This window comes from Capricornis sumatraensis, chromosome 4, assembly GCF_032405125.1.
Source record: "Capricornis sumatraensis isolate serow.1 chromosome 4, serow.2, whole genome shotgun sequence".
Taxonomy (NCBI): Eukaryota; Metazoa; Chordata; class Mammalia; order Artiodactyla; family Bovidae; genus Capricornis; species Capricornis sumatraensis.
In genome coordinates this window covers 20,098,302-20,170,390 of record NC_091072.1, presented here as the reverse complement: position 1 = coordinate 20,170,390, position 72,089 = coordinate 20,098,302, and the positions used below count along the sequence as shown (strand labels likewise).

Genomic DNA, 72,089 nt, shown 5'->3' with positions numbered 1-72,089 from the left:
TCCATTCATCTGCTGATGGATATCTAGGTTGCTTCCATGTCCTGGCTATTATAAACAGTGCTGCGATGAACATTGGGGTACACGTGTCTCTTTCAATTCTGGTTTCCTCAGTGTGTATGCCCAGCAGTGGGATTGCTGGGTCATAAGGCAGTTCTATTTCCAATTTTTTAAGGAATCTCCACACTGTTCTCCATAGTGGCTGTACTAGTTTGCATTACCACCAACAGTGTAAGAGGGTTCCCTTTTCTCCACACCCTCTCCAGCATTTATTGCTTGTAGACTTTTGGATCATAGCCATTCTGACTGGTGTGAAATGGTACCTCATTGTGGCTTTGATTTGCATTTCTCTGATAACGAGTGATGTTGAGCATCTTTTCATGTGTTTGTTAGCCATCTGTATGTCTTCTTTGGAGAAATGTCTATTCAGTTCTTTGGCCCATTTTTTTGATTGGGTCGTTTATTTTTCTGGAATTGAGCTGCAGGAGTTGCTTGTATATTTTGAGATTAGTTGTTTGAAAAACCTCGAATAGCCAAAGCAATATTGAGAAAAAAGAATGGAACTGGAGGAATCAACCTGCCTGACTTCAGGCTCTACTACAAAGCCACAGTCATCAAGACAGTATGGTACTGGCACAAAGACAGAAATATAGATCAATGGAACAAAATAGAAAGCCCAGAGATAAATCCACACACCTATGGACACCTTATCTTCGACAAAGGAGGCAAGAATATACAATGGATTACAGACAATCTCTTTAACAAGTGGTGCTGGGAAAACTGGTTAACCACTTGTAAAAGAATGAAACTAGATCACTTTCTAACACCATATACAATAATAAACTCAAAATGGATTAAAGATCTAAACATAAGACCAAAAACTATAAAACTCCTAGAGGAGAACATAGGCAAAACACTCTCCAACATAAATCACAGCAGGATCCTCTATGAGCCATCTCCCAGAATACTGGAAATAAAAGCAAAAATAAACAAACAGGGTCTAATTAAAATTAAAAGCTTCTGCACAACAAAGGAAACTATAAGCAAGGTGAAAAGACAGCCTTCTGAATGGGAGAAAATAATAGCTAATGAAGCAACTGACAAACAACTAATCTCATCCTCCACTTTAAAATGCACTTTTCTTTTTAAAACCACTGTAGATTTCTTCCCTATCCTTAAGGGGAATCATAGTCTTGGAGAAAATCAGTTGCTCTCTTGTTTCTTCAGCATCCCTATGTATCCTTAATTGGAAAGCTTTTGGAGCAAAAACTAACTAGATGTATTGTTTCCTGGATTGAAAAACAGATGGGATTATAGATATTTCTTTGTTATTTCAAATTGATTTCTACTATAGAAACAGTTCATGCTCATTGAAGAAAACTTTTCAAATGCAGAAATTTATTCATACAAAAGTAATTTGGCAGCCATAATTGCCTTGTCTGGAGGTAAAATTTATTAACATTTTGGTGTACACCTCATCTTATTCACATCTGATAATTTGTTCATTAAGTTGATGCCTATTGCATTTTTGCCTTTATAATTTATTTTTCTAACTTAACAGTATGTATTATATCATACATATTTACATCATAAATGTTATATTTATGTCATAATATATCATAGATATTTCCATGATGTAGTGAAAGACTAGTTTGAGTATTTAAATATTCTGTAAAATACCATTTGATGACTTCCTAATATTCCATCATATGGATAGGCCATAATTTATTGATCTGTTCCTTAATTTCTTTACTTCTAGGGACAGGGCCTATACAGAGAAGTATACATTTTGCACAGGGGTTTCTCTGTCTGAGGTGGGGGGAAGCTGAAATACACCTAGCATTCAGCTCCCCAGGGAGTGTAACTACACAGGCATCAGGGTAGGGCAGGAGGAGTGAGGAGTAAGGCTGGAGAACCTTTTCTAATTATTAATAGTACAAAGACTTCAAGAGGTAAGTAGTAGCCTTGATGGTAGATAATACTCTGCTGAATTGAATACAGAAAATTCTTGAGTATTATCTGCTGTTGGCAGTTGCTCTCAGCATGAACTTCTGTACCTCTTTTTTCAAATAAAAAAAATTAAAAGTTCATAATACTGCAATTGATTTTTTTTTACTACTAATTCCATTGCACCATTCCCACCCCACCCCCGCCCCAGAACTAGTGACTCAGACTCATGGTTCTGCAAGGAATAAGAGGTTTTTCCATTCCCTTTTATTTCCGCAGTGCAGAGTCATAGGTATTTTAAATGTGGTAAAAATACATTCCCATTAAAGATCAGTTTTAGCTATGGCAATTATTATTGACTGAATGTATACTAATGCAGTCTACACAACAATGCCAAATCCTTAGGTTTCAATAATTCCAGGGGATTGGTGACTTTTGGACCTTTGAGAGATGTGTCTGTAAAGCTGAAAAGTGCAGAACTTTTCCCAAAACTGGTATTGGCAAGGGCAGAAGGTCGTCCCATTTTTAGAACGGTCCTGCTCCATTAGAGATGCTCATGCAGAATTGTAAAGAGGAAAACTAGTGGTGCTTATGATGATTCTTTTTAGATTAAGAATTAAAATGACATTTATTTTGGAAATGTTTCTCTAGCTGCCTTCGCCACAGGAAACTTGTTGGACGATAAACGATCTAATACATTTTGCATGTCCCTGAGTTTTGGCTGAAGGACCGATCTCTTCATTAGAACATCCATTTACATGATATCAATCAGCTCTGAGCACAGCTCAGAGACCCAGGCAGGGGTTACTACCGCTGTCCCAGCCAGCATTCTGGAGTGGACCTTGAATCTTTTGCTTGGAACAGAGAGACTGCAAGTGTGCAGACCAGGGCTTGGTGCTGGTCTGGGGTTAGACTTGCATTGTCAGCTAAGAAATGCCAGGGAAATAAAGATTAACCGTGACTTAATGGAACGGTTATAGTATGGGCATCTGCCAGTAGACTGTCATAAGACCAACTTCATCTTCCTTTTCTACTAAGGAATGTGAGTTTTAGACATTCCTAAAAGATAAAGAAACTCATGGCAGTAACAGTAGTCTAGGGATCAGGATAGAACCATGTAGTTCTTTGAGGAACTTCAACTTTAATTCAGTTCTTCCCTGGCAGCTCAGATGGTAAAGAATCTGCCTGCAATGCAAGAAACCTGAGTTTGATCCTTGGGTCGAGAAGATGCCCTGGAGAATGGAATGGCTACCCACTCCAGTATTCTTGCCTGAGAAATCCCAGAGACAGAGGAGCCTGGTGGGCTATACTCCATGGGGTCACAAAGAGTCGGACACTACTGAGTGACTAACACTCTCAGAGTGAACAGTGGCCTTCATATGGAGAATTCAATTGGTTTAACAGTGTAGTGAGTGTGTGTGTGTATGTGTGGTGGGTCAGCCTCACTACAGCTTGTCAGGGGTTATAGGAAGCTTTCTGTTTCTTTGTATTCTTTCTTTCCTTTTATCTTTGTAAGGTTTATGTGACTTCGTAGTGAGCAGGCCTGTGCCTTATGTCTATTTTCCAAGCATTCGACACAGCAAGCAGCAAGAGGAAGCTGCAGAGCAGAATTGAGAGTCACTTACATGTCAGGTGACTTTGATGAGTCACATCATCTCTTGGAGTATCAGTTTCTGCACCTAAAATAGAGATGCAGGTTATCAGAAGTATCAAAAGGTCGAAGTCTTCCAGCAGCTTTGCACGTGTGGGTACTCAGGCGCTAAGCTGTGTCTGACTCTTTTGTGACCCGACGGACTATAGCCCACCGGGTTCCTCTGTCCATGGGATTTTCTAGGCAAGAGTACCGGAACTGGTTGGTATTTCCTCCTCCAGGGGATTTTCCCCAACCCAGGGGTCAAACTCGAGTCTCCTGCACTGGCAGGTGGATTCTTTACCACTGAGCCACGCACGGTGTCAGTCACCACTAAAAGGGACAGGACACATCTCTAGAACCCCCGCTGGACAAGACTGGGATAAGTCCTGGCCCCCACACTCCAGCTCTTCCTGTCATCATGCATGACACAGACGAAGAGCCAGGAACCAGGGACTTTGTCGCTTAGTTACCACCTTAAAACTGAGAAATTCATAAAACCCCAAGACCTATGGGAGCTCATCTTTCTCAGTAATAAATGAGAAGGAGGCACTGTTCAGGGTCCTTCTGGAGACAGACTTCTGTGAGTCTAGAAATCAATACAATAGAGCTAACAAATGGGATTCTGCTCCCTCCCCTCTGGGGAGCAGAAGAAATAATGATTTAGCACTTGCCATTTTGGCCAGTTCTGCTGGCTTTTCCCCAGCCCAGTATTCTTCTTCTCTCTGGTTTTGCCCTTTTGATTTTGAGACGTCAGACTGTTGATCAATGATATATACTCTGTATGTTTTGTTTTGTCAACAGAAGGTGATAAAAGAAAGCCACCTCTTCTTTTCCTGTAAACAAGTGCTTGCTTATGACTCCAAAGGGGATTGATGGGAAATACTGTGTTCTCTCCACATACATGTCCCCCACCCCACCCTGACAGTGATAATGTGCTTTAAAAGTCTAAGAAAGAAGGTGAGCTTTATTTGTTTCAGTACTGCCACTCAGCTCCTTGGCAGGGTCACGGGGGCTAACTCAGCCTGTGGGATGCTGGCCTTTACTCCCCTTTCCTGAATAAGGTTCTGATTCAATTCCAAACTTTCTGCTTTTAATAACATCCAAGGGGTCTATGCAAGGTTTCAGTACTGTGACTTTCCTAGTGCCTTGTCCTGAATGCCTGCCATGGCCATGTCGCCCTTGTCTGGCCTTTCCAGGGATGGGAGGCAAGCATTTGAAGTAGTGTCTTATTCTTTTTCAGTAAAGGGCGTGTGTGTGTGTGTGTGTGTGTGTGTGTGTGTGTGTGTATTTTTCCAATCACAGAAAGTAGAGACTAAGTAACAGCTTGATTTCCTCCTAAAGTGAAGGTCATTTGCTCATGACTTCAGGAGCTTTGAAAGTCCTTTGTCTATTTCCTTCCTATGTCCATGGACCACGTTGCCATCTGATCAGACATTTCAGTTGCGATGGTTTGGAAATAGCTTTTGCTCTGGCTTCCCTGATAGCTCAGCTGGTAGAGAACCTTCCTGCAATGTGGGAGACCTGGGTTCAATCCCTGGGTTGGTAAGAGTCCCTAAAGAAGGGAAAGGCTACCCACTCCAGTATTATGGTCTGGAGAATTCCATGGACTGCATAGTCCATGGGGTCACAAAGAGTCGGACATGACTGAGTGACTTTCACTTTCCTTTCCTTTCCTTTCCTGACCCTGTCCCATCCACGCGAGGATACAGGACAGCCAACTCCTATCCTAGAAGAGCTTCCTGGCTCCACACCCTGCTTTCAGCCTGCCTTTGACCTTGGGTGCCAAGGATGGTCTGCCTTCTTCAAAGCCTGCAGGATCTTAGATGCTATAGTCTTGCCTCATCACCTGCTGTGATGTTGAATGGGACCTTGTAGTTTTGAAGTGGTTTGGAAAATGTATTTTCTCCAACCCAGCAGAAAAGTCCATCTGAACATTCCAAAGCACTTAGAGATAATTGTGCCGATGAATAACAATGTAAATAGTGTGCCTGCGATCAAGTAACAAACAAGGGCAGGGGAATAAAAGGTGAAACTATCTTTCTGTGTGATAATCATTTTAAGAAACCAAAGCTATTTGAGAAAAAAAGCGAAAAGGCAAGACTTACCTGCCCAGCTTCAAATCCAGGATTTGAGCTGGAAAATCAATGGTAGATTTTCCCAGCAACCTTTAAGTCAGCCTCCTTCATATAACTCCTTAATCTGAAATCCCCCCTCTGCTCATGCCTGTACCATTTACAATAAGAGCTTTTATTACAATTATTAGCATGGAACATGGGAACGTATCTTATGTTTGGCAAGCAAAACTGTAATACTCTGTGCAAGAATTCTCTTATTAAAATGCACACACACTCAGACCTGAGATTTATTGGTCTTTGGTTGCCTTAAGTTCTTAAGCTGATTTCTGATATTACTCCTATGGCATTTTAAAGCTTTTGTGCTTAAACTGCACATTCTGCTCCAAGCACAGATATTTCAAGATGAAGTAGGCAACATTTTATGGAATTTCAAAGAGATAGGGTGGCCAGATGATGAATGAACGTATTTACTGTGTAACAGAAGAATGAAATGGGCCAAGATTTTTCTCCAGAAACCGGGCTTGGTTTGATAATATATTTTAATATTTCCTCCTCTTCAGGACAGTGTATATATAGTAGACTGTGATTTTCTCTTTATTTTTCTTGACTTAGGGTCAGAGTGACAGCTTATATGAATAGGGTCACCAACCTTGGCTGCTTGTCTTTCTGTGTCCTTTCCTGTCTGTGGGTGTCTGTGTTACATTACTCCTGGGGATGTTTCAATGGCTTCCTTGAAGTTCTTCATCTCGTTTTTTGTTCAGTTTTCTTTCTTTAACAGACCACTCAGTAATGGCTTTGAAATCTCCATGTTATTTATTCTTATCCCTTGACCAGCCAGCAGTGTTTCCGGAGGTAATCTGATGAATTGGCTTGAATAGCTCAATTTGGAGAATAGCTAACAGGCAGGGGAAGTGATGAGCATGATAACGGAGATGGCTGAGTCCCCTCATTGAATCCATACATAGTGGGGGAGGGGCCAAGTGTCAGGAAACACGGGCACAAGGACTAGCGTTGCTGGGTATTAAGTATTGACATTTTTAGATCCGAGGCAAGAAGAGGAACTGATAATCCATTTTTCCAACTCAGGCAATCTTGTGGGTGGAGAGCTCTCCATTTATTGTTTCACTGTTATTAACCTCAGAGAGAGGAAGGGTTGTCTCTGTTTTGCCTGGTGCTGCAAAATCAAATTAACATTGACCTGAGCCCTGCTCCAGGCTACAAAGCAAAGTGGAGGTGCCTCTAGGGGTGCAGGCCAGCACTAGCTCCGGGGAGGAGAGGTTTAAAAGCAACTGGAAACCACAGTGGAATTTCTAACACAAAGTAGCCTGTGATCAGTTACCTGATAAAGGTGAGTTAGAACTTGAACAAGCTTTCTGAGGTCAGTGTCAGCCAATGGGGACAGAGCAGGGCTCTAAGGATGGGAGGACTCAGATGGTGAAGGGGGAGCTGAGACGTTCTAGGTAAGAGGGTGCAGCAGCAAATACAGAGTCCCAGCCAGGGGTTAGAAGCTCTTCCTCTCCAGCTGCACTGTGTCTGCGCTCCAGGTCCTGTGGGTAGGGGCCAAGCTAGAAGGCCCGTCTGAATTTTTGTTTCCTCAACAGTAAATGGAGTCGTTTGGTGATTCGTCCATTCAAGGGATATTTTCTGAGCATCTACTGTGTATCAGACACAGTGCTAAGCACCATGGGTATAACAGTGAGCAGCATGGGTGAGAATCATGCCTTCAAAGAGGATAGTCTTCTGGGGGAAAATCACAAGTCATCAGGTGCTCAGATCATTGGGAGTTAAGTCCTATGACTGAGAACAGTAAGCTATGATGCGAATACCAGGCGGGGAAGCTTCCGGTAACAAGAGGGATTGGAGCTGAGACAGGAAGGTAGGTAGAGGTTGGACAGCAAAGGTGAGGTGGCGGAAGGGTCTTCTGAACCTGGGGGCAACATTCCTGTTTGATGGGGATATAAAGTGACATGGTAGATGCACAGAGCTCTGAGGCTCTGGAGTGTGTACAAGATGCTGAGAATAGCTTTCTGTGCTATACAGTAGGCCCCAGTGGTTTATCTATTTTATGTATAGTAGTTGTACAGGATATTGACTATAGCTCCCAGTGATATATAGTAGGTCCTGTGGTACAAGATATTGGATGCTCTGAGATATTAAAAAGACCCAGCAAGTTCTATCATGAACAGAGGTGCCACAAACTAGCTGAGTGACCTCAAACAACTCACTTTACCTCATAGAACTTAGTTTCTTAGTCTGTATAATGGAACACTAATGGCCTGTACCTCGGAATATTGTGTGGATTAAATTAGATGATGTAGGTAAAGCTTTTAGCATGGTGCTTGGAATGTAGCAAAGCTTTATAAATATCCACAGCTGAATTCCCATTGTCCTCATACCCTCTGAGCCCCTGGGATCCTGTGAGTCTCTTTGCCATTAAGGTCAGCACACACCTTCCCCGATGACTGTGGCCTTCTCTGGGGAGCTGAAGGTCTCCATAATGTCAACTTAAGAAATTTCCCTGGGATTAATTTTGGAGAGTTGCTTGCACAAGCTTAGCTTTCCCTCTTGTTTCTAGGGGTTACTGATTTAGAGTCATTTTTTCCACAGTATTTTCTCTCATATTATTGTACCTAGACATTTCCTAGGTAGAATCCAGATTAAAATATTGGTACACGTAGTTCTATCCTTATAAATAACATGGGTTTCTATCTCTATTGTTTTGACACAATGACCAATGAATAACTAGAATGACTGGGAAGCCTTGGAAAAATAATGTACTCTCTGCTATTTAAAACGATTTTGGCCATCACTTTACTCCTTGGCCCTAAGTTTAGAGTTATACTCGTATCTGCTGTCTCTCCTCCAAGTACAGATCTTACTTTTAGGCCATTTGAAAGGTTAACTTGGCCTTTAAATGTGTTCCTCCAATTTTTTCCTTCTAGCACAAGTGATTCCTGAAATAGTCCTATCAGAGAAACCCAGTACTCTAAAAATCTGCTTTATTCTAGACAGACCACTTCTTATGTACTTGTTGGATACTTGGCACAATATTTAATCAAGTATGTACACTTCAGGGCTTCCCTGGTGGCTCAGATGGTAAAGAATCTGCCTGCAATGCAGGAGACCTGGGTTCAATTCCTAGGTAGGGGAGATCCCCTGGAGGAGGGTTTGGCAACCCACGCTAGTATTCTTGCGTGGAGAATTGCATGAACAGAGGAGTCATAGGGTCATAGGGGCGGGCCATAGGGTCACAAAGAGTCGAACATGACTGAGCGACAAAGCACAGCTCAGGACATTTTAATGCACTGCAAATATGATGTAACCATGAGAAGTTTTGAGAACTGAATCGTATGCAAAACCTCAGAGACACATTTGGCACTCTCTGGAGTTCCCAGTCCTCCATACTCTGACCTTGAATAGTTCTTCCTTTGCCGTTGACCCACAATCCAGCAGTGGATCTATGAAATATTGCAGTTAGCAAAAGGATTTTTCTATAGCTTGTGCTTTTTTATCAGTGACTTGAACAGTATTCATTCACAAGGCTACGCCATAATTCAGTAATGCAGTTCTGGAGGAAGCAGGAACTGAGACAGGCAGTTTTATCTGAAGCCATGTGGTTCTATCTAGAACTTAGATGCACACAGGATTTATTTAAACATGACACACGTGGTTTTGAAACAATCCCCTCTTTGTCCTCCATCTGTAACATGACCTTGTACATGACTTTGGTTAAGCAGAATTTAGGGCTTTCTTGGTGGTAAAGAAGTACCTGCCAATGCAGGAAACATGGGTTTGATCCCTGGGTTGGGAAGATCCCCTAGAGAAAAAAATGGCAACCAACTTGCCTGGGAAATCCCACGGACAGAGGAGCCTGGCGGGCTAGAGTCCATGGGGTCGCCGAAGAGTCAGTTATGACCTAGTGCACAATCTACTGTCTCTTAAACAAGAAGAAAGAAAAGAGATAGAAAATCTGGTAAGATGAATGGTAGATGAGTCAATGTTTGGACCACTGGAAGTGGAAGACATATCCAGAAAAAAAAAAAAAAAACCCACCTTTCAGCAAACTGAGAGCATTGATTGAGCTTTGCAAGGAAGTGTTTCTTTTGTATTTTTCTTTTTTGATGCACATCAAAGGTATTGGAATCAAGAGAATAAATAAAAAAACAAACAGATGGGAATACCAGACCACCTAGCCTGCCTCTTGAGAAACCTGTATGCAGGTCAGGAAGCAACAGTTAGAACTGGACATGGAACAACAGACTGGTTCCAAATAGGAAAAGGAGTATGTCAAGGCTGTATATTGTCACCCTGCTTATTTAATTTATATGCATATTACATCATGAGAAATGCTGGGCTACAAGAAGGACAAGCTGGAATCAAGATTGCCGGGAGAAATATCAATAACCTCATATATGCAGATGATACCACCCTTATGGCAGAAAGTGAAGAACTAAAGAGCCTCTTGATGAAAGTGAAAGAGGAGAGTGAAAAAGTTGACTTAAAACTCAACATTCAGAAAACTAAGATCATGGCATCTAGTCCCATCACTTCATGGCAAATAGATGGGGAAACAGTGGAAACAGTGGCTGACTTTACTTTTTGGGCTCCATAATCACGGCGGATGGTGATTGCACCCATGAAATTAAAAGACGCTTACTCCTTGGAAGGAAAGTTATGAACAACCTAGACAGCATATTAAAAAGCAGAGACATTACTTTGCCAACAAAGGTCTGTCTAGTCAAGGCTATAGTTTTTCCAGTAGTCGTGTATGGATGTGAGAGTTGGACTATAAAGAAAGCTGAGTGCCGAAGAATTGATGCTTTTGAACTGTGGTGTTGGAGAAGACTCTTGAGAGTCCCTTGGAGTGCAAGGAGATCCAATCAGTCCATTCTAAAGAAGATCAGTCCTGAGTGTTCATTGGATGGACTGATGTTGAAGCTGAAACTCCAATACTTTGGCCACCTGATGTGAAGAGCTGACTCATTTGAAAAGAACCTGATGCTGGGAAAGATTGAGGGTGGGAGGAGAAGGGGACGACAGGGGCTGAGATGGTTGGATGGCGTCACTGACACAATGGACATGGGTTTGGGTGGACTCCGGGAGTTGGTGATGGACAGGGAGGCCTGGCGTGCTGCGGTTCATGGGGTCACAAAGAGTGGGACACAACTGAGTGACTGAACTGAACTGAACTGAGCAAGGATGATGTCTGTGGGTGGTGGAATTAAAACTCTTACTTGTAGCTATGCATGGAATAATCAGGGTAAAAGCCAATGCTCAACATAGAAGCCTATGTTCTTTTAGAATTCACCCTAGTGGGAGCTGGGCAGGGGACACAGGGCTGGGGCTGTAGAGACACAAAACCACAGAGCACCCCCCACCCAAGCTCAGAAGCAGAGTAAAATTCCTCTTGGGATCTAGTTTTCATTCAATCCCCATGCCCAGTTCCCGTGGCTTCCTCCAGGATCTTTGCTTTTTATCCACTTGGTTGGATCTGGCAACTGGAACCAGTGGCCCTAGGTGGGAGAGACAGGTCTTGGAGGTGGTGCTTAGCTTTTCTTTGTTTTCAGTCTTCATCATGATGAAAAGCTAGTCATGTTTCCACTAGCAAAGAAAACCCAGAGCCACGTGTTATGTACTGGTTCCGTGTTCTAGCGTGTTTTGAAAAGTTAACACTTTTATCTTTCGGAAGGTCCAGTGTACTTGAGAGTGTTCCCCTCCACCATGTTATATTTAGAACCTCTGCTCTTAGTTCATTCCTACTCAAACTTTACAGGCACCATGTCCCTGATTCTGTTCCATATGACTCTAACAGTGTCCCCTAACAATGAACTGCCTTTGTGGTTAATTGCAGCTCTGTGCATGGAATAAACATTTCAATTCACTTCTCAGGGGCTGACAGGTTCAGGAGCTGCCACACTCAGTTACTTGTTTTATATTGTCATCAGCATTACCAGGCAGCTTTTTCAAAAGATGGACATGTACTTAGATATAGATCTCTTAGCCTCTAGAAGATTGTTGCTTTAAAACTTTATACTTGGAATCCAACCTGGAGAGTCTGATTCAGTGAGCCTGGGATAGAGCCCAGGAACTTGTAGTTTTAACAGGTATCTTGGGTGATTCTTATCATCAGAGAAGCCTGGAAAACACTGCTTTATTGTGTATTAGACTTTCCTGTTCTCTCTCCCACCCCAATCACATAGACCTGTGAAATATTTGCATGTTGTTTTTGTAATGAAGCTGTATTCTTCTATTTGGCAGCATGAATATATATGGTGATTTTGAGCCCTTGTGATTTATTTATTTATTTATTTTACTGAGCCATGCAGCTTGTGGGATTTTGTTCCCTGACCAGGGATTGAACCCAGGTCCTTGGCAGTGAACATGGTGAGTTCTAACCATTGGGAAACCAGGGGATTTCTGAGTCCTTGTGATTTTTTAGAAATGGAGTTTTACCAGATTGATCTTCTTGATATATTCAGTTCACTGCTTGTGCTTTTATGAACTTTGAATTGTTAAACAACTCTGATGTTTTCATTTCTGGTTTTTTTTTTTTAAATTGGGAATTTAGCTCATTAGAGAAACATGCTAAGGCAGATATTTAAAGTAGTAATTGACATTCTTGCTTTTTGATTTTTTTTTTTCGATTAAAAATTGGAGGAAAAGGGAAAAGGGGGAGTTGTTTCCTGACTAGAAGGGTTCAGTTTTGCAAAATGAAAAGAGTTCTGGAGGTTGATTGCACAACACTGCAAATGTATTTAATACTACTGAAATATACACTTAAAATGATTAAGATGGTAAATTTTATGTAATGTGTTTTTTATGACAGTTAAAAAAAGGTCCGGGGAAATGAAGACAGGCTTATCATTCAAATAAGAGACAGAAGATAAACCTGGGTACTTCCTGTTTGGCCAGGCAATGTGCTAAGAACTTTCCTACTTTTTCAACTTACTATTTCAGTCTTTAAATGACCCTGTCCCAATTACACAGATCAAGAAATAGAAGGTCATTGACCTCAAAAGCCAGGGTCACTCAGATGTGGAGCCCAGGGTTCTGCCCAGCTCTGCCCACCTTCTGCATGCTCTTTCTGGATGTCAGCTTCCACCCGGCTTAGGTCCCCTGACTCTTTCTGGAGCCTGAGCACACCCAAGCTGGAGGGGCCCTTCCTCAGACATACCTCTGTGTGTGTGCTTCTCCAATGCATATTCACTCTGGGTCCCTTCAATCCCCTGAGCTGGAGAGATTTAATGTTGGCAAATTTGGAAAACTTGAGGCTTACCTGTAACAATCTTGAGCTGTGAGGGCCTCTCTAAAGGGTGAGTGGAGAATGGCAGAGGCCTCGGTTTGGAATGATGGACATGCAGTTCACCAACCCTCTTGTCCAGTCCTGGCACATAACCGATGCCTGCAAAAACTCCTGGGATTTGCTGTTGTCCAGGGGTGGCACTGGGGACCACTCCCCTCTGCCCTCAGTGGCTGAAGGCAGTGTCTTTGTCCTGTCCCGCTGGGACTTGCCCTCCCTTGTCATCGGTTTCTGTCGCTGCCCACACCTCCCTTCTCTCCCCTGCAGGCTGGAGTCAGCATGCCCTCATTGACAGATCAGAGTTTTCCTACTATCTGCAAAAACTTCTGTGCATCTGAGCTCAGTTGCATCAAGTTTAGAATTTAATGTCTTGGTTTCATTAACTGTATTTCTATGATTCTGGGATCGCTTTCCCTAATGTATTCCTACTCAGCTCTGCACCACTGCTGGACTTCTCTCATGTATTTGCTACAACATGAGTCTCTCTGTCTCCTTTCTTCTTGACACTACCCCTCCCCCAAAAAAGAAAACTTTTAGGCTGAGGGCTTCTTGGATAACATATTAGACAGAGGATTTGACAAGTGTGCTCACCATCAAATGTGACCTTCTGTTTCTATCCACTTAAGATCTATATCCTGCCTGCCATCTATTTTTCTACCCATGATTTCATCTTGTATAAGTCACTTCATCTCTCTGGGTTCCAACTGGTGGTGGTGGTTTAGTTGCTAAGTCACGTCCAACTCTTGTGACCCCATGGATTGGAGCCTGCCAGTCTCCTCTGTCCATGGGATTCTCCAGGCTAGAACACTGAGGTGGATTGCCATTTCCTTCTCCACTGGGTTTCAATTACTCATTTATTAAATGAAGGTCCTTTCTAGCCTGAGCATTCCAGGACTCCACTGATTTCCCTCCCTTTTCCCAAGTTCATTAGCCCTGGATTGCTCTCTTTCCTTGGAGTTCTAGCAACAGAGAACAAGCAGGGTTGACACAGCCCACCCTTGGCTTCTCCTACCAGAGCCCCCAAAGACACTCTGGCACCTCCTCCTGGCCTCTGGGGCTATGATGAGTTGATTTTTCTTGATGGAGGTGGAGGCTGGAGCTTTGTTTTAGGAAGTGGCTCAGGAGACTGAATTAGAGCTCAGGATAATCTAGTCTTACCTCATAGTGACCTGATAGCTCAGTTGGTAAAGAATCCACCTGCAATGCGGGAGACCTGGGCTCGATCCCTGGGATCAATCCCTGGGTTGGGAAGATTCCCTGGAGAAAGGAAAGGCTACCCACTCCAGTATTCTGGCCTGGAGAATTCCACGAACTGTATAGTCCCTGGGGTCACAAAGAGTTGGACACAACCGACTGACTATCACTTTCACCACATGGTAACTGGTATCAGAGGAGTCCTAATGATATAAGCTGCTTCAATTTTCTTACTCACATTCCTTTGTAAGTCCCTGCTTGTAAAATAAGGTTATGATAATACTCTGAAAACCTAAACCAACCCTCAAGAACTTCTATCTTTTGCTGACAATCAATAATTTTCTTAAACAACTTTTCTTCAATTCCAGCTAGCTTTTGAGTAGTTTTTTTCCCCACTACAGAGTTTTAAGAAATGCTTCCTCAGCAAATTGAGAATAAGACAGTATATAAAAAGATTGTCTCTCGCTATCTCCACAGCTCATTCCAAAATATTACTTTAGAAGCTTTTGTAATTCAAATGTAAACTTCATAAAAGTGACAACATATAAAAAAGTCTGCAGGATCATTCCAGAGTAGTCGAAACTGAAAGCAGTCAGAAGCAATATCTTTAAAGATGCCAATAAAGTTGATGATGGATGTAGCTATGTCTTGGGTACCATGATCTGTGGGAAAGACTTAGAGGGCATTCTTTCTCGGTTATGGAATATTATAGAACACTCAGCCTGTATATAATGGGAGTGCTTACAATGAAAGAGCATTAAATTGTTAAATCTGAATCTTACTTTCCATTAATGTATTTGTTAATGATTCTGTGTTGATTCTGCATTCATTATAAATTTCATTTATTTATTAAAAAATCATCCTTGAATCCTATCTGTCATGTTTCAGGCTCTGGGTGAAGCTTTGGCATTAATTAGAGCATTGAATAAGGCAGGTAATGAATTAAATAATAACTGATTGTGATAAGTACCATGAAACAAATAAAATGGTGTAACAGCAATAGGCTAGGAATCACTGAAATCTTAGCTTGCTTACCCTTTTGGCTTTTTGATTTCTGATTCTATTTTCTTTCCCATTGTTCCTCCAGACCAGTAATTCCCTAACTCAAGTTCAATCAGAAAACAACCGAGAAAATGTTTAAGAGAGCTGAGCTGTATTTGTGGTTGCAGAAACAGGCCTCCTCAGTAAACACTCCCACTTAACACCTTTCTTGCATTTTGGATTCTTCAAAGTAGGACATTAAAAAAAAAAAATCACAGGATCCTCATTAAAAAAAATTTTTTTTAATATATGTCTTCAAGGTATGGTCTTGAACCATACGTTATGGTTCAAGACAATTAAAAAATGCTTATATTCAACATAGCTCCATTCAAATTCATGATGTTAATTTTCTGAAATAATATTGGCAGACAAGAAATGAAATCGACCAGCATCCAAACTGTGGACTCGCAAAGAGTTTTATGACTTCCCCATGAAAAGAACAACTTGTTCCATGGTTCCCTACCCTCTGTCCTTTGTTCTGGCCTTAGTTTCCTGGGTTTCCCTACTGATTGATGGACACCAGCAAAGCACTTAACTTCTGTGTCTTCTTATCATTAATTTGTCTCATTTGTGTACATGTTGCCTGATTTAGATGAGTCAGACCTTCAAGCATGCTCTTTGTATGCTTCTGTTACTTTTCTATACCTTTGAATATAAGTTAGAACTGCCTGTGAATGTTAGCTCTATCTTCAAATTTTGTTTTGTCTGCCAAATAATTAAAAAGTAATGAGGTTTGTATGAATGAAATTTAATAATCGGGCCCCCCCCCATGGAGCCTGTGCCAAGGCAATAAATTATAACTAGTGTTTAAAGCAACGTGTCTGATATGGAGAAAACCAAGTGGCTTTCTTCAAGTGGAAGAAAGACAGGAGAGGTTTTCTATATTAATGAGAAGCTCTACTTTAATTCTGTTGGGAGATCTGCCGGTGGCATTCGAGGCTGTGTTATATTGGGTTGAACATCTGTCACTGGCTTACAGAACTGTTAATCATTCATTTCATATTCAGATATCAGTATTCATTAAAAACTCTCCATTCGGGCAAGTCCTTCTGGGAGAAAGTACCTTATTTGGGGGTCTTAGATTTTTTTTTTCTTTTCTTAAAAAAAGGTTCAATTTTAAACATATTTTTTTCAGCCAGCAGCAAGCAGCATCTGGCAGGGGGAGGTGGGAACTTGTCATACATGCCGATGACCAAGCAGCTTTTCTCCAGGGGAGGTTTAGTGTGGTAGGAGCAGGATTCAAAATTAAAATTTAAAGTCACCAATTTCCATCTTGATTTCTCACCTACAAGAAAATTTCAAAGACGGTGCAAATGCCATTCCATTAGCATTGCTCAAGAGTCTTGCATATTTTTCTTGGGAGGTTGTATAAAGCCCGAGCCCAAGTACCTGGATGGTTAGGGCAATTCTTCACTGCCTCACCTACTTGGGAATCCAGGCACACACACAATGTCTGAAGGTCTAAACAGAAAACAGCATGTCCTGCTCCAACAAAAATCGAATGATTTTTCTGTATCTGCAGCAGAAAACTAATCCAGCAGTGATTTCTTCTACCAGACCCACTTTACAGCTCTGGTGTGTATTAAAAATGCAAGAAATATGCCCTGTGACCCATGACTGCTTATTCCCCATTTATGAGACATGACTATTCCTTGTGTTACCTGTATGGTAATTACCATACGTCATCACACCCACAGCCTCTCAATGATTCACAGAGAAATTAATGTACACTGCCTTCTTTTCATGTAGGCGGGCATATTAGAACAAATCTGTTAGGTTTAGTACAAATGGAGTCCACAGCCCCAACAACCCCTATCAAGAAAAAAACAAACACTGGTCTAAGAGAAACTATTTTCATTTAGATGGAATGAAAAAACAGGCTTTCTGTCTCCAAGGAATGAGAACATAAAGTATAAACTTCTGAAACCTCTAAATCCCAGCAGAAATGCAGCAGAACGTGGCTGGTGTAGCTGGAAGCCTGCAGAGCAAGCGCGTTTGGTCTCGACTCCTGTGCACTCTCCTTTAGCATCTTTCCAGTCGTGGAAGCCTCCATGGACATGAAGCCATGGACACCCACCCTGCAAACAGAACCAGTTTTATCCAGTACTGAAGGCAGATGCTTGGTCTCCTTCCACAAGACACCTGAGTGTTTATCGGTCTGAACACAAACTTTGGACCAGCACAATTTTTCCAAGTTGGGGGATTAGTGGCTGGGAGCCACATGCTGCCCCTCATCCCAGCCCAGCATGGACAGAAGTCTCATCTTGTGGTCTGAACTTACTACCATTAAGTGTCTTTTGAAGGCTGTATTTGAAGTGACTGGACCTCACCTAGTTTTAGTTGCAGCTTAAAACTGAAGTGGCCAGAAAACAAGAAGAAAATACAGAGAGAAAAAAAAAAACTAACAAGACTTTTGTTTGTCCCAGATTGCTTCTGTGCTTTGTAACAGTTCATCTGGATTCAGTCTCTTGGAACCTAAACACATGGTTATAAGTGCCATAAGATATGGGCTCTTACAATCCAGTAAATCCCCAAGTTCAAAACCACGTGGAAAAGGCAAGAGGCATATATCTGCATAAAAGTATTGCTGGGAGCATTTTTTTTTTTTCCTTTTTAAAAACTTTTATTTTGAAATAATTTCAGGGCTTAAAAAATGCAAAATAGGTACTGTATGTCCTTCAACCAGAGTCCCTGAATTTAACATGTGACATAGTCATAACTATGGGAGTATTTCAGTACAATGATCAAAACTGGGAGATTAACCTTGACATAGTACTAAGATCTAATCTTCAGACATTCACTTTGCCTGTTGTCCCATTAAGGTTCTTTTCCTGGTCCAGGATCCAATCAAAGGTCTCATCTGGCATTTAATGCTCCTGTCTTCTTAGTTTCCTTTTATCTGCAATGTTTCCTCTGTCATGACCTGGACATTTCTGCAGAGTACAGACCAGTTATTTTGTGGAATATCCCTCATTTTGGATTTGCTTGATGGCTCCTGGTGTTGAGATTCAGGTTGTGTATCTTTGACAGGTAAATTTAAAAAAAGTCCCCTTACTGGTAAGGTTCACTTTGGTTAAAGTGATGTGTCCTGGTCTCCTCCATTATATGTATTTTTCTTAATTTAAGTATAGTTGATATATATAATATTTTATGTTTCAGGTGTACAACATAGTGGTTCACAATTTTAAACCTTATATTCCATTTATAGTTATTATAAATGTTGGCTATATTCCCTGTGTTGTACGATGTATCCTTGTAGCTTATTTATTTTATATTTAGTAGTTTATACCTCTTAATCTCTTACCCCTGTCTTATCCCTCCCCACTTCCCTCTCCCCACTGGTAATCACTAATTTGTTCTCTATATATCTGTGAGTCTGCTTCTTTTTTGTTATACTCACTAGTTTGCTTTAGATTTTAGACTCCACATCTAAGTGGTCTCATACAGTATATGTCTCTGTCTGGCTTATTTCAGTTAGCATAATACCCTCAAAGTCCATCCATGTCGTTGCAAATGGTAAAGTTCATTCATTTTATCTAGTTATTTATCTAGTTACTTGGGCTCACCTATTACTTTTCTTACCTGAAACAATTATTACTGTGATGTTTTTCCAAATGAAGAGTTTCTATCATTCCTTCTATATTTTTTAGTTGAATGTATATAGTAGAGAAGAGGTTCCTTTTCTTTCTATTTATTTTAAAATAGTTTCTATCAGGAAGAGCTCATGAATTCTTATATTTTTCTAAGAGTTATTAATCCATTACACTATCATTTATTTTCTTGTTCAAATTATCCCCAGGTTTGGCCTTCCAAAGAGGTCCTTTTGACATGTTCTTCTCATTCCTTGGGTACGTTCTTACTTTCTGACTTATCAAGATGTTCCAAGCTCATCTTCTTCTTTCTCTGCTCCAGCCCCCAAAATCAGCCATTCCTTCAAGGAAGACTGTTCCTTTTCTTGGAGAATGGTATTTAGAGTGTAAGTTCTTGGAGCTGGTTGTTATTGCTATTGGGGTTTCATTACTTCTAGGCCTCTCAATGGGCAGAGCTATTTGTATTATAGACACATCTGTTTCTGCCTGTACACATATTAAAATCCACAGGTGCCTACTATCTCCAATTGCAATCATATCCATGGAGTTCCTTTTTTACCTTCCTCCTTTCTCATTTGAAGCTCCTTTCTCTGACACTGAGAACTCTAGTCCTTGTATATTTAATTACCTGCACAATCCTAGAATATACATAAGCTAGTTTAACAACTTACCTTAAGTGCCTGAACTTTGTTATGCAAGTGAGAAATTACATGTAAATTTTTAAATGTCATTTAAAAATTCTTCACTTTTCTTATGTCATCACCCTTAGTAACTTTCTGTAGTAATGCAAATTTTACGTTTTATTCTTCCAGAGACATCACAAGGCTGTCTCATTTCTTACTTAGGATTTCACAAGAGAGGCTCTTTTTCAAGTCACTTTTATAGGGGGAGTGTTGGGAATGGAATAAAAATATACTATTTTTCTTTCTCTGATTTTACTTAGAGTATTTCAAAGAAAACAAAAGAGGATTGTTAGCCAGTCCTTCTATTTTCTTTCAATACAGTTACCTTGTCCTTTCATCTACAGAACCACCAGAGCCCTCCAATGAAAAGCACTGATTTCTGCCCCAATTTCTGAATAAGTTAGGACGATGAGGAATGTGAAGGGTTTCTGGAGGCCTAGGAATTTATTAAGATTATCTCGAGCAAGGATGTCACCCTCTTGTTAAAGAAAAACAGAACAAAATGCAGCAGTCTCAATATTTCTCTGTACTCTATAATGCACTGCAATCATTGGCCTGGGTCCTTTAAGACAGGCTGTAGAGCAAACATTGCTGCCACATCAATCATCACTGCAGAGGAACTGAGATGCATGAAAATATTGTCAATGTAGTCTTTGCCATGAGAAAAGAGCCCACAGACCTCTACTCTGTCTCTGCTTTATTTATTTATTTTTTTTCTGTCATCATATTCTTTTTATTTATTTATTTCTTTTTGAAACTAAATTTTCCACTTTTTGGGGGGGGGTTAGTTTTTATTTTATTTCTTTACTTTATTTTACTTTACAATACTGTATTGGTTTTGCCATACAGTGACATGAATCAGCCACAGGTGTACATGAGTTCCCAATCCTGAACCCCCCTCTCACCACCCTCCCCATATCATCTCTCTGGATCATCCCAGTGCACCAGCCCCAAGCATCCTGTATCTGTATCAAACCTAGACTGGTGATTCATTTCTTACATGACAGTATACATGTTTCAATGCCATTCTCCCAAATCATCCCACCCTCTCCCTCTCCCTCAGAGTCCAAAAGTCTGTTCTATAATCTGTGTCTCTTTTGCTGTCTCGCATACAGGGTCATCATTACCATCTTTCTAAATTCCATATATATGTGTTAGTATACTGTATTGGTGTTTTTCTTTCTGGCTTACTTCACCCTGTATAATCAGCTCCAGTTTCATCCACCTTAGTGGAACTGATTCAAATGTATTCTTTTTAATGGCTAAGTAATACTCCATAGTGTATATGTACCACAGCTTTCTTATCCATTCATCTGCTGATGGATATCTAGGTTGCTTCCATGTCCTGCCTATTATAAACAGTGCTGCGATGAACATTGGGGTACACGTGTCTCTTTCAATTCTGGTTTCCTCAGTGTGTATGCACAGCAGTGGGATTGCTGGGTCATAAGGCAGTTCTATTTCCAGTTTTTTAAGGAATCTCCACACTGTTCTCTATAGTGGCTCTACTAGTTTGCATTCCCACCAACAGTGTAAGAGGGTTCCCTTTTCTCCACACCCTCTCTAGCATTTATTGCTTGTAGACTTTTGGATCACAGCCATTCTGACTGGTGTGAAATGGTACCTCATTGTGGCTTTGATTTGCATTTCTCTGATAATGAGTGATGTAGAGCATCTTTTCATGTGTTTGTTAGCCATCTGTATGTCTTCTTTGGAGAAATGTCTAGTTCTTTGGCCCATTTTTTGACTGGGTCATTTATTTTTCTGGAATTGAGCTGCAGATGTTGCTTGTATATTTTTTAGATTAATTCTTTGTCAGTTGCTTCATTTGCTATTATTTTCTCCCATTCTGAAGGCTGTCTTTTCACCTTGCTTATAGTTTCCTTTGTTGTGCAGAAGCTTTTAATTTTAATTAGACCCCATTTGTTTATTTTTGATTTTATTTCCAATATTCTGGGAGGTGGATCATATAGGATCCTGCTGTGATTTATGTCAGAGAGTGTTTTGCCTATGTTCTCCTCTAGGAGTTTTATAGTTTCTGGTCTTATGTTTAGATCTTTAATCCATTTTGAGTTTAGTATTGTATATGGTGTTAGAAAGTGTTCTAGTTTCATTCTTTTACAAGTGGTTGACCAGTTTTCCCAGCACCACTTGTTAAAGAGATTGTCTTTAATCCATTGTATATTCTTGCCTCCTTTGTCGAAGATAAGGTGTCCATAGGTGTGTGGATTTATCTCTGGGCTTTCTATTTTGTTCCATTGATCTATATTTCTGTCTTTGTGCCAGTACCATACTGTCTTGATGACTGTGGCTTTGTAGTAGAGCCTGATGTCAGGCAGGTTGATTCCTCCAGTTCCATTCTTCTTTCTCAATATCACTTTGGCTATTCGAGGTTTTTTGTATTTCCATACAAGTTGTGAAATTATTTGCTCTAGCTCTGTGAAAAATACCACTGGTAGCTTGATAAGGATTTCATTGAATCTGTAAATTGCTTTGGGTAGTATACTCATTTTCACTATATTGATTCTTCCAATCCATGAACATGGTATATTTCTCCATCTATTAGTGTCCTCTTTGATTTCTTTCATCAATGCTTTATAGTTTTCTATACATATGTCTTTAGTTTCTTTAGGTAGAAGTATTCCTAAGTATTTTATTCTTTTCGTGGCAATGGTGAATGGAATTGTTTCCTTAATTTCTTTTTCTGCTTTCTCATTATTAGTGTATAGGAATGCAAGGGATTTCTGTGTGTTGATTTTATATCCTGCAACTTTGCTATATTCATTGATTAGCTCTAGTAATTTTCTGGTGGAGTCTTTGGGGTTTTCTAGGTAGAGGATCATGTCATCTGCAAACCGTGAGAGTTTTACTTCTTGTTTTCCAATTTGGATTCCTTTTATTTCTTTTTCTGCTCTGATTGCTGTGGCCAAAACTTCCAGAACTATGTTGAATAGTAGCCAACCAGTAAGTCAAAGTCAAGGCAGTTAACACTCTACTGGTTGCCCTCTACAAATTCACCAAAGTCCTACAATTGTTCAGTGCAGTTGATCATTTCTTTAGGACCAGCTCTACCTAAAATAAGAAAGAGTGAGAAAAATAATTATAGAATATATGAGCCCACCCCCTCACCTGTCCAAGATATTTGTACTATATTTCTAACAGTTAGCTCAAGTAAGTAAAAGCAATCAATATTAATGGGTTAAAATCCCCACGAAAACAAAGATTGTTTCACAAACAATTCAGCTGCATAACTATTACAAGATTGCATTTTCAAAATAAAAAAGGTCACAGTAAGGTTTAAAATAAAGAGGAGGGAAAAGATATAGTAGGAAAGCATAATAAAAATACAGCAGGTGGCAAGATTATCATACAAAGTAAAATTAAGAACAAAAGGCTCTAAATGGGACAAGATGATATTAAAAATAATAAAAAATACGATACACAAAACCTATAGTTATAAAATGTCAGCACTGATTAGCATAACAAAAATGTACATAAGGCAATAACACTATTAGGAAGCTTATGAGAATTTAATGTTAGTGTTAGTGTTAGTGGCTCAGTCGTGCCCGACTCTTTGTGACCCCATGGACTGCAGTCCAGCAGCCTCCTCTGTCCATGAGATTTTCCAGGCAAGGATACTGGAGTGGGTTGCCATTTCCTTCTCCAGGGGATCATCCCAACCAGGGATCGAACCTGGGTCTCCTGCACTGTAGGCAGATTCTTTACTGACTGAGCTAATGGATCTCAATATTAGTGGTAAATTTTAATCTTACTCTTTTAGTATTAAGACAGATTGAGTAGTTTCAAAATAAATAAAACCATAAATGTTTTGAATATGTAGTAAACTGAATTGTAGACATAAAAAATTTTGTTCTTTACAGAGTTTTCTTCAAATCCCTAAGGAACATTTGTAAAAGGTGATCATGTACTGGGCCACAAAGAGAATCTCAGAAAAATGTAAAAATTAGTATTACTACAAGATATATTATTTAACTGTAATATAATAAACTAGAAATTAACTATTAGAAGAAGACAAAATGGTGTAACAACTTAAAAATTATAGCAAAACTAATTTTACCATACCTCTTGAATAAATGAAGAAATCAAATCTACAATCCAGACTACTTTGAGATAATAAAAATGGAAATAGAACATATCAGAACCTATAGGTATTGATTCAGCCAAAACCATACTTAGAGAAAAAAATCAGAGCCTTAAATTATCTTGTGATCAGATCAGAAACATGGAAATTTAAAATTTAACTCAAAAAATTATTTTTAAACTGACCAAAATAAAGTTGGAAAAATAAATTAATAAAGAACTAGAAAAGAGAAAGTTTAAAACTACACAGCTGGTTTTGTTCTTCTGAAACATCAAGAGAGAGTAATGCTGATAAATCTAACCAAGAAAACACTTCCGAAGACATGTGAGTACAAAAAGAGTGAGAAAGGAAGATATAACTACACATATAGAGGACTTTAAAATTATGAGGGAATGACTTTTATGCTAAAAGTCTTGACAATCTAGATTAAAAGCATTCTTTCAAGGAAAATTTAAAATATTGAAATTGACAAGATAGTATCAAACTTAAATATCAGAGATCAATAACCAGAGACTGACAATTTTGCTAAAAATGTATTACACTTCCAGATAGTGTTACAAGGAGGGTCCTCATGAACTTCAAAGAACTGGTAACTGCTATGTTATTCAATTCTGTCAGAGTGTAAAAAGAGATGGACACTCACCAATTCAATTTTTCAGGCTATCATAATCCAGATTCCAAACCCACTAAAAAAATGATAAAAATTATATATGAAATACATTATAAATATATATGTAAATATCCTAAATAAAATATTAGCACTAATCTGAGAGTTGGACTATGAAGAAAGCTGAGTGCCGAAGAATTGATGCTTTTGAGCTGTGGTGTTGGAGAAGACTCTTGAGAGTCCCTTGGACTGCAAGGAGATCCAACCAGTCCATTCTAAAGGAGATCAGTCCTGGATATTCTTTGGAAGGAATGATGCTAATGCTGAAACTCCAGTACTTTGGCCACCTCATGCGAAGAGTTGACTCATAGGAAAAGACTCTGATGCTGGGAGGGATTGGGGGCAGGAGGAGAAGGGGACGACAGAGGATGAGATGGCTGGATGGCATCACCGACTTGATGGACATGAGTTTGAGTGAACTCCAGGAGATGGTGATGGACAGGGAGGCCTGGCATGCTTCAATTCATGGGGTCGCAAAGAGTCGGACACAACTGAGCGACTGATCAGCTAATTAAAAGAATAGCATGTCATAATTTAATCAGTTTTCTTTCAGGAATTATTACCAACATCCAACCTTATTGTGAAGACGATAGTCAATGAGATGAGATAAGTATGATTATTTTCTAATGATATATTTTCATACATAGGAAATCCAAGAAAATCAGCAGAAAAAATATTGAAACTAATAACTATGATCAGTAAAATGTAGAGAAAATTACGTACAAAAGCCACTTGCTTTTCTTCATATAGAAATTTGTTAGAAAATGTAATGGAAACAAGATTCATTCATAATAGCAATACAACTATTAATTTATGTACACAGAATATGATTTTTTTTTAAGGTGAAAAATCTCTCTGATAGAAATAAAGGGAGGAAATGTCCTAAATCAATGGAGAGTGAATAGGCAGAGATCAGTGATAGGCTGATTCTAGTAGGACAATCTTTACTGTATTTCCCGTTAGTTAAACACAGAAGCAAACAAAAGCACTATAGTGTTCTGAAGAAAGTAATCAGAAAATATTAACATGGCATCAAGATTCCATATTAAACAAGTTTCTGATTTATTCAATACTATTCAACATTTTTTGTAGTTTTGGAATTTGGACAAGGCTGAATGTCACAGGCAGCCATTTGACAACGTTTTCTGTCTTCAGTAATTATTCCTCAACCCTATATGCAGAACAGACTCATCATCACTGAGACCCTGGCACAAAGCAGGAATTATCTACTGTATGTATCTTTTGCTGGAAAACGGCCATGTGGAATTACGTGTGCAGCAAAAAGAAAGTTAAACAGGTTCAGCAAGCAGTTTTCTCCCAAACTTAAAGATTGGTTCATCCCAGGAGGTCAGAAAGCTGATTAAACATCTATTCTTTGAGACCCATCACCCTGTGTGAATCACCAACAGCTTTGAACAGCCCTGAACTGCTCTGTAGTGCACGTGCTAGTTACGATTTGAAACTCCAGAAAAATGCCAATAATACATTGCTTTTCATTTCATGAGTCTTTGGGTTCTCAGACCATAATCTCTGTTTACTAGATTATCTATTCTGAGGCATGCATAGTTTTTTCCCATCCACATTGAATGTACCAAGACGTACACTTCAAACAAGCAGATTCCATGATCTATGAAGATTCTGTGGAAACCAAATATATAATTAATCAGGGGTTCCAAACACATTCCTTTGGAATCATCATGACTCTACTCTGTTCCTGTCACTCTCCTGGGGGATCTCCAAGTCCATCCAATAAGCCTTACCTTCAAGATCTATCCCAACTTGTTGCTTCACTACTTCTGTCCTCACCCAGACCTCTATTATTTTTGCTCAGATGGCTACAGGAGCCTTTGATTAACCTCCCTGCTTTCAAGGAAGGGGGTGGGGTGTGGGGGGAGCTTTGTTTTTAAATGAAAGTCACAGCGTGTTGCTTCTTTCTTGTAAACCTTTCAATGACTTTTTCCTTTGCTCAGGGCAAAAGCCAAAACCATATGGTCCCTATGTAAGTGAAAAGAGAGTAAAGTCGCTCAGTCATGTCTGACTCTTTGCAACCCCATGGACTGTTGCCTACCAGTCAAGGATTTTCCAGTCAAGAGTACTGGAATGGGTTGCCATTTCCTTCTCCAGGGGATCTTCCCGACCCAGGGATTGAACCCAGGTCTCCCACATTGCAGGCAGACCCTTTACCTCTGAGCCACCAGGGAAGCCCTACGTCCTTAAGTAGAGTGACCATATAATTTAACCTATAAACAGGGACATTTTTAGAAGGAAAGGTCAGTCATTACAAATTATCCCAGAACAATAGGCATAAACAGGGCTATCTCAAACAAGTGAGGTGTATGGTCACTCTGCTTATAAATCCTTGTATGATCTACCCACCCCTGCTACTTATCAGCCCTCACCACCCACCAGTATCACTCTTTCTCTGCTCTGCCCAAAAAAGCCTGCTTGTTGTCCTCTGAACATGCTAAGCATATGCTCCCGACTCAGGACATTTGCACTTGCTCTTCCCTCTAATTAGAATATTCTTCTCCCAGGTAAGTGAATGTCTTACCCTTTCCTCTCTTGTAGACTCTACTCAAATATCCCCCTAATAGGGAGACTCTCTTTGACCATCCTGTAAATTACAGTCATCTCATCACCCCTCCCCCTTGCCCCAGTGTTCCTTATTCTTCTCACTCTGCTGAATTTTTCTTCTGTTTTGCTTATCACCATCTGTCACGTTAGATATTTATCTCTTATTGTTTATGGTCTGTTTTCTCCCACAAGAAGGTTAAGCTCTGTGAGAATGAGGACTTTAATTTACTCATGATTATATCTCCAGCTCTTAGAACTCTGCCCAGCATGTAGGGAGCAGGATGACTATCTGTTGAAGGCATGAGTGAGTGGCTGAAATGAAGAGACATGTGTAAAATCATGGCGCTCCCTGGGGAGTAGCATGAAATATTTATGCTTAATCCCATCAATGTGAAGCAGAAATACTGTATTGGTGGCAAGTATGAACGTGAGGTCTTTGTAATATACAATCATAAACACAAAAGCCCACAAGCAATATCAGCAAAAATGAAGCCCAGCAAATGATTGAACTACCAAAGATGTGCTGTTTCAAGGTTTTTAGGTTCATATTTGATTGCATCTAATTAATTGATTTTGTCCTTTTACTCTACAAGTACTAAAGTTCTTATGAGAGATATATTGAAGGGAAACATAAAATTTTGCACATCTTCTCCTTTAGCTAGACTGTTTCTGAGGAAACAGATTCCAGATTTTGGTCATGGAACAACCTGGAGTGTCTTGCTAAAGTACAGCTTAAGAACAAGTACAATAAATCACAACCAGTAAATAGCCCTTGAAGAGCTTCCACATTTCTGCTACCATTGAGTTCTGTGTAAAATATCAGTCAGTTTAATAAAGGAAAATTGGGATCTCATTTGTTATAATTCTGTTATAATTACCTTTTTAATTAAATTAGTTACAGGAAATTGAATGTTTTTTCCACAAATGTTTAATATTCATGTTTTTTCTTCTGTGGATTTCTATTAATCTCTTGTGTCAATTTAGCTATTGTGTTAGTCTTTTTATTCTTGGGTTATTAGAGCTCTCTTTGTATGTAAGGGTTATTTGCATACAAGAGACCTTAGTCATTTTTTTTGTACTTTTGTTTCCTATCGTCTTTTGCTACATAGAAGATGGGTACACAAGTAATTCCTGTGACTATTTTGCCTTTGGTTTTATATTGATAAAGCTTTCTACACTTATTGTATGTGGAAGCTTGTGGGAAAGGAGTTGTATGTGTGTTTGTGTGTGTGTGTGTGCATCTTTGTTCCTCTTGTTGTCATCAACTGAGGCAAAAGTCCTATGGGTAATAGTTTATTACACACATATCACCTGTGTCTCTCAGGCAGCCAGTCCTGGAGTAAATCATACTGACTTTCTCTGGGTACAGCAGATCGGTGTGAAACAAATGCTATGCACCAGTAGGCGTGTCCCACTGTGGCAGCCATAGTCTTCAGTGCTGGGAGACACAATCTCAGCAGTGGTGGAGCTCATCATTGCTTGCTTTTTAACCTTTTTTGTCCTTTTTCCTTATCCTTCCATTTTTCCATTCCAATTTCTTCTTTCTAAGTTGCTGAACAAGTTAATAAGAATGGGGATTGATTTGTCTTAAGAAAAGGCAGCTACAAATTACACTGTAAGTTTCCCAAGTATTAGTAGGGCTTCCCTGGTGGCTGAGATGGTAAAGAACCTGCCTGCAATGCCAGAGACCTGGGTTCAATCCCTGGGTCAGGAAGGTCCCAAAGGCAGGACTATGTTTTATTAATTTTTGAATCCTCAAAACCTAGAACACAATACATACATTCTGTGTTTGGATTAGGTGGCATAATTTCAAACTTGCAGCAAATAAGGCATTTCTTTGAGTATACTAACAGGAATACAACATGAAGCCATTGCCCCAATTTTAATAAAAGTTGAGAGCTTTGAGTTAAACACAAGAGTGTTTACACAGGGAAGTTTTGGAATCTTTTCCCCTAAAGCAAATAAAAGAAAATGACTCTTTTGTCCTGCTTTTCTTATTGGTCTTTAGATGGAACATAGACCAGCTCCTTCTGTAAGACTCTCTTGGATTTCTGATGCTGTCAAATTTGGTAGGAAAGACAGTGAGGCAAGATGCATTACAAGTGGTCACTCAGTCTTTGCAGCATCCTTTCTCTGTCTGAGCATGTGGCCTCCATTTGGGAGCCTGGCCCTGCTGCTGTCCTCCCCCTGGCCATGACCTTGACTGCAGACAGCTGAGATGCAAGGTCCTAATACTTACATCAAATCCATTTTTGCTGGTGACCCTGCCTTCCTCTGTCCTAAGTCTGCTCCGTTTTCTCTTTCTCTACATCATTATCATGTAAATCCCAGGGCTGTGCCATCTCTTTAGAATCTGCACTCTGATTGGGTTGAACTGCACAGGAGTCTTGAACTCCACCTTCTTCTCCATTCAAAGTTTGAGTCTAGGTTTCCTGCTGCATTGCTTATCTAATGGCTGCCTGTGGGGAGTCAGGATTCACCCCACTGCTCCCCATGACTGAGGAAGGGATCCCACGTCTCATGTCAATCACAGGCAGCCCCGATACCAATACCACAGAGCTTGCTATGTTCTCTTCAACCACACAGGCTATTCCCCATACTTGAAGCTACTTCCCCTCCTTCCCCCAGGGGCAAGGTCTGGTTGCGACTCCTTCCCAACTCCTCCCTGTGCCCATGGCTTACTGGACTTGACCCAGCTACATTCCAAGACGCTGCTGTTGTAAACAAACTAAAGCAGCATGACATTAACAAACTCAAAAAACTCCCGATTGAGAGGCTTCACAGTCTATAATGAACAAGATGGTCTGTCTTTGGCTTTTACACTGAGCTCTTTTTCCATTTACCACCGTCTTAAATATCATTCCTATCTTCTCCATTTCTTCATCAAAACCTCTTCCTCTTTCATGGCAGGTCTTCTAAAGAACAGCTCAGCAAAGTGAGAGACTAAGCAATTTAGAATGTGTAAAGGATGCCACCTTCTTGGAGAGGCAGGAGGAGATGGATCATACAGGCTGACTTCTGAGAAATCTCAATGTAAGATTTATTCCCTCCTAGGTTAGACGAAGCCAGCTCTTTTTACCTGTGTATCTCTAATTATTCATGGATTTTCAGCACTTGCAAGCAATGCCCTTTAGCTCTTGTAAGCAGAAAAGGAATATGGTAGAATACGGAGTACCTCACAAAATTAATAGTGAAGATGGAGAATCAAGCAAGTACCAAGGGAAGTTGGGGTGGTTGGCACAGGCTAGAACACACAATGGGTGCAAACTGGTCAAGGTGTTACTGCCAGTACTCCTGCTGGTGTGGGTGCGCCTGGACCCTGAATGCTGCCAATGGTGCCACCAAGATGAGCTCTAAATTGTCGCTGCTCCTAGGAATCATTGCTCCAGACTCAAAAATCTTAGGCAAGAGTGAATCATGACAGAGATGTGCATTTTGGTTGTAACCTCATAGCCTTGCTGCTTTCCATGAAGGCTTATACAAAGGCAGAGTTTGAGAAGGGAGTTCAGCTGCTGGATGGCCAAAAATATGGCAAATCCTTAATTTCTTTCTAATAACTTATTTGAGAAGACACATCATATATCAATAGAGGCTCCCAAGAGTCTTGCTGATATTTGTCTAATTGGAAGATTAGCCTCCAATGGCCAAAAGGCAGGAAACTGAAATGTAAAGACCTGGAATCTCACATATTCATGGACCCAGTGTCTGTCCTCCCCTGGATGGTTGACCCCATGAGGTCAGGGTCCTACTGTCTTGGTGGTATTACATCCCAGTGCCTCTCAAAGGGTATTACAGGTTGAATTTGTCCCTCTCAAATTCACATGTTGAAGTTCTAACCCATATGAATGTTGCCTTGTTTGGAAATAAGGTCATTGAAGTTGTAATTAGTTAAGATGAGATCGTACTGGAGTAGAGTGAACCCCTAATCCAACATGACTCGTGTGCTTATAAAAAGGGGAAATATGGATACAGATCCACATACAGGGAAAGCACCTTGTGAAGACAGGAGTTATGCTCCCAAAGCTGAGGAATTTCTAGGAGCTTACCTGGAAACAGACCATTCCCTAGTGTCTTCATTGCGAGCAGGGCCCTGCCTTGACCTTGGACTTGCAGCCTTCAGAACTATGAGACAATAAATTTCTGTTGTGTAAACCACATAGTTTGTGGTACTTTGTTATGACAACTCCAGGAAACTGACACAAAGGGTCTAGCATAGAAAATTATGAATACTTATTTGAAGGAATGTGTAAAGAACTGTCTTGTCCCTTTACTGGCTGTGAGATTTTTTTTAATTAATTAATTAATTTTATTTTCCCTTTGATTGTGATAGGTCTTTGCTGCTGCATGAGGGCTTTCTCTAGTGGTAACAAAAGGGGCCTACTCTCTAGTTGCAGAGCAGGGGCTCTAAAACACTTGGACTTCAGTAGTTGTGACTCATCGGCTCAGTAGTTGTGGTACACAGGCTTAGTTGCCCCTGGGCATGTGGAATCTTCTCAGACCAGGCATCAAACCCTTGTCCTTTGTGTTGGCAGGATGATTCTTAACCACTGGACCCTCAGGGAAGTCCTAGCTGTGAGTTATTGATGAATAGATTTTATTCCATGAGATGGAAGAAATGTCTGACTCATTTCATTTCTTTAAATTAAATGTATTCTACTCCACATCCCACCAAGTTGGTGGTAACTTTAATGTTACAATGGGTCCCCCTCTGCCACACATCCCAGGCCATCATAAAGGTCCTTGGCATCTTAGATTATCCAGTACCTTTGGAGAGAACATTTGTTCCTTGAGCACGTGGATAACCAAGCTTGCACCAAGCTGGGCTTCTCATCGAGGTACCCTGGCCTCCCCGAGAATACCTAAGATGCAGGCTTCTATGAGTCTTACCCTCCCTCTGTAGTGCAGCAAGTTTCAACTGATTCTTACAACATTTGAGATGGGGTGTTCATCTCTCCTCACCACCACTCCCCTCTGCCAAATCTTCTTCCTTTTTCAAGCTTGAGAAGTAAAATCTCTCTCCTTAACTCCCACAGCTTCTTCCCCTCTGTTTTGTCCAAAGCACTCATCTTTCACTTCACCCCCTGCCCTCAACAGACAGCTCAATAGCTTGGGATTTCTGAAATCCAAACCAGCAAGTTATGCTTGATTTTGGCAACACAAGCCCTTCTTAAAGCCAGCAAATGCAACATTTGGGCCACCATCTTCACTGGGAACAGCAAAGGTCACTGTGAATTAAACACAAACACTTTGTGTTATTGTTCCCAATTATTCACTCTCTATTTCTACAAGAGGGGTAGACATCCATCCACTGCTATTGACTTGTCAGGCTCCCTTGTGAAAAATACATAGTCTTGGCTCCCAGTAACGTCAGGCTTAGCTGTGGCCAGTGGGAGAGGAGCAGAAATGACATGATGCCTGTCTGAGCATTGTATTTCCACTCGCCTTACATTTTCCTTTTGTCACAAAAATAGTATGTCCCATACATAGGCACATTAAAGCAAAATTGTAATAAAAAGAGTCACATGCATTTTTGGATTTCCCAATGCATATAAAAGTTGTGTTCACATTAAACTATAATCTATCAGTGTGAAATAGCATGTCTAAGAAAAAAGCATATACCCTAATTAAAAATACCTTATTGATAAACGATGCTGACCATCAGCTGAGCCTTCAGTGAATCTTGCTTGCAGAGAGTCTGAAAAACTGCAAGAATCACCAAAATGTGACACAAGTGAGCAAATGCTGTTGGATAAATGGTGCTGATAGACTTCCTGGAGGCAGGGTTGCCAGAAATCTTCAATTTGCAAAAAGAATGCAGTATTTGTAAAGTACAGTAAAGCAAAATGTGGTAAAACAAGGAATGCTGCAGAACCTTCAGCCTTGATTCTTGTGGAACACACCCACAGCCAGTTTGCAGTTTGTGCAGAGCTATAGTCTGGTGCTAACCCACAGCCAATGTGTGACGCAAATGAGAAATAGATTGTTGTTATTGTAATCTACCAAGATTTGGGGCCTAAGGTTGTTTGTAATCATGGGGAAAATCTAGGAAAATCTTACTAGTAAAATATCTAAATAATCATTCTTCCACATTGGGAAATATTATTTCCCCTTCTCTTAACCAAAACCTCATTATATGTACAATTGTTTGCAACATATGCTATCTTGGGTTCTTGGAAGTTCTGTTCTTCTAGGATTCTAAAACAGTATGACCAGCTTCCTTCTACATCGTTGGTCCGCAAGGCTCATTCATGAGGCATCTGCTAACCTCTTGCCCCCTCCTCCCCATGAAAACCTTCATTTTAACCCAGAGATATAAGATGAGGCAGGGAGCCAGCGCCTGTCAGTAACAGTTAAGCTTACCTAATCTCTCTGAGCTTTCATTTTCCCATCTGTAAAATGGGAATAGGGCTTCCCAGGTGACTCAGTAGTAAAGAATCTGCTTGCCAATTCAGGCAACTTGGGTTTGATCCTGGCGTCAGGAAGATACCCTGGAGGTGGAAATGGCAAACCACTCCAGTATTCCTCCCTGGAAAATTCCATGGACAGAGAAGCCCGGCAGGCTACAGTCCATGAAGCTGCAAAGAGTCGGACACAACTTAGTGACTAAACAACAACAAATGGGAATAATGACAGGATTGTGATGGTGAAATAATACATGTGAAGTTTCTAATACAGAACTTGTCATATATTGAGTATGCAATAGACTTTAATTCCCTCCCTCCTTTAAAGGCGTTCTTCACCCAAGAGGTTTTGCAACTCAGTGGAAATACATGTCCTAAAAGAAAAGGAAAAAGATTCTGAAAATTCATTTCAGATATCAGCTGTAGCTAAAGGAGATGATGTTAGGAAATCCTGAATCCCATGCATTAAACATATTGAGGGATGTGGCCTCTATCTCTTCTTATTTTCCATGTAAGTAAAATTTCATTCCATTTCCTCTATCTCTTCTTTTTTTCTTACTTACTTTCCGTGGGCGATTTTGTTGCAACTAGGGTGACGGCCTATAATCCTCTCACAGGGAGAAGCAGTGAATTGTAGGAATGGTGGTACATCTACCACAAGGGGGCCACACCCCTTTCTTCAGGAAGCCTCGGGAACAAAGTCAGTCAAGAAATAGGGGGTGGTGAGCTAGATGAAATGCTGTTGAGAGACTAACATGAGCTCAAAGAAGTGACCATTGGTTTTGGAAATACAGAGGCCTTTTGGAAATAAGTCGTTCTTCTAAGCTGACATATTAAGTACCTAATGTGTACTTTCTGTTTTAGAAGCATCTGGTGGCCACACTTCTGTTAGCTTGCCACCTGAAGAACAATCTCACTACTTCTATACTCTGAAAATGGAGCTGATTAAAGATCACTGATGCCCTGAAGCAGCTTGTGGGTCCAGTAATCAAAGGTGTTTGACCACAGAAGTAGAAAATGTTAATAAAACAAGGAGGCCATTAGACTGAGAAGGTTCTAATACAAACCATAGCAGCCTGTGTCAGCAAACCCAAACTGGACCCTGTAGATTCCTCAGGTTATCCAATCACAGACACAAGATCTCAGCTTTTCCACTTAAGACAAACTTAAGCTGTGCTTGGCCACTCAGTCTTGTCCAACTCTTTCCAACCCCATGGACTGTAGCCAACCTGGGTCCTCTGTCCATGGGATTTTCCATGCAAGAATACTGGATTGAGTTGCAGTTTCCTTCTATAGGGAATCTTCCCAACCCAGAGATCAAACTGGCGTCTCCTGCACTGCAGGCATGTGCTTTACCTGCTGAGCCACTGGGGAAGCCCAAAACTTAAGCTACAGCCAATCAGATAATTTCCTGGCTTCGTTTCCACCTTTGCCCTATCAAAGTCTTGCCCCTGCCCCCTCTTGGTGGAGCGTTCCTAACCACTTCCAGTTTGGCAACATCAGTTCCAATTGACGTCTGCTTAAAAAAAAATGAAACAAACAAAAAAAAACTCTTAAAAATTTTAATATGCCTGTTTATCATTTAACAAAGGTCACCTGAATTTTGATTTGCCCATAGTTATATGCATTCTTGGAGAGGAATCAGGGGCAAGACAAACAGCAACTAATATACGTTGGGACCAAATTCGTTTAAAGAGTTTTTTTGAAGACAAAAGAAAGCATTGACCAGTAGGTTTGCATTGCAGGGAAGATTCTCTACACCCTTCTTATTAGTCAGATTTTCCTGGCCATCCCTCACATTTCCCCCAGACTTAACTCTTTGCTTGTTTGTGAGAAATTCGTACAGGAGTTTACAAAGCTGGGGGTGGGGATTGCATTAGTGAAGCAATAGTGGTGGTGTTGACATGAAATGCTGACTCCGTATATTTTTTTTCTTAGCCGCCTTGTGGTTGAGGACAACCCCTGCTGTCATTTTGATATTTGGCAAGGTACCTGAATAACCTGAAATTTCTCCATGTGATCTATATCTACTTTGACAGTTTAAAAGAATGGCTCTTTGAAAATGTAAATCCTAACCCTTTGAATATTTTTTTTATAGTTGAGACTATTAAAGTTGGTAAGGAGAGCTCCAAGTTTTGAGGCTTAACTATTACAAAAAAATGGTGAAACTCTCTACAACCCTGATAAATTTAGCCTCCTTCTGCTTATATCTGGAGACGAGAGAGTTCATTGTCTCACTACTCAAGGGACAAAACCAATTTTCAACTAATGGAATTCTAATTTTCAGGAAGTCTTTTCTGATGCTTAATTAAAACTTGCCTCCTTAAAACTTCCATCAAGTAATTTATGCTGGGAATAATGTAAATGTGCATATTAGTCAGGTTTTTCTAGAAACAGAAACAATAGGATATACAGACATACATGTAAGAGGAGACTTATTGTAGAAGCTAGCTCACACAGTTTTGGAGCTGCCCCAATAGTCCATGGACTTCTTCAGGCCAGAATACTGGAGTGGGTAGACATTCCCTTCTCCAGGGGATCTTCCCAATCCAGGGATAGAACCCAGGTCTCCTGCATTGCAGGTGGATTCTTTGCCAGCTAAGCCATCAGGGAAGCCCTATATAGATACATTTGTAAAAGGAGATTTACTGTAGAAACTAGCTAACACAGTTTTGGAGGCTGAGCTGTGCGCCCCCTCCCCCACCCAACCATCTGCAAGTTGGAGAACGAAGAAAGTCAGTGGCGTGATTCAGTCCATGTCCAAAGGCCTGAGAACCAGAGGTCTGCTGGTCTAAGTCCCAGAGTCCACAAATCCAACAGCCAGGAGCTCTGATGTCTGAGGATAGAAGAGGATGAATACTCCTGTTTAAGAAGACAGTGAGCATTCTCCCTCCCTTCACCTTTTTTGTTTTATGGGAGCCCTCAAGGGATTGAAGTCTACTGTTTCAAATGATTCTCTTCCAGGAACATTCTCACAGACACACCCAGAAATAATGGTTTACCAGCTATCTGGGCATCCCTTACACCAGTCAAGTTGCTACATAAAATTAACCATCACATGGTCCATTTCCTTGGCAGTCCAGGGATTAAGACTCCATGCACCCAGAGCAGGAAAATCCTTGACTGGAAACCTCTATAAACATCCATAAATGACAGGGTTTGGGGAGATACCAAGTTTGTGAGCACATCCTTGTGCTGGGAGGCTGGGGCACTCCAACTCCTCAGAGATGAAGGGTTCTACGCTCAGGACCATTTTCAGACCTCACCCTATGTACCTCTTCCTCTAGCTGGTCTTTTGTGTCCTTTATAATAAGTTGTTTTAGTAATAGCATTTTCCTGAGTCCTGTGAGTCCTAATTCTAGGAAATTATGGAACGTGGGGTGAGGGGTATAGAAGTGAAAGCTTCTGAACTTTTAGCCAAGTCAGACAGAAATTTGGGTCTGATATTGGCATCTGATGTTGGAGCAGTCTTGTGGGAGCTGAGATCCTTTAACTTGTGGGATCAGAAACTAACTCCTGGTAGTTAGTCCAGAATTGGATTTATTGTTGGACACTAGTTGGTATCCAGAGAATCAAAGAATATAATAAATCTACTCCATCTTTTACAGGAAAATCCTTCAACTATATTTTAGCCTTCTCATATCAAAAATCTTTTGTTCTTCAAACTCTCACACTGACGAACTTCTCATCACCCATATCAATATTCTCCATTACTTATCAAAAGTTCTGGCTTGTAAAAAGTCTATCTTAAAATTCTATACTTAAAATTCAGCACACTTCTCTAGATGTGGCCAAAAGAGAACATTATAGGTATTCCGTGCTTTGTCACTCAGTTGTGTCCCATGGACCATAGTCCACTGGGCTCCTCTGTCCATAGAATTCTCCAGGCAACAATACTAGAGTGGGTTGCCATTTTCTCCTCCAGGGGATCTTCTCGACCCAGGAATCGAACTCGTGTCTCCTGTGCCTCCTGTATTACAGGTGAATTCTTTACCCTAGGCTCAGGTTAATAATTTTATTTCTGTTCTAATGGACATGCCCTAAATATGTGTCTGTTACATGGAGTGGGGCTGGAAGGTTGACCAGCAGCAATGGTGATCCTCTTTATTACCCTGATCAGTTCAGGTCTTGTCTAATCACAAACACCCTATCTGGCAAACACAGTCTTATAGATAGCTGCACCTACCTCCTTGAAAGCTATTTAGTTAGTTAGTTAGTTAGTTAGTTCAGTCGCTCAGTCATGTCCGAATCTTTGTGACCCCATGAATTGCAGCACGCCATGCCTCCCTGTCCATCACCATCTCCTAGAGTTCACTCAAACTCACGTCCATCGAGTCAATGATGCCATCCAACCATCTCATCCTCGGTCATCCCCTTCTCCTCCTGCCCCTAATCCCTCCAAGCATCAGGGTCTTTTCCAAAGAGTCAACTCTTCGCATGAGGTGGCCAAAGTACTGGAGTTTCAGCTTTAGCATCAGTCCTTCCAATTAACACCCAGGGCTGATCTCCTTTAGAATGGACTGGTTGGATCTCCTTGCAGTCCAAAGGACTCTCAAGAGTCTTCTCCAACACCACAGTTCAAAAGCATCAATTCTTCGGCGCTCAGCCTTCTTCACAGTCCAACTCTCACATCCATACATGACCAATGGAAAAACCATGGCCTTAACTAAACGGACCTTTGTTGGCAAAGTAATATCTCTGCTTTTCAATATGCTGTCTAGGTTGGTTATAACTTTCCTTCCAAGGAGTAACCGTCTTTTAATTTCATGGCTGCAGTCACCATCTGCAGTGATTTTGGAGCCTCCCAAAATAAAGTCTGACACTGTTTCCCCATCTATTTCCCATGTAGTGATGGGACCAGAAAGCTAGTTGAAGTGAAGTGAAGTGAAGTCACTCAGTCATGTCCGACTCTTTGTGACCACATGGACTGTAGCCTACCGAGCTCCTCCGTCCATGGGATTTTCCAGGCAAGAATACTGGAGTGGGTTGCCATTTCCTTCTCCAGGGGAACTTCCCAACCCAGGGATCGAAACCGGGTCTCCCACATTGTAGGCAGATACTTTATCGTTTGAGCCACAAGGGAAGCAAGCTAGTTAGTGACCCTCAATTATAATTCAAACATGTCTTCAGAGACCTCAGTCCTCATGCCAGTGAACTTATCAGAAAGTATGAAGTTCAGCCAAGAAATCTGGCAAATGACATTTTCTCCATCTTCTTACACATCCTATATGTTAAGCGTTTTATAGTCTGGAGCCCTGAATAAAAGCATAACTGACACACTCTTTAATTCAGCACTAGTTCTGACTGATTATTTCCTGTATGTGGGGTTACTATATTGATTGTGTTGATTTTTTTTTAAACCCTATCACGATGTAGCTCTTAGGAGATTGTGACCAAGTTAAACAGATTTTTCTTTTCAGATGAACTGCCAAGCCAGTCTCCTCCTACTATATTTATATGCCTGACTTCTATGAGCCTGAATATAGAATTTTACATTTAGTCTAGTTGACATTCACTTTGCAAGAATCAATGAACCATTTTAATTTGTCAAAAACATTTTGAATTTTATTCAAATATGTCACTATGGGATATTTTAGGCAATTAGATTTCCTCATTAACAAAAACTGGGAGGTAGAAATTTGATCACGACATTAGGGAAATTTCTTTCTTTATATTCTAGAGCTGTGCTATCTAAACAGTAGTCGCTAGCCTCATAAGACTCGAACAACTTAAAATGTGGCTAGCACAAATTGGGAAGTGCACTAAGTACAAAATAGACACCAGATTTCAAAGGCTGACTACAAAGAATGTAAAAGATCTCATTAACAATTTTAAAAATATCAGTTACACGTTGAAATGATACTTGGCGTACATTGGATTAAATAAAATAGATTATGAAGAATATGAGGGGCTGGATTGTTAAAATGCAGCTAGTTGAAAATTTAAAATTACACTTGTGGCTCACATAATATTTGCATCAGACAGGGTAGCTCTAGAGGCTGAAGTGACTTCTATCCATAGTTGCCCTCTTCTGGAGCTGGATGATTAGAACACATTTGGATTGGGTAGGAGGAAGTGGAAATTTTGATGCCAGGCCCAGTATGTTGGTATGTGAATGGAAGTGAGAGTAGGAAGCCGCAGCGGGCACCCAGAGAGCAGCGGCTGTGTGTGTTATGTGTATGTAGGAGGCTTGAAAAGGAGCAATCTATGAGAGACAGTGTCTAGCCCGGCAGGGAGAGGACACCCAGACTGAACAGCCACTTTCTATAGTTCCCACGCAATACGATATCCCTGCGGATGTTTGGTTGGTATGAGAGTTCATTCACATGGCTAACCCCACAACTTCCCCCCCCGGTCCACCCAGTCAGGGACATCTAGGCTGTTCAGTCTATCCCGGTACCATCTTAACTAAGCCCACCCATGCTTTGCCAGCAGAGGAAGAAAGAAAGAAGTGGAGATTCACGCTCTGCTTTATTCCCTCCTTGATACCCTAGCAGAGGAGAGCAGACATTCACCATCTGTGAACTCAGTGTGTGGTGAGCATGTTATCTCTTGTACAAATACAGAATGCAAAGTCCAGCTAACGTAGATAACACCAGCACCCACCCCTCTGTGCTGAAGGTGACCAGGTAGGCATTCAGACTAGAAGCTTCCATCACCTGTCACCTCCCATGCAGTCAGAAGGTGCTGGTCCCATCCAAGATGGCAGACATCTCACAGCGGCAGCCTGAAGGCTGAACATAGCCCTCAGATGCATTTTGTCTGGCTTTTACAGTGTTTTAAAAAGTGGAGCCAACCTTGGTAAATCAGAACATCTCCCATTAAACTGTAAAGTTTGAGCTTCCCTGGAAAACTCCTAAGATAATACTGGTCAGTGTTCCTATGGGGTACCAAAGGGCTAGAATGGAGTCACAGTATCCCTGTTCACCCAGGACAGGGGTAATCCCTTCCAGGGTCCCTGGGCAGGTGAATAGACCCCATTAAATCCACAACACATTGGAGTTTTCTAGCTGGTCCATGGAGTTCTCTGTGTTCACTACCTCTGGGTCTTCCTGATTAGAAAGCCAGAAAGAGCATGCCTGCCATCAAGAATGTGGCATGATGTAGGTTTTATGCTGATGGTTTTATTGCCAGGGAGGTATAGGAGTTAGGTGAAGGTAGAGGTTCTAGAAGGGAGAGATTAGGATCCTTGGGACTGCTTCTAACTGGCTGTTTCCAGTAGAGCTAGGAACAAGGGAACCTAGTAAGCCACTAGCCAAAACCCATGCAACTCTTTCAGCTTCCTCGCAATAGCAGACTTACCATTTAGGAGGATCGATTTTTCCCTTCTAATAAAAGGAAAAGGCAGTGTAGCAATCCCATAGGGCCTGTGTGTGGGGAACAGATTGCACAATGGTTTGCTGGCCTCCCGGGCTGGATGGAGGAACACCTCGATCTCGGAGGGATAAAGGGCAGGCTGATCACGCCCGAGTGTGCTCACTCATTCTGAGGTCCAAAGAGCAGGTCAGTCTCACGCCCGTGTGCAGAGGCCTGGGACAGAGGATGGAGAAAAGGGCTTCTTTGTTTAAAACAGTCATCACTTCTGATATTCCATATACTAGGCTTTTATTTTAAAGCAGCAGAATTTTCAAAAATAACAGAAAAGGGATGGTAACCTCAAACACAACAGCTTTTTTTTAAAAAGCAAATTGGATAAAAAGCCATTGCTTAAGGGAGACCTAAATTTCCTTCACATTCCTGAGGTAGAATCTAGATAGCATTTATAAATTTGAGTCTACTCTGCTTGCTGACTTTGGCCTCATTTCCTTTTACAGAAAGAAAAGACTTTTGAAAGGCCCTCAGCCCATGGTGTATTTTCTCTCCTTAACGATGTCTAACTCAGGAGGCCAATTTTAGCCACACTGGGCAGGTTCCTGCAGGAGGGTCAAGTCTCACATGCTCTGTAATGACCAGTTTATATTGAGGACCAAACTGGACCCTTTTAAATGACCATGCCCTTGGCCAAGATCTAGTTTCCCACTGACAGGGATCATAGTGTGAGCTGGTCATTAAGTCATATGTTTGTTTGCCTATTTGTTTGGAGTAGGGATGGGGCTGAAAGAAAGACCTGTTAGAAGCTGAGAGAGTGACTGAAATTTGACTTGCATTTTATTATAAATGTGTTCAGTGATTTTCTCCTGAATCCCAGATCTGATCCATGAAATCTATTAACACAAACCAGTGAAAAACAAACAAAAACAGCTAGGCCATTTTATCCTCGTTTTCCATTTTTGAAGTTTCTGCTCTCCATTTTTCCTTGCCCTGAGTCCAGTCTACCAGGATAGCTCTGAATTCACATCTCTTATTGCAGCCTTTAGTTCTAGAAGGATCTAATCTTTCCTTTAGGACTCTACAGGGACATTTATAAACCATCACCCTATGACAGCCTTTTCATTGCTGCAAGTTTCATAGTGTTGCTTACCTTTGAACTTGTGTATGCACTGTCTGCTCAACTAAACTCCAAGCTCGTGGAGAGTCATGGTATATCTTAGACCTCTTCATGTTGCCTGGTGCTCTGGACAGTGCTGTGCACATGAAAGTGTCTCAGAAACGACTTATTGAAGGAATGGCACTGTGATTGATTTAGAGCAGAGACTTCACACAAAATGGTCATTATCTTTGTTCCCATTAAAAGTAAAATCAGGAGACTGGGAGATTCATTCAAACAGAAACTCAGAATATCACTTGTCTTATGCAGTATTCTAAACCTTCAACCCTGGTAGATGGTCTCCCCCATGATAGCGCCTTGGCTTACATTTGGCTTTTTTTTCTGGTTTTATGTTCCCTAATCAGTACACCCATTACCACACACACACACACACACACACACACACACACACTATGTACACGTACCTCTCTGCTTTGCTTCTATATTCTTCATCTTCCCTTTTCCAGAAACATGTGATTTTATAAAAACTAAAATGAGGACCTTAGGTGAAACCCACTGAGGTGATATTTCCCAGGAACCACACATTTAGGGAGTGGATAATTAAGATCTAAAAATTATATTTTAGCATTTTAACTAAACGGATCTAGAACTTTAGAGCACCAAGGCTTAATACATTCTATACATTGCTTTGCCTTTTATACAAATACAAATTTTTTAAGCACTGGAAGAGCCAAGAAACCAGAGACCTTTTTGGATGGGAACATCTATTACACACGCTCTTATAGCACCCTAGGCTGTCAGGGACATCCTGAACAATGGAGGCAATTGAAGAATTCAAATGAGTAGGTGATCGCTTACATCTTTACAAGGCATCTCTGGAATACCCCAGCACTGGGTTTTCACTGGGCCTGAGACTTCCTTCCTCTGGCATGATTTTCCCACCATGATGGGCCATGGTTCAAGATCTTTATACTACACATGCCCAGGCAACTTCTGAATTTATTCTCAATGTCTTTAGAAAAAAAAAAACACCTTATTTTAAAAAGAAATTTTTTTTGTCTCACACACACACACACAAATGCACTTTACTTCACAGTACCTGTTATGGCTGAATTCTATCTCCCACAATAATTCATATGTTCAAATTGTAACCCTGACTACCTCCAAAGATGACTGTGTTTGGATCTAGGGCCTTTAATGAAGTAAAGTAAAGTAAGGTCGTATGACTGGACTCTAATTCAATATGTCTCGTGTCCTTACAAAAAGAGGTGAAGACGCAAAGAAATATAGAGGGAGCACCATATGTAGACACAAAGAGAAGATGGCTCTCTCTAAGCCAAGGAGAAAGGCCCCAGAAGAAACCACACCTTCTGACATCTTGATCTTGGACTTCTAGCCTCTAGAACTATGTTGAGAAAACAAAATTCTATTGTTTAAGCCTTCCCAGTCTATGGAACTTTGTTATGGCAGCTTGAGCAAACTAATATAGTACTTCTGCTCATTTTCTCAACATCTTTGAAAAAAATTCATTTTGAAGGTGAAAAGCAACCCAAGAAGGGATGTATCCAAAGCCATGGAGCTAAACAGGGCTTGTAACAATGAGGCTTTTCAAAGTCCTATACAACACTTTTGTTTCCATTCTACATTAAAAAACAAAATGTTATTTGAAACACTAAAATGGAATCCTGTGGAACAACGGTTCTTACCCTCAGCTTCACATTACAATCAACTAAAGAGATTTGGAAGAAAATTACTGGTCTCTGGGCTCTACCTCCAGAGTTTCTGGGTGATTGGTTTGCATCAGGAGGCAGTACTCCATCCACCCCCATGGTAATTCTAATGTCAGTTAGAGGTGAGAAAAAGTGCCCTAAAACATCAGTTGATTAGAAAACATCAGAGAATTCACAAAGAGAATCACTCAATCTTTTGAAAGCCTCAGATTTCCTAAATCACTGTAAATTGTTCCACCAAAATAAAACAGATTTCTTCCTCCAAATATCTCTCCATCCCCAAATCATTTTAGCATTGCTATTGCATCGGTTAGTGAGAACAGAAGCTATTTAGTTAATTTCTTCACCACTGATCAAAGCAAGTTACAAAATGGCAGCTAGCATTTCAGGGAGCATTTTTAAACCCTCAAGTTTCAGGAAGCATCTATGTCTAGAAGACACTCCACTTGGATGGGGTACTCTGTATCACCCTAATTAGCAACCGAGCAACACGAGCCGTGTAGAGAACTGGCCTAATTTGGCGGAGCTGGGTTGAGAGCCAGTTCTCTGGAACTTGGCAGCGTGGAGGAGTGCTATGGGTGCCAATTAGCTAGAGTTGCCTTCAACTCCTAGCTGCTTAGTGGCAGCCTATTAATGTTTTGTTGGTTTTTCATTAAAGATTGATCTGACTCTGTGGATTTCTAATGTCCTTTTATTTGGTAAGTCAATCCCAGTCTGGCAGCAGCACATACACAAGATGTTAAAAAAAAAAAAGTCTTGGCAGAAAGTGACTTTCAAAAGTCAGCTCTAAAATTCCAGAAGAGAAGGGGTGAAAAAAAGCGGGGGTAAGGGTGGAATGAGCCGCAAGCACCTCCCACCAGGCCCTGGGACCTCTAAGGGGCGGAGAGGCAGGGCTGCTCCTCTGCCCTGGGATGCGGAATAGTGGGGAGCGGTGATGGGTCAGCTTGCGCAGTCTTCCCCAAAGGATAAAAACCTTAATGCTGTTTTCTGCAACAGCTTTGAGGTTATTACCTTAGGTCCTTAATAAAAGGGAAGTTCGTAAGCAAGAGACTAGTTCGGCCCATCAGAGAAGGAAAGAGAAGTTACAATAGTACATTCAAGCTTCGTTTTGAGTTCATTGCCAGGAGCCACTGCTGCGGCCAAGGTAGACAAATGTGTGTCAACTGGTCTCTTGAATACTTTTATTGGCTGGGCGATGTCACCTGACTAACCAATCAAAGTGAGCCTCTCTGGGGCAACTCCAAACTAGCTGGAAACCGCCTCACAATGGGCAAGAGTCCCACCAACAATTTATCTTGCATCTAAGGAAGTATCCCTACTATAATTTCTGGCAGAAGCTAATCATGAGAGGACTTGCTAACAGCCTCCTTGATAACTTACTCCAAGCGGGACTGTTCTTCCATTGGTCAGGATCAATGTGTCTGCTGTGGCGAACGGGACCGTCTGAGGCTGATCATCTGAGTTGTATCACCTGTGCTATGGCCAAAGACACCCAAAAATTTAAGACCATCACCCTAATCTTCTAAGGGCTGGGTAGAGCTTGGTTTACTATGGCTTATGTTCTCACAGCTTGAGCAGTCCTGCTCCCGGGGGTTCTATAGTTGTGTCTGCTGGTGCCAGGCTTTAATATCATACCATATATGTATCATATCAGTATCATATATCTTGAGATACACACACGCACACACATATATACACTTGAAAATGTCCCAATAGTGTCTATTAATGCCAGCTTTACTATATATGCTATATATAATAAGCAGGACTTTTCAAGTTGATGTAAAGTCTTGATCCCAGGGGTTTAGCAACAATGTCTGTTAATACCCTAATTAACAGGGTTCTCTGCCCGGAGAAGGGAATGGAAGCCCACTCCAGTATTCTTGCCTGGAGAATCCCATGGACAGAGGAGTCTGGTGGGCTTCAGTCCATGGGCTCACAAAGAGTTGGACATGACTGTGTGGCTAACACACTTTCTGCCTGCTGTTCCCTCTGCCTGAACTGCGATTCCCCAGCTGTCTGTATCGCTCGCTCACTGATTTCTTCAGGTCTTTACTCGAAAGTCACCTTCTCCTTGATCTAAAATTTCTAAATTTATAAATAATTTAGATTATGTCTAAACACTATCTAAAATTTCAAAGCCTCCCCCACCAGCCACATTCCATGTAATGTTTTCTCCTTAGCACTTGCACTGTCTAAGGTAACATACATTTTCTGTGTTTGTCCTCGACCGCCTTCCCCTACTAGACTGTGAACTCCACGAGGACAGGGATCTTGTGTAGCTGACACATAGCAGGCAACCAATTAATATTTGCTTGATGAAGTTGTTCTTCTTCAGTTGCTAAGTCATGTCTGTCTCTTTGCACCAGAAGAGTGTTATTTATTGAGAGTGTGCTGTATTCAAGGCCCCATGCTCTTTGCTATGGGAGATGCAAGAGCCTCTAAGATGGCCTGTGCCTTCTAGGAGCTCACCAAGCACTTGGCAAGGAAATGAGAGCTAACAACATAAAACATGATGGCAAGTGCCAGATGAATGACCTGGATAACAATATGAGCAGTCTTCTGCAGAAGGGGAGGCCAGAAAAGGCTCAAATGGTCAGTGTGGGCCCTGTGGGTAAGGTGAGTCTTGAACTTGACGTTAGACGAGGCAAGTGTTTGAAAAGTGTCAAAGAAGTGGAAGGGTGTTGTAGGTGGGGGGTTTGCCTTCTTCAGTGATTTGCTGATAAGACACTCAGCCCTGCTAGTGCAGAAGCCACAAGAGGTCTCTGACTCATGCCCCAGCTGCCACCTTGGGCTTGGTGCTAACTTCAAATAAAATGTGCAGGCGCCTTCCTGGTGTCTTGGTCACCTCCAGGTTGGGCAAGCTGTATGATTCTTGCTTTGTCATCTAATGACCAATGCAAGCACTCAGGCTTCTCTGGTGCTGGCCTCCAGGGATGAGGGTATTTTAGGAGATGAGCAGCCTCATTTAGCCAAACAGTGCACACAACACAGGCCCACTAATCCTGGGATTTATCTCTATTCCTGCTGTACTGGTATCTCATTTAAAAGCATTTCTGGTAGTGAGTGGTTCAGTACCATGGAAGTTTACAGATGACTGAAGACTATTGTTTTTAAAACCAAGTTTTAAGACCTACTAGGTACAATGCTTGTACAACTGAAATATAAAAATATAAGGGAATTGATTCTGAGGCTATTGAGTGGTGAGTCATTCATGAAATGCCCTCTGAACTCTATAGGTTTTTTAGTTGTACCTGTTTTATAGCTTTTTTTTTTTTTTTTGGTCTCCATCATCACTTTCAGCCTGTGAGGTATCATTTTTCATTCTCAGCTTTAGTTTCTGATTATCTGTGGACTGGGAATCCAGATTGAGTAAATTATTTTAGTTATTATTGAAAAAGAACATGGGCTTTGATCAAGGTCTCTTATCAAGGCTTTGATCAAGGTCCTCTACATGTCTGTCTCAGTGCCCAGGATGTGGGTCATCTCTGTTTGCCACTCAGCCCTTATCTCCTCTAGGTTAACACTCAGAAGGTCCTTTTCCATGCCTCCTGATATTTACCTGTGGTCAAAATGAGTGACCTACGGAAAGGGAAGAAATTCTACAGGCTGAGGAGAAGCGAGACTGAGAAGCGAGGGGCTAGACAGTAAAAGTGCACAAACTCCCCACAAAATGGAATCTCTGCAGGCATCAGGTTTTACACTTAAAAAATTTCATTGAGATATTATTGACATGTAACATTGCATTAGTTCTAGGTATACAACATAATGGCTTGATATGTGTATATACTGCTAAATGATCACCACAGTAAATCTAATTAGCATCCATCATAATATATAGTTACAGTGGAAATACATGTGATGAGAACTTTCAAGATGTACTGTCTTAGCAACTTTCAAATATACAATACAGTATTGTTCACTATCGGAGAAGGCAATGGCACCCCACTCCAGTACTCTTGCCTGGAAAATCGCATGGACGGCAGAGCCTGGTGGGCTGCAGTCCATGGGGTCGTGAAGAGTCAGACACGACTGAGCAACTTCACTTTCACTTTTCACTTTCATGCATTGGAGAAGGAAATGGCAACCCACTCCAGTGTTCTTGCCTGGAGAATCCCAAGGACGAGGGAGCCTGGTAGGCTGCCGTCTATGGGGTCGCACAGAGTCGGACACGACTGGAGTGACTTAGCAGAGAGAGATTGTTCACTACAGTTACCATTTCATCTCCAGAACTTATTTGTCTTGTAACTCGAAGTTTGTACCTTTTGGTCACACACACCCATTTTTTGCAAATCCTCCACCCCCTGCCTCTGTCAACCACTGGTCTATTCTCTATGTCTATCAGCTCATTATAAAACATCATACAGTATTTGTCTTTCTCAGTCTGACTCACTTCACTTAGCATAATGCCCTCAAGATCCATCCGTGTTGTAGCAAAAGTCAGAATTTCCTTCTTTTTCATGGCTGAATAATATTCCATTATATAGATAACACCGCAATGAACGTGAAGCTGCAGATGTCTTTTCAAAATAGTGTTTTTCTTTTTTTCAGGAAGAAAACTAGAAGTGGGATTGCTGGATCATGCGGAAGTTCTATTTTTAAGCTTTTGAAGAACCCCAGCACTATTTTCCATAGTGCCTGCACCAGTTTACATTCTCACCAGAAGTGCACAAGTGGTGCATTTTCCCCACGTTCTCATAAACACTTGTGATTTTTTTTTACCTTGTTGATAATAGCCCTTCTGATCAGATATATGATGTGAACATTTCTTCCATTATGTAGGTTGTCTTTTCATTTTGTCAATTCCTTTGCTGTGCAGAGGCTTTTTAGTTTGTTGGAGTCTCATTTGTATATTTTTACTTTTGTGGCTTAGTTCTTTTTTTGTTGTTGTCTGCTTTTGCCACATTGTGACTGATCCTTCTTTTGTCCGAGATAAGACAATGACTGGTTAATTATGAAAGTAACACTCGCCACACAAACCCAGGAGAAAGATTGTGGGGAAAATGGTTTCAGTTTAGGGTTAGACCCACCAGTTAGTGTTTCTCTTCATTTGCAGCTAAAAACACTTTAATACTGTGACAGATATTTAAGAAGGATAAGATGATAAAGTTCAAACCAGTCAATGATGAAGGAGATCAAACCAGTCAATCCTAAAGGAAATCAGCCTTGAATATTAATTGGAAGGACTGATGCTGAAGCTCAAGCTCCAGTACCTGGGCCACATGATGTGAAGAGCAAACTCACTGGAAAGGATCCTGATGCTGAGAAAGACTGAAGGCAAAAGGAGAAAGGGGAGGCAGAGGATGAGATTGTTCGATGGCATTACCAACTCAATGAACGTGAATTTGAGCAAACTCCAGGAGATAGTGAAAGACAGGAGAGCTTGCATGTTGCAGTCCATTGGGTCACAAAGGGTCAAACACAACTTAGCAACTGATCAACAAAAACAACTAAAGATGATGGTGGGAGACTCCATCTATACAAACCCAATCTCCCCCAGATTGGAGCCTCCATCAGAAAAAATAAACTACAAAAGAACAGTTTACCAAAAATATTTAAATTCCTAGGTGAGAGAGACTTTCTTACTTTTCTTTTTTTCTAGGCTCTGACCACATGGAAGAAAAGATACCCTATTCAGAGATAGTCTTGCTACCCAAAAGGTTCCCTCTCTGCTGGGTTCTTAGAAACCTTTGGGTTATTTGAATCTCAGATTAACCCATGTTGTGTGACATGTAATCAATCAGGGAGATTTTTCAATGAAAATTGTACCGTTTTGCAGGAATTGGTTTATACTTCCTTCTCTAATACGATGCAGTTCAGTAGCTCCATTCATTCCTCTCCTAAGATACTCTCAAATAAAAATTTCCAAAATCATTTACCATTTAGCAAGTGTTTTTCCTATCTCATGATTTACTCCTGTTACTTTTAAAGTAGTCTCTGCACTTGATTGGAAGATATGACTATGATGCAAATTCAGCTCTTCTGGCCTGTTGACAAGGGAAGTTTTGCTGTAAAAGATGAATTATGAAGCAATAACTGAGTAGAACTAAAATAATCAATGCAATTGCCCTTTGGTGCATTTGGGGGCTAATGATATATAAGTCAATATGGCTGAAAAAGAGAAATAAATGTCAAACTAAATACCAAAGAATGAATAACCTACTGTAACATCACTAAAGTCATAAGTTCCCAGCTAAAGTCATAAGTTCCCAGTATGCTAAGATTGTTCTGAGAACCACATCAATACACTAGTCTCAAGGTAATTAAAAAATACTAAAAAGCCAATACTTACTTTGTCAAAGGCACAAGTGGAAATCCAACCTGGAATGTGAGGAAGTTAACAGAGTTCTGCTTGTGCTCAAGCTGGGGCAGTTAACCATTATTCTTGAAAGAATATTTATACTGAGAACTTCCTTTTAAAACTCAAAATACTAGAGAGTCATACAGGCTGGAAAGGACTTAAGAAGCTATCTAATTGCTTTGTTTTCTATATTTGGAAGCTGTAGCTCAGAAAAATGAAGTGACTTGTCCACGGTCACACTACTGGCTCGTGCCTCCTGGCTGGCGCAGTGATCTTTAAATTTGCTTATCTTAATGTCCTTGTCTTACATATCATTCCAATTCTCTCTCCCTTCTTCTTCTTCGTCCAGTATTTATTTACTTATTTGGCTGATCTTAGCTGTGACACATTGACTGTAGTTCCCCAACCAAGGATTGAACCTGGGTCCCTTGCATTAGGAGCACAGAGTCTTAGCCATTGGACCACCAGGGAAGCCCCTCTGTCTCCCTTATTCTATTGCAAAAGAGCCTCTCCTTTAAAAAAAAAAAATAGATGACCAGTCCAAGTTTGGTGCATGAAGCAGGGCACTCAAAGCCCATGCTCTGGGACAACCCAGAGGGATGGGGTAGGAGGAGGGTTCAGGACGGGAGGCGACGCATGTACACCGGTGGCTGATTCATGTCCATGTATGGCAAAAACCACCACAATGTTGTAAAGTAATTATCCTCCAATGAAAATAAATAAATTAATTTTTAAAATGTCTCCTTAGCTTTTTAACTATTTTAAGAAGATTATTTTCTAAGAAACAGCAGATATGTGAAAAATTCTTAAAGCTAAGTAGGAGTTACTCTTTTGTAAGAAATGTTTATATTTGTAAGGGAAATCTCTAAATGCAGGGGTGTCTCCCTCCAGGTATCAGGAAGAGGAAGATGACCAAATCTCTAGAAACTCTGAACCATGAAGAAGGCGATGACTTAAATCTGTATAACCTGGCCATTGTTTACTGTGCCCTTCCTGATAACCTCCCATTATTCACCCTCTTACCCTCTGCATCCACGTTTGTCTTTAGCTGAAGATGGTATTTAAGGTGAGGGCTTGGGCCATTTTGACAAGGTCCTAGATTCTCCTTGATCTCTCCCATGTATTCCTGTTACTAAACTTTTGTTTGATTTTCTCCTGTTTATATGTCTCATGTCAATTTGGTTCTTAGGCCAGCCAGAAGAACCTAGAGGGGTAGAGGAAAATGTCTTCCTCCCCCACACTATGTTATAAGGTAAGTAAATATTGAATAAATGTCCCTTGGCACTAACACATAAACAAGTAAGGTGAATTCTACAGAGACTACAGGCCGTAGGGCTTTCAGTTAGACCAGGTTGGCAGAAGAACCTCTGGAGGAAATGGATAAGGGTTCACAGGTGTTCAGTGAAAACGAGATAGCCCAGCACTGGGGGCCTCAAAATACGGGAACAACAGCCTACGCAGGGATAAAATAAACTAAGGAAAATTAGTATTCACAGCCCTTTAAATAAGAAGGCCAGGCCCACGTCAGAAGCCAGAGAAGATAGATGGAAGAACTTGAATCCCAAAGACAGGAAAATGGACAAAAATATCAGTGCTTGCTTCAGCAGCACATATACTAAAATTGGAACAATGCAGAGAAGATTAGCATGGTCCCTACACAAGGATGACATGCAAATTTGTAAAACGCTCCATATTTTTTCAACCTAGATGTCCATCAACAGATGAATGGATAAAGAAGTTGTGGTATATGTACACAATGGAATATTACTCAGCCATAAAAAGGAATGCATTTGAGTCAGTTCTAATCAGGTGGATGAACCTAGAACCTAGTATACAGAGTGAGGAGAGTCAGAAAGAGAAGGATAAATACCATATTCTAATACACATATATGGAATCTAGAAAAACTGTACTGAAGAATTTATTTTCAGGGCAGCGATGGAGAAACAGACATAGAGAATAGACTTACGGACATGGGGAGAGGGAGGAGAGGGTGAGATGTATGGGAAGAGTAACATGGAAACTTTCGTTACCATATGTGAAATAGATAGCCAATGGGAATTTGCTGTATGGCTCAGGAAACTCAAACCAGGGCTCTGTATCAACCTAGAGGGGTGGGATGGGGAGAGAGATGGGAGGGGGGTCCAAAAGGGAGGGGATATATATTTACCTATGGCTGCTTCTTGTTGAGGTTTCACAGAAGACAGCAAAATTCTGTAAAGCAATTATCCTTCAATACAAAATAAATTAATTTTTAAAAACCAATTACAAATAAAAGTAGACAAGGAGTTTGAGGTATGGGTGGGTGAGTGGGTGATTACCCTGTTTACAGCTTGTATGCTTGAAAACATCCCTTCAGGGAGGGGATATGTGTATCCTTGTGGCAGATTCACTTTGCTCTACAGTAGAAACTAACACAACATTGTAAAGCAACTATACTCCAGTAAAACTTAATTTTAAAATAAATGAAAATTGTATTTGAAAAAAATCAGGGTGAGGAAAGGAGGTAATATCAAAGATGACCAGATATTGTCAAAAGGCTGGAAATAAAAAGCAGACACTTGATCCCAAGCTGGTGGGTAAATGGAATGGGCCAAGTGGTCAATCTTTTAATCCCAGGACTATGTTGGGTCTAGTGGGGAAATATTTTTTTTTTACTTTTTATTTTGTGTTGGCATATGGCCAACTAACAATGTTGTGATAATTTCAGGTGGACAGCAAAGAGGCTATATGTACGGGATACACAAAGCTATACAGATACATGTATCCATTCTCACCCAGCCTCCCCTTAGTGAAAAAATCTTGGTCCCAGAGTTGAGTCCCAACACGAGTCATGCTTCCTTCATCCATTGATTCATTTGTGTAATATTTATGAACACCCACTGTGTGCCAGGTGCTCTATTATGTGCTAAGGGATAAATTAATGACTAAGACAGACAGAGTTTCTGTCTTCGCAGACACCACACAAGTCACTACACAATCATTCATTTACCTTTGTGGCCAAAGTTATGAAAGGCAAGCCTAGCATACAATGAGAATTCATAAAAGGGGGATCTCACTTTGCTTGAAGACAAGGGGAAATTGTGGTGTCAGTTTTTAAAATGGAAATGAACATCTAATGGAAGGTAGGTAATTTGCATTTTATGCCTATAAATACACCAACTGTTACTAATCAGTAATACCAAACAGAAGTGTGTACCTGAACAGACCGTGTGCACTAGACCGTGTACTCAGCAAGGAGGGGGAGAAAGGGATTCCACTGGGGAAGCCAGAGGGCACAGGAGAAGCTGGGTCCCTAGAGCTGTTGGATGAAAGCAAAGGTGAGGCTCTTGCTCACTTTCACTTAGAACCTATAAGGAACTAGGTCGCTGAGCATGAATAAGGCAGCAGTGCAGCCTGAGGTCAGTCTCTGACAAAACTCAGTGCCCCAGTTCTGATTCCCGACCCACGTTTTGGTTTCCTCGGTACTAAGGCCTGCTGTGCACCCTACTTCCTTATTTCTCAGCCCCATTAACCCAGTTTTTATGAACTGTTCCCAGACTTCTGGATATTGTTTACCCATGCACCAGATCTTTGCTGGTAAGAATCAGGACAGCACAAAGTCTGGGCTGTTACAAGGTGATAAGCATGCCTGGCTGATTGCAGACCAGTCCTTGGGTTTTTGAAGTATCTTTGGATTCACGCTCCCATGACCAAATTCCATCGCACCGCACAATTTTCAGGGAAGCCCGTCCCTGTAAGATCAGTGGCTAGAACTCCAGACTCTGCCACCTCAACCAGGTTCCTTGACCCACAGTCATGCATCCTTTCCTAGGTAAAGTTAAGTAAATAAATCAGTCTTTACTTTATTCTAATGGTAGGCGTATAGGCATGGTGGGTTTGTCAGAGCAGAGGTTTGTGGGCGGAGGACTTTGGGCACCTAAGTAGCACACCACACGCTGGACCAACAACTCCACCACTTACGGATACAGCAGACATGCCCTCTACTTGGCAAAGCCTTTTCTGTCTGGGTGTATGGAACGCATGCCCTAGAAAAGAAGAAAACTTGATGACAATGTCTTAGGAATAATAAACCTCAGGTGAAAGTGGACATCTGAGCAGAATTTTAAAGGATAGTCAGGCTGGCAAACTTTGAGCTGCCCAGAATGAGGCTGAAGCTCTGCAAAGCTCTGGTTTCTGACTGACCATCTTGTTCTCAGGTAAAAATCAGCCATGCCCGTCCCTGGTTTCTCTCATTATCCTCCTTCCTCAGAGAGATCATCTCAGCCCAGAGACAAAAAGCTATTATTCTGGCTTCTGCTTGTGTTTTGTTGACTTCCTAAGAAGATATACTATCTCTTCAGGTGTAAATTGGGGTTAACACCCCTGTCTTGGTGTTGATTGTTACGAGAATGGAACATGTGAGGGGAATTTAACAAAGTTGGGTTCCTGCCCCCTTACCAAAAACACTTTGACTAGTTTTTAATATTTTGTTCATTCCATGATTATTGTTTGAACACCTACTATATGCCAGATGCCTATCTGAGTAGAGGTAGCAGTGGATAAGATGAAGTTCCTGTCCTTGTAGGTCTGACTTTCTAGTGGGAAGAAACAGTCAAGGACCTGTAAGCAAATAAATAATATAAACTCAGATCATTAATGAAAAAAACAAGACAGTAAGGTAGAGAATGGTTGACATGTTGGAAGCTGACATACACATCTTTCCCTATTAAGTTAGAATTTTAAACCACTGTGCTAAATTTTCCCATAAGTGATTAAAGTGATACAAATAGGGATTAATACTCCAGGACTGACTCACTTATCAGATCATGTTCCAGTCTATAGGTTCTGATCTGGGGTTGGAAACCTTAGACACTACATCCAAGTTGTACTCACATGGCAGGCTGATCAGAGGGCCCAGGTGTAACTTACCATCTCAGCAGACCCTCAAGTCCCCAGGGGGCCACATGAAGTTAAATCCAGGACCAGGTATTTCAAGGGTAGCTCCCAGGGTGCTTTGCACGGTTGTACACAGAATGCCAGAAGCTGCACTCTGGTCTCTGACCCCTTACATCCTTGGAGTTCTGGAGAGGCTACTTCTTCTTTGTGTAGACAAAGCTGAAGCCTGAATGGTGACTGAATTACAAGCAGGGAACCACGTGTGGCAGCTGAACTGCGGGACATGTTGAGTCAAGACAGAGTAGCTCTTAAGTTCCTGGGAAACCTGGGTTTTCTCAGTGTCTGGGTCTGATGCAGACCAGCCTGTTAGCTCTGTATCCTCAGGCGAAGGACCTGGAAAAAGAGGGCACATGGCATGCTGGCATGTTTTATGTGTGTTTATGTAAATGTCCTTATTTTAGGGATAAAAACAATACCTCCATGTACACTTTTAGGTAAGAAGGGTCCTGTGGTTTGTTATTCAGGCCAAAGTCTCTTCTCTCTTTTTCTTATATAATCAAACCAAATATAATTTCATCCTGAAACTAGGAAAGAGGCAATAAGCTGGAAAACTCTTTGGCCAGCTGTCAACTTTGGGATGAAATTAAAAAAAAAAAAAACTGCACACAAATTCCAGTCTTCTCTTTCATATGGAAATCTCAAGTTCCTTCTTGAACTGTAGTTTTCAAAAGATGATTGATAGTGTATCAGTTCTTTGAGTTCTGGTCTCCCACCTCAAGGTACTTATTCACAGATTGATTTATTTTTTAATCTATGGGCTGACTTTGATATGTTTATAATGGCTGTCGGTTATAGAGCAGAGTTCCTGGGCTTATTAGGTTTGTGATCCAGAAGGGGACAGCAAAGCCACTTTCCTTTCAGAACCATGGGCTATTGGAGTTGGACTCTTGGATGTTTTGCTTCTCTGGGTTTTCCATAAAAAATATATAGTAGTCTGTATATGTTAATCCCTAACTCCTAATTTATCCCTCCTCCCAATCCCCTTTGGGTAGCCATAGGTTTGTTTTCTATGTCTGAGAGTCTATTTCTGTTTTGTAAATAAGTTCATTTGTTTCATTTTTTTAGATTCCACATATAAGTGATATCATATGATATTTGACTTTCTCTGTCTGACTTGTTTCACTTAGTGTGATAATTTCTAGGCCCATCCACATTGCTGCTAATGGCATTATTTCATTCATTTTTTGGCGGCATAATATTGCATTGTGTGTATACCTCATCTTCTTTATAAACACTGAGTAGTTTAGACTTGAGGTCAGAGGAGACCTCTTTGCATAGATGCTCTTTCTTGGCCGTGTTCATCAGTGAATTCTTGGACTCACTCGGAACTCACTTAGGAAACATACTGCCTTCCAACATTGGTGAGAAATGTATTGTTCAAATCTGTAGCCCACTGTGATTTTCTAGATACCATCTGAGTTGAGGCATGAATGATTTGAAGCCAAGCACGTGGATTCCTGCGGAAGAGTGTTCCAGGCCGAGGGAATATTTGGCTTGGGGATCCAGAGTTGAGGACAACGAAGAGACAAAGTCTGGTGTGGCTACAGTTTGGGATCAAGGCAGAGAGGGGCATGTGATGAAGACGGAGAGGTTGGCAATGTCTGCAATGGCAGAGCCCTGTGAGCTATGGTAAGGAGTTTGAGTTTATTTCACATGCAATCAGGAGACTTTGGAGAGCATTAAACAGGGTAGTCATGGGATCCAATATATGTTTTCAAAAGGTTGCTCTGCCTGTTGTGCGGAGAATGGAAGTGGTGGGGCAAAGTGGAATAGGAAGACCAATTAGGAAGCTGGTGGCTGAGTGCCAGTGAGGTTGATGGTGACACGGATGAGAGGATGAGAATGGAGATGAAGGCGAATGGAAGGATTTAGGGTACACATTAGCAGTGGCACCAGCAGCACTTGCTGATGGGATGAGAAGGAAAAGGAGAAATCAAGGAAGCCAGTGGCTGCCAAGACTGGGAGGCAAGCAAGGGTTTTAGCTGGAAATGATACCCTCAGTTTTACATACAGTGAGTTGAGGTTGCTAGTGAGACACATATTCCTTTAAATATTCTCTGATTTAGTTTAACATTAGCCTCTATTTGTCTGAATCAAACGAGCTTCCTGTGTCATGCTCCAGAAACTCTGCTCGAGCTCTTGCTTGAAATTCTGAACAAGAATCGGTGGTTCCCCAGTGGCAACAGTGATGTCGTAGACTTGAGAGGATGTCCTAATGCCCCATTTAGACAGGCCCCTCCTGGTCTCTGGTTGTGCTCAGCTTTTCTTTCCCTTTATAGACCGCCCTGGGGCACCTGCATTGCAGGTGGGAGAGGCAATGGGCAGGTAGACCAAGGACACCCAGGAGGTGGAGAGGCAACTGGGTCTTTGACCCCAATATGTGATCCTCAGGTGCCGCGGTCCTGCCCCAGTGCATCCAGGGTAATTCGAAGGGGAGACGGAGTAGGCGAGGAAAAACTTATTTATTTAGAAATATAAAAGAGATTAGGATGCTCAGACAGAGGACCTCTTGAGACCTGACTCGCCTTGCCCATCAGGCCTCTCCGCATGACCTTGTCATGGGTGGGATCTCCCGTGCTGGCTCCCGGCACTCAGGAGCCCAGTATTGGGTGGTTAGCATTTGGGCTCCTTTCTATTTAGGTTTGGGTGGTAAACAGTAGATAATCAAAGACAAAGAGACCATATGAAATGAGATGTTTAGTTAGTGTTAGTCGCCCAGTCATGCCTGACTCTTTGCGACCCCATGGACTGCAGCCCACCAGGCTCCTCTGTCCATGAGATTTTCCTGGAAAGGATACTGGAGTGGATTGCCATTTCCTTTTCTAGGGGATCTTCGCAACCCAGGGATCAAACCCGGGTCTCCTGCACTGCAGGCAGATTCTTTACTGACTGTGCTTGGGAGAAAACTAAGGTGAGGGGAGAAAGCCAGCATCCCACTGGGAGAGAGGGGTGGGGATCAGGACTGCCTGTGCCTCGATGGAGAGAAGCCAGAGGAGGGTCTTGAAGAACCAAAGAGATGAGCTCATTTCCTTGAGGACCAGGAATCTGGAGAAAGGATGTGTTCTGATGAGTATGGAAGACATAGGTTACAACTATGAAGAGACGTGAGCCTCCCAGATAGGCAGTAGCAGAAGACCTGGGCTGTGGGTAGAGGGTAGATTTCAAGGACTAAGCAATGCACTGTAACTTTGTTTTTAGGAGTGTTTCTCTCTCTCTCTCTCTCTTTGTTTTTGTTTTTTAGTGCAAATTAAAGCAATCTCTAGGGCTTCACCTGTGGCTCAATGGTAAAGAATCTGCTTGTAATGCAGGAGATGTGGTTTGATCCCAGGGTCAGGAAGGTCTCCTGGAGGAGGAAATGGTAAATGGCTCCAGTATTTTTGCTTGGAGAATCCCATGGACAGAGGAGCCTGGTGAGCTACAGTCCCTAGGCTGAAGCGACTGAAGCAACTGAGCACACACACATGCAAAGCAATCTCTAGAGGCAACTGACCTGAGTGTTCAAGACCATATACTTGGTTTTCCCCCATGGATTTTATATCACTGATATTTCTACTATTATCACGAAGCTGAAATGTAATGTCTGCTCACTAATCTCCATTTATGAATGGTGAAAAGCATGGGCACAAGAGTCAGAGAACCTAGGTTGGAATCCTACCTGACTCCCATCTGCTATGAAATTGGATATATTATGTAAATCCTCTGGGCCTCAACTACTTCATCTTTTAAATGGGAGCAATTATAGTCCCTACCGGGACTGCTGTGAAGATAAAAGGAATGAATACATATTTAGCTCTTGAAATAGATCCCAACACATACTAAGCCCACTAAAATACCATTTTTTACAAGAAAAAGAACAGAGGAGAAAACAGGCCAACACGTTGTAGCCCCCCACGTTTTTGTGAGATTGAGGAAGAGGCCAAAGTGAACCTAGGTCATTTTGGCATGCTAGCACAAGTACCTGGGGACCCACTGGGTCCTACATTAGAAGAAGAAGAGGGTGACTACATTAGTCAATTACACAGTATGTGGAAAACATAGAAACAGCAATCCGATGTCTGAATCTGCCTCCTAAAAGCATTACTAAGCCATTCCCCGAGCCTGAGACATAGGCTAATGGTGAGATCCCTTGAACCCTTGAAACACCACTGTGAAATGTCTGGAGGCTTTCTAGATTAATATCATTAGAAAAATACTGTTAGAAAAATCCTGCATTAGAAACAGTCTATGCCTGGCTTTTAGCGCTGTCCCCTTCTATTGATGCCATTTTTCTCCCGAGGAAACGAATGTTTAAAAATTATTTTTAAATGTAATAGGAAGAATTATCAATCCATTAAGGAAAACAAAACCATTCTAATTAACCACCATTCACGGGAAAAGAGCTCGCTTTTGCAGAGCTAGATAAATGCCAATCCAAAGCTACAAAAATTGAGCCAGCCACACAGTCAAGTTCAATTATATTTCATCCTCACTAGGCCAAGTAATTGATATTATTTTCCCTCATGGATGCTGATGGAGAGGGAGTGATTTCTCCCTTGGCTGGACCCAGCAACATGAGCAGCTTCTGGTCTGCAGTTCAAGGAACCAAAAAATGTACAGGGCATGTTCAACAGGCAATCTTTCCCCAGATCAACCTGCCTGAGGGAATGGAGACAGGGAGTCTCCGTGAGTTCAGAGCAGAGACCACTCCACCCCACCACCACCCCCCAACCCCATCTACTGTCAGTCTTCTTGCTTGGGGATGTTTACTCCAAGTCAGCCTTTCAGTTCAGTTCAGTCGCTCAGTCGTGCCTGACTCTTTGCGACCCCAGGAATCGCAGCACGCCAGGCCTCCCTGTCCATCACCAACTCCCAGAGTTCACTCAGACTCACGTCCATCGAGTCAGTGATGCCATCCAGCCATCTCATCCTCTGTCATCCCCTTCTCCTCCTGCCCTCAATCCCTCCCAGCATCAGTCTTTGCCAATGAGTCAACTCTTCGCATGAGGTGGCCAAAGTACTGGAGTTTCAGCTTTAGCATCATTCCTTCCAAAGAACACCCAGGGCTGATCTCCTTTAGAATGGACTGGTTGGATCTCCTTGCAGTCCAAGGGACTCTCAAGAGTCTTCTCCAACACCACAGTTCAAAAGCATCAATTATTCGGCGCTCAGCCTTCTTCATAGTCCAACTCTCACATCCATACATGACCCACTGGAAAAACCATAGCCTTGACCAGACGGACCTTTGTGACTTAGTAAAACTTTCAGTTCTGGATACAGAGCCTGCTGAAAAAACCTTCTGCTTGTGAAACTGATTGGTGTTGTTTTGGGGCTCCAAAGAGCTCTGGTACCAGAGTTCTTTATGTCTCAGCACAGAGAAGAATTCAGGGAGAGCAAAGTGATAGATAGGAAGTGATTTATTAAAATAGGATGCTATGAGGCTTACAAGCGGGTGGGTGAGAAATGCTGCACCCAAAAACTTAGAGGGTTACAGTTCTATAATCAAAGGAAAAGTAGAGAGGGGGAGAAGAATTTGTTTGTCTTTCTTGAGTGTCATGTTTCCATCATCAGCTTTGCCTCCAGGTTGGGCAGGAGAGTTTCCTTGTCCCTATGTGGTCAAACTGGGTCCACAAATGATTGTTTTTTATGTCCTAAGGATCATTAACTCAGAGTTCACTGGGCAGGAGGTAGGTCTCATGCCACCGTTGTTTTATTGTTTGAGGGCACGTCTTGTGCCTTTGCTGCAGGGTTTTGTTGCTAAGCAAGCCTGCTTCATTTTGTGGTCAAGCAAGCCTGGTTTCTTGAGTAATCATTAACTTATAGGAGTCTCCCATAGTTTCTCCTACTTAGAGTCCCCCAGTGGGATTAACTATTTCATCACCTACCTTGTCACTTCACTCTAACACTTGGGCAGGAAGAAACTAGGTAATGATGTGTCCCTTTCCATCAGCAAGAAGCAGTTATAACAGTGACAGTGAATGTTGCTTTTAAAAATAAATAAATAAAGCCTATCTTTAAATGACTGAGTCCTTCATTTCATTCTGTTTCATGACCTTGATAGCTAAATGGTTATTTACTGAGGGATTTGCAAGAGCTGTTGCTTCATATTCAAGAATTAGGGGAGAGCATGGGACTTCTCAGGCGGTGCAAGCAGTAAAGAACCTGCCTGCCGGTGCTGGAGATGTAAGAGACGTGGGTTCAATCCCTGGAGAATCCCAAGGACAGAGAAACCTGGTGGGCTACAGTCCCTGGGGTCTCAAAAAGTCAGACATGACTGAAACGACTCAGCATGCACACACGTCCTTCAGCTGCTCGTCTCCACAGTGAAGTAGAGATAATCCCCGAACTTCCCTTTGAATGATTAGGGAATCTAATCCCAGTCCAGGGACGTGAGATTTCAGCACTAACCAGGACAAAGAAGTGAATTATAGAGCTAATTATCATCACTCAGGCAAATAAATGCTAGCCATTCAAATCTGCTCCTGCTCAAAAGTGCTGTTTGTTGAACTTCAATAATGCCATGGGACATAATGATATAAATATTTCTATTTGCTAGAAGGACCTGCATGGAAACAAAGCCCCGAGAATCCAGCAAAGACTGAGACTGAGAAACATCAAAGAAACACTTCATCACGTCAGGTATCTCTGTGGAACCTTACTGGACAGCCAACGACTGTGGGGCTCTGTCTTGTTTTGATGATAATTCAGCAGGAAGAACTCTTAGACACCTGCCATATTAGCAAACTGTTCTTTCCCAAGAGAAAATTCCATATATTGATCAAGAGAACCCATATGGGTTAGGATGAAAAATACACACATGGGTTTTTAGAGTAAATGGTGATGACCTTCTACTCAGAGAGGCGAAGACCCTGTGTGTCCGAGATCACACAGTTAGTGAGGGGCAGACCCAGGACATGTAACCACCATGTTTTCTAGACAGCTGAGTCACTGCTCTTTCTATTTCACTGAGCTGCCTTGTAGGGAAAACATTGGAATTACTGGAGTTGAAAAAAAATCAACAGGAATATTCAACTTGCTTTATCCTTGAGATAGACAGCTCTCGAGTGCAAAGGAAAAACTGCTCCATGTCTCACAGCCCACCGTGCCTAGATTTGGGTGGAACTGATGTCTCAGGATTGGTGGAAGTGAGGCAAGCAGCGATCTGGGCCAGACTAGGGACAAGCTGGAAGTGGCTCAAAAGGGTTCTAGAGATCATGAGAGTTTCCCAAAGTACTACTGGCTTATGGCCCAGGGACTGCAGGAACTGAGCGATTAGGAGGAGGCATTCCATCTGGGGAGGACTAGATGGGGGAGATACGTTCTCTGAGAGAGGAATCCACATCCACACTCTGGAGGTGTGTTTGTTTAGCTGCTTGTTGTTATTGTTGTTCAGTCACTAAGTCATGTCTGATTCTTCGCGACCCCGTGGACTGCAGCATACCATGCTCCCTTGACCTTCACTATTTCCCAGAGTTTGCTCAAATTCATGTCCATTGCAGATATTTACTGAGTCTCTACCATGTGAACTGCATTGTATCTTTTCATGAAATGATTATAAAGGGAACACTTTATAAAGTACACACTTCCATGTGTGTACATGGAAGTGAAGATTGAAGAATAGAGATTGTGCTTAGTATAAAAGTCACTTGCCTTGGAGTTCTATGTCAGGGGCAAAAAGGACCCCGAATGGGACTAGAGCAGACAGGCCAAGACACCTGGTCTCAGGTAGAAACAGGAGTCAAAGCCACTTTTCTTTTCTCTTTTTTTTTTAAAGGGTAAGGAGAATGGATTTTTAAAAAAATATTTTCAGTTATTAGTCACTGAAGAGGAAGAGGAGGAGGATGTTATCTGCTACTTAAAATTCCCAGAAATTTCCAGACAAGTTTTCGTTCCATATTTGCTAGACACAGTATATATTCGTTGTGAACTGAACTGGTGAAAGAATGACTAGTCAGGTCTCATTTGAAGAACCATGTTGAGTTGGTTGATTTTTCCAGTTAACTAGGATTTCCTATAGCTGTGGAGTCACCTGGCTTTAACCGAGTTATTTGATCATATTTTTAGTGCCTCAGTCATGTTCCTTTCTTCTTAAGCATATTTTATGGAACATAATTTTACCTTTTCATTGGTTGTTTTACTGTGTACAACTATGGCTTTGGGGCGTTGGAAGTGTGAGCTGCTTGCCCCCACCCTACAATGGTTTTTTTTCTTGGAGCGTCTTCTGCCTCCTTTTCACCTTGCCCATCATCACAAGTGTGTGTCACCATGAGCCAGACTTGCTCTAGGCACCTGGAAGCAACAGTGAACCAGCTGATGTGCTTTCTTTACAGAGTTTCCAGTTTAATCTGAAACTCAAACAAGCCAGGCAAATAATTACAATCTGAAGTTAATTCTTTCTTTTGCCTCAGTTCCTTGACCAAGTATCAAACCCACGCCACCTGCAGTGGAAGCATAGAGCCCTAACCACTGACCACCAGGAAAGCCCCTGAGGTAAATTCCATGAAGGCAACTGCTAAGATAGAGAAAAATATTAGAAAAAAGTGAGCGTTCCTATAGCAGGGTGAGTCCCGAAGACCATGCCCTGAAGGTGACAGTTTAGCCACAACCCGAAGGAGGAGGCAAGCCAACTGTGGGGAAAATGCCTGGCAACTCTTCCCCTCAACCTTCCTCTCAATTTCGTTGCTAAAGTTGGCCAGCAAACATCAGAAACTCACGTCTGTTAAATCATTAATTTCATGTTCACAGGAAATATAGATGTTGCTCTTAAGGGGATTTCAGGTTTTCTTTAGGTGAAAATATATGTTTATCACAGCTATTTTATTAACTCTTCATCTCACTTTGGAAAGACCTGCAAAGCACTGATTCACAGAGGAGTAAAAAATGAATAATGCATGGCCCCCTCCACCTTAGGAATTGTGTTAGTCAAGGTAAGTGAGGTTGCTTTGTAGCAACAGGTAATCCCCAAATCTCAGTGGCTTAATGTACTAGTAGTTTATTTCTCACTCACACAATTTCCAAAGTGGATCAACAGCTCTCTTAAAAGTTATTACTCAGAGATCTGGCCTTCTTTGATCTCCTGATTCTGGCCCCTATCCACAGGAGGTGAAGAGGAGCTGGAGGTTCAAATATTTTGAAAGACTAGTCTTGCAAGTTGCTTAGATTATTTCCACCCAAATCCCAGGTGGCACTAGTGGTAAAGAACCTACCTGCCAATCCAGGAGACATAAGAGACTTTGGGTTGGGAAGATCCCCTGGAGGAGGGCATGGCAACCCACTCCAGTATTCTTGCCGGGAGAATCCCCGTGGACAGAGGAGCCTGGTGGGCTACAGTCCATGGGGTTGCAAAGAGTCAGACACAAATGAAGCGACTGAGCAGGCACACGCACTTGCAAGTTGCTTACATTATTTCCACCCAATTCCAAACACATAGCTTCACATTAACTGCAAAAGGACTGAAAGAAATGGGAGTGCTGAAGATACGTCTGGCCTCCATTATAGGACGTTCTTAATTTAGTGACCCAGAAATATCATTAGACACCACAGTGTCCTTATTCGGAGAAACTATCAAAAGCATCAACCAGAGGTGGAAATAAAGGTGGGAGTCCACAGAGGTGACATTGATTAATTCTGATTAATCAGTAACGGATAGCTGAGAACAGAATTCTGCTAGAGAACTGGGTTTGATCAGGATCTTAAAGGATAAATAGGTATTTAATTGGTAGAAATAAAAGAGTGAAGTTAGACAAAGGCACAAAAATGTGAAAGTTCATACCAGCCAGAAAGGGTGAGGCATCTTGTAAGACTGGAAGAAACAAGAGTAGGAAAAACAGAGGGACCAGATTCCCAAGGCCCTTCATATCCAGGGCCTTGGATATGAAGTTAAATAGTTTGGCTTTTGGTCTATGGGAAACAGGAAACCATGAAAGTTTTTTGAATAGGTGGTAATATCATGAGTTTTGTGTTTTAAGAAGAGGTATTTTCTTTTCCTTGTCTTTGGTTGTTGGCTGAGGTTGGTGGAGAGCTCAGTTCAGTTCAGTTCAGTTGCTCAGTCGTGTCCGACTCTTTGCGACCCCATGAATCGCAGCACGCCAGGCCTCCCTGTCCATCACCAACTCCCAGAGTTCACTCAGACTCACATCCATCGAGTCCGTGATGCCATCCAGCCATCTCATCCTCGGTCGTCCCCTTCTCCTCCTGCCCTCAATCCCTCCCACCATCAGAGTCTTTTCCAATGAGTCAACTCTTCGCATGAGGTGGCCAAAGTACTGGAGTTTCAGCTTTAGCATCATTCCTTCCAAAGAACACCCAGGGCTGATCTCCTTCAGAATGGACTGGTTGAATCTCCTTGCAGTCCAAGGGACTCTCAAGAGTCTTCTCCAACACCACAGTTCAATGTCTGATAATTGAGGATGTTGCTACTTCAAAACAGGTTATTTCTTTTCTTTTGAGAATTGATGTGCTTTCTGTGTGCTGGAGAATCTCATTAGTCCTCCATGTCATCAAGAATAGCACTGACGAATTAAATATCCCTATAAGGCCTATGTACTTTAGTGAACTGGTGGCACAAATGACATGTAAAAATGTCACCAGTTACATCATCTGTCAGCCTTGCAGAGAACTCAATCCAAATGCTGTTAGGAGAACCAGAGCCACGTGCCAGCTCCTCTGCAGAGCTCAGAACACTGACATCAGAGTTCAGGGATTGTTGGCAACCCTTTGGCTCTGTTGTCATCCTTACCTTTGGGTTCCAGCTTTCAACTTGTTTCTGATCGGCTAATAGCAGCCCATATACCTTATTTTATTTTTAATTGGAGAAAAATTGTGTTACAATGTTGTGTTGGTTTCTGCTGTACAACAGCCTGAATCGGCTATAAGTATACATACATCCCTCCCACCCCTCTCGGTCATCGCCGAGCACTGAGCTGGGCTCCCTGTGCTCTACAGCAGCTTCCCAGGAGCTGTCTGTTTCACACACGGTAGCTTATATATGTCAATGCTCCCCTCTCAACCTGCCCCACCCTCTCCTTCCCACTCTGTGTCTACAAGTCTGTTCTCTGCATCTGCATCACTATTTTTGCCCTGCAAATAGGTTCATCAGCACACTTTTCTAGATTCCATATGTATGCATTAATATACTATATTTGGGGCTTCCCAGGTGGCCCAGTGGTAAAGAATTTGCCTGCAATACAGGAGATGTGGGTTCAATCGCTGGGTCAGGAAGATCCCCTGGAGGAGGGCACGGCAACCCACTCCAGTATTCTTGCCTGGAGAATCCCATGGACAGAGGAGCCTGGCAGGCTACAGTCCATGGGGTCACAAAGAGTCGGACACGACTGAAGCAACTGAGCATAGCCCAGCACAGCACACGCTTTATTTGTTTTTCTCTTTCTGACTTACTTCACTCTGTATGACAGGCTCTAGGTCCATACATCTCGCTGCAACTGGCTGAGTTTTTGTTCCTTATTTTGAACCACCCATATCTTAAACTTTAACCCAAAAGATAAAGATCCATCTCCTCGTGGAGCCTCAGTCCTACTGCTCCTCGGTAGTGTTAATAATTAAACGTACTTCTCCATTACAACATTTGTCTAAATGCATGGAAATTTAAGTCCTAACATAATCAAAGTTTCTTTAGTTTCTTTGTAGCTCATCCACCAAGGTCCCAACCCTTTTCATTCCTACATCCCCAGTCTGAAGAACAATTAGAAATATAGAAACATAAAAACCCTGATGCTATGCGATCTCTCTCCAGGGACGTTTAACACACCTCTCTTAAGTAGAAGTCTCTGTTGGTTCTCCAACCAATGGCCAGTTCTTTCCCTACTCCTTGGTGTCAAAACCCTGATTTTGCCCAAATATCCTGAACTTTTCCCTCATCTGACTCAGGAATAAACCCAGATTAATCTAGCCATGGCATATTTGTGCTCCTTGTCAGTGATGGACTTAGGGGTGACCCAGTCTAGACAATGATGCATGAGTACAGGTCTGCTTTGGGGGTTCTTGGGAAATGTTGCTTGATTTTGAAGAGCACAGATACCAGTCTTTGTTTCTCTTCTTCCATTGGATGCCGTTGTGTCAAGAAACAGTGCCTGGCACAGCAGTGGCCAGCTTGCAGCCCTGGGGGAGCCCCACTGAAGCAATGCCAGTGCCCTGGGGAAAACCAAGCAGGAAGATGAGAGGAGCCTAGGGCTCTGGTGGCATTGCAGTCACCACCTTAACCAAGCCCAGAGGAGGGCTCCATCAAGGACCTCTTTTATGTGAGATGACTTCTTTTCTTTACTTTTCTAAGCTCATCAGTTTGAAGTTTTCTGTTACTTACAGCAGAAGCACTGTGGTGATACACTCCATTTCTTCCCATCCCATCTTTCCCAGTGAGGAAAGCAGATAGTCAAAGCAGAGGGTTCCTGTTACATCACTCCAGGCTATAACATCAAATCAAACCAGCCGATCTTGAAGGAAATAAACCCTGAATATTCACTGGAAGGACTGGTGCTGAAGCTCCAATACTTTGGCCAACTGATACAAAGAGCCGACTCCCTGATGCTGGGAAAGATTGAGGGCAGAAAGAGAAGTGGGTGACAGAGGATGAGATAGTTGGATGGAATCATCAATTCAATGGACATGAGTTTGAGCAAACTCTGGGAGATAGTGAAGGACACGGAAGCCTGACGTGATACAACTGAACAACAAGGATATAATGTAATCAGTGCCCTGGGCCTGAACAAAGAAGGTTCCAGAAAGCAGGCAGTGGGCAGATGATTTCATCTGAGTCACAGAGGAGATCAGGAAGAAAGCCAAGAAGGTAACCAAGACAGTGGCTTCCTCCTCGAAGGGCAGCTGAAGCATGAAGCCTGGTGCTTCTGGCTCTGATTCCTTCTCCCCACAAACTTGGGCCACTTCACTCAACATCTCAAAGCTTTAGCATTTCTCATCTGTAAGATATATGCCTCGCAGGTTGTTGGGAGGATAGAAAATAATGCGTGATACTTCATCTCCTGTAGCACTTCCAGCCCATGCAGTATGGGCATACAGTAAATGTATACATTTTATCTTAACAAGTATGATGATTCTTAAACTTTTTATCCATCGGACCTTTGATGGTAGCAAAGAACCTCTGGATCATTTACTCTTTTATTGTCAATTGATCTACTGATTTATAGAAGAGAAGGGAAGGAAAGTGTTCCCTGAATGAGGCTCAGTTCACAACTATGATCAGGGACTCATGACTTCATATCTGACACCCACATCCAAACAACTCCATCTCATGTATGTGAGAGCTCACATGGATCAAGAAGGATCTCAGGATCATACCTGAGAACCACTTTTTCCCCTCAGATTTATTGAGAAATGATTGCCATATAACATTGTGTAAGTTTAAGGTGTATAATATGTCAAATTGATACACTTATATATTACAAAATGATTATCAACGCAGCTAACACCTGCATCACATCATATAATTGTTATCCGTTTTGTGTGTGTGTGTGGAGAGAACATTTAAGATCTACTCTCAGAAATTTTCAAGTAAATATTTAAGATAGCATTATTAACTATAATCACCACGCTGTGCATAACATCAGATCCCCAGAACTTATCCATCATGTAAGTGGAAGCATGTATGCTTTGACCAACACCTCCCCGTGTCCGCTACCCCAGGCCCTGATAACCACCGTTCTAATCTCTGTTTCTATGATTTCAGAATTTTTAGATTCCACATATAAATGATACTGTATAGTATTTTTCTTTCACTGTCTTATTTTGCTCAGGCTGATGGCCTCAAGTTCTGCTTATGTTGTTACAAACAGCAAGATTTCCTTCTGTCTTTGGACTGTATGTACATCTTATATATTTACCCACTGATAGATACATAGATTATTTCTATATCTTGACTATCGTGAATGAACACAGAGTATAGATATTTCTTGGAGATTCTGATTTCATTTCCCTTGGATGTGAAAAAAAAGTGGAATTTCTGGATCATATGGTAGTTCTGGGCTCCCCTGCGGCTCAGTGGTAAAGAATCTGCCTGCCTCACGTTGTACAGCAGAAATCAATAAAATGATACAAAACTTTAAAAATAAACAACAACAGAAAAAAGAAATCCACTTGCCAATGCAGGAGATGTGAGTTCAATCCCTGGGTCAGGAAGATCCCCTGGAGAAGCAAAGGGCAACCCACTCCAATATTCTTGCCTGGGAAATCCCATGGACAGATGAGCCTGGTGGGCTGCACTCCATGGGGTCTCAAAAGAGTACAACTTGACTTAGCAACTAAACAATGACAACAACATGGTAGTTCTATCTTTAATTTTTTGAGGGAACTCTATTGTTTTCCATAGTGGGTGGACAGTTTATATTCCCACCAGCAGTGCACAAGGGTTCACAGGATCCATTTTCTTAAGCTATATTGCCACTTAAAAATGAAGGAAAATTTGATATGGAAGAACCATTTTGACTGAGTGTTGTGCCACTTACACATATGCCGCATTAATTTTTTTCATAACTACTTGTTAGTCTCCAGTTTGAGAGAAAGAGAATAAAAAAAAACCCTGGAACGTTCTTGCTTGGAATGATAATTGCTCATTAGAACCTCATTTCATTATAATTGTACAATTCATTATGCTGAGCACTTCATTAGAAATATTGTAAAGCTCCTGACAACTTGAATATGTTACATCGAATATTGGAATGTATCTGATTTAGAGCTTTACTGTTTCTTGAGGGCATTTTCTAATTAATGCAAGTCTGAGAAACCAGAAAAAGTGAGAGTCTCCATATTTTCTTCTGGGGGTCATTACCGGAGATGTGTTTTAAGAAAATCAGTCTGAAACAGGAAGCTTTCTTTAGCCCTGAGAGAAAAAAATAGTCCATAAACCTGAAATAGTCACAATGAGGCCACATCTGTCTTTACAAATACAAATAGCTCAGAATGATCTGCAATTATTACAAAACCAAATCTTTTTCGAGTGCTGTGAGGGACTTTGGGGTAAAGAGAGCAGATTGAACATTTTCATTTATTGCTCTTTCTTCTTGAAAGCCTACTAAAATGACAGCAACAGGGGCTTAAAAAACCCACAAGGACATAGGAAATGAAGGAGAAGAGCAGAACTGCAAAGTCCTGACAGCTGGAAGCAGAGGGACAAGGACCATTGATTTTTCAGACCCAAGAGCCAGAATCCTAAGCCAGCAGCGTGGGAGGTGAGATGAACGCTCATTGCACTCAGCACCCCAAATATGCAGGGATTAGTGGCTCCAGTGATTGGGATTAAAGGTGGAGTTCTAGAAGGATCCACTCAGGGTCTGCTTGGGACACATTTGGATTCTCAGCAGAGGGACTGTCACTTGTCTCCACTGGCACAAGTCGAGATGTTTTTCCCTCTGGAGAGGGTGGAAGAGGGGCCTCAGTACTGGAGGAGCCTAGAAATAGTTGATGGCAAGTCTCCCATAATACAGGCTTCCCAGGTGGCTCGGCCAGTAAGGAATCTGCCTGCCATGCAGGAGATCTGGGTTCCATCCCTGGGTCGGGAAGATCCCCTGGAGGAGGAAATAGTAACTCAATCCAGTATTCATGCCTGGAGAATTCCATGGACAGAGGAGTCTGGTAGGCTACAGTCTACGGGGTCACAGAGTCAGACACACTGAATGACAAACACACACACACACACACACACACACACACACTACCATAATACAGTGGGGGGACCAGAGGAGCACTTACGTACCTCATGATGAGATCTTCCCTCCAAGCCCTCTTGGGTGAGTAAGGTGTTGGCAACAGAGCCTAGACCCTGAGCATGAGTCAGGAAGATGCTTCCCTGAAGAAGCTGACCATCCCCAGGAGAAACACCAAACATGTCCACCTCAGGGAGTTCTCAAGAACACAGCCAGTCAGAATAATGGTTCCCAAAGTGTGGTCTCCAAACCTGCAGGTCCGGTACCACCTGGGAACCGGCTAGAAATGCAAATTCCTGCACCCTGCTGCAGACCTACAGAATCAGAACCACTGGGGTAGGGCCCTGAAATCTATGAATACTTTGAGAAGCCCTCCAGGTATTTACTAAAATTGAGAACTACTGCTTTTGTTGGAGATAAGAAAACTGGGGCTTAGAGATGAAAACGAACCTGCGAGGAGGCAGAGAGCAGCTCACTGCATGCAAGAATACCCCAACAGTCTGGGTTCTAGAAAGCCCGGTGGTCAGCCTCATACAGTAGGGAAGTCCATGGATTCTGACATTCTTGTCCTTTATGGCTTCTAGCAGCGCGTAAAAGGTTCGTTTTCTTCTTGGTTGCATGTAGCTATCAGGGAACTTTCGGGATGTCCAGGGATATTTCTCTGTCCTCTGCCTCAACCTACCGAGTAGTTAAAGCAGGAGTTGGCCCATGAGAACTTGGAGGCAGACCCTCAGGGCTCAGTCAGGCTCTCTGTCTTGCCTCCTCTTCATCTCCCTGCCCTCCAAACCCTTCAGAGGCAAAGGCTGGCCCTCAGATACTCTTCCTTCCCCAAAGGGGTACATAGCAAAAGCAGCTATTCTAGCTTTGCTACCCACATTGATTTACTTTTTTTTTTTATAACCCTTTAGTTTCCTCTTGATAGGATTATTCCCAGCAGATATATCAGGAGGAAACCTTGACTCAATGATCTGCAAAATTCCAACAACTCTGAAATTCTGTGATTCTGCTGTTATATAACTTAATGTTATATGAAAGATAAAGGTATGCATCACAGGTTTTAAGGGACTCCAGAAATGTCACTAGCTATTAGTGCTTCCTTGAAGTCTCTTTTAGGCATTGACAGCTGGGTCATATTTCCACTAGGCTGACGAGGAATCGAAAGAGAAAAGACTTTGAGCTGGCCTCATGTGGGCTGCTCTGTGATCAGCTGAGAGCTCCTTTCTGTCCACTGTTATCCACCCCAGCTCAGAAGGGTCCATGAGAGTGGCTGAGGATAGACTACCTTAGAGGGGACATCTTGGGTTGAGCATGAGCTTGGTTATCCAACCCTCCAGGGTTTAACTCTCAGCTCTGCTATTGACTGGCAATGCCATCCTAAGCTCTCAGCTTTCTCAACTGAAAAATGAAGGTTATGCCAACCTCTTCCTAGGACTATGGTGGGAATGATCCACATATCATTCCCACCTGATGTCATGCCCCTCTCATAGTAAGAACTGGATCATCTGTAGCTCTTAGTCACAGCATCCCTAACAAGGCAAATTGCTTGCAAGGCTCAGGGCATGTAATGCAGGACTGGGGACCATTCTCATAGACATTGGGACTTTGAGTTTTGACGAGCACTGATTTGCAAGAACTAAACTAGAAATAGTTACAGCTATCCCTACTGTCATTAAAAAGAATCAAGAGTTAATTTTGTGAATTTGAATGGATTTTTAATTTGAGCTGGTTGTTCTCATCAGTGATGAAGAATTTTCTGACACTTATAGATAACCAAAAATGGACTGGTGGCTTCAATGGTGGGAGGGTTCATCTCCATAGCCAGGGGGACGCTTAGGGCTGGGGCAGT

General features: G+C 41.7%; 1 non-coding gene across 1 annotated transcript; it reads left to right on the top strand.

The window, feature by feature from the left end:
- The first annotated feature begins 51,251 nt into the window (after window positions 1-51,251).
- Window positions 51,252-51,358, top strand: LOC138079355 (U6 spliceosomal RNA). Its single transcript, XR_011144839.1, has one exon. It is a non-coding gene; the product is annotated as a U6 spliceosomal RNA (small nuclear RNA).
- The last annotated feature ends 20,731 nt before the right edge of the window (window positions 51,359-72,089 follow it).